General features: G+C 32.7%; 2 protein-coding genes across 2 annotated transcripts; one reads left to right on the forward strand and one right to left on the reverse strand.

Annotated features, from left to right (window-relative positions):
• Window positions 1-845: 845 nt before the first annotated feature.
• On the reverse strand, window positions 846-31091 carry LOC134691696 (neuroglian-like). Its single transcript, XM_063552256.1, has 12 exons — window positions 30921-31091; window positions 26754-26932; window positions 25818-26006; window positions 11922-12053; window positions 9475-9574; window positions 6570-6766; window positions 5097-5255; window positions 4297-4479; window positions 2819-3175; window positions 2324-2443; window positions 1957-1999; window positions 846-1218 (listed from the first exon to the last, which is right to left on the reverse strand). The coding sequence occupies exons 1-12, from the start codon at window positions 30983-30985 to the stop codon at window positions 1077-1079; spliced, it is 1866 nt and encodes a 621-aa protein (XP_063408326.1). The 5' UTR covers window positions 30986-31091; the 3' UTR covers window positions 846-1076.
• A 23541-nt stretch (window positions 31092-54632) lies between these two features.
• LOC134689705 (uncharacterized) lies at window positions 54633-60361 on the forward strand. The gene is made up of 5 exons (XM_063549671.1): window positions 54633-54663; window positions 54817-55040; window positions 55503-55668; window positions 56481-58453; window positions 60257-60361. Exons 1-5 carry the CDS (start codon window positions 54633-54635, stop codon window positions 60359-60361), a joined length of 2499 nt encoding a protein of 832 aa, XP_063405741.1.
• The last annotated feature ends 9048 nt before the right edge of the window (window positions 60362-69409 follow it).

The following is a 69409-nucleotide window of genomic DNA, read 5'->3' on the forward strand; positions in this document are numbered from 1 at the left end:
TTCCCATCAACCAAAATAATGAGACAAAACGATTTCCCTGGATTCCAAAATAAGATATGTACAAATAGATAAACAATAAAGGGCGACAACACCAAATTATTTAATGTACAGGAAGGTGCTCAATATTTCTTGTTGATTGTCCTTGTGAATTTACATTCAAAAGAGTTTTTTACAATCATAATTACATAGAGTAAAATTTCTAGAGATCTTTAATCTTACAATGGGATAATCCTCCACCGATGAAACAAATTCTTAAGAAAGTCAGATAAATATAAGGAAATTGGAAATTTTAAAAATTTAGACTTTGTCATAAATAGTTTTCATAAAGCACATAATGCATTACTCATTTATTAAAATGAAATGATATTTAATCAATGATAATTTTTATTGCTTACCCCTATGAATACACAAACATCATTATCTTTTTTCAAATTTACTTTATATAAATTTAATCTTATATACAAGATTAAATATCATATAGCACAGACATTTGTCAACATTAAAATAAAAATGAAAAATAAAATGATGATAACATATAATGAGATCGTAGTACTTTAAAATATGAAATCATTGCATCAAATATCACTTAGTTTCTGCAAATGTTTAGGTATATTTTCAAAACAAAATCACTTACTAAATTACTGTGAAAAAGTTGAATATAATTTGATTTAAATCAATTAAAACTACATATGTTTTATGAATTATAACTCAATACTTTTACTAATATTAGAAAGATCATGTTTATATGGTTCATCCGAATTTCCTGATAGAAATTGAGTTAGAGAATTCATTCATTTTTTTTCAAAAGTAAACCTAAACTAAGAATACTGTTGGTTTTACTTGAATAGCACTTCCAGTGCTTTTATTAAAGGAAGAACCTATTCCAATAGTCCTGCATGAACTGTCATTTCAAAATCTATAAACACAGAATTGCAAGCACTTTTACAATAGAACCTGTTCTTAGTACTGTGTGCACTTTGATTTTAGAACATTTTATCTAGTATCTATACATATATATTAGACAGGTGATTGTGATGTACAGAAGTCTGATCTTGGCCTTTTTTGTCTATGTATATTCATCTAAACGATCTGTCTTCGTTTAATTTGGTCATATCAGCATCGTCATCGCTATCTCCCGTCGAACTGTCGTCGTCACTTTTCAACGGCTTCACGACATCAGATAACGATATTTTGTCCAAGGGAGTCTTTTCTCCGTCCCTGTTTGAAAATAAAATAATTACTGTATTGATTGAAAGGAGGGTAAAAGATAATAGAGGGGCAGTCAAACTCATAGATCGAAATAATACTGACAACGCCATATCTCACGAAGAAAAAAACAAACAGACCATTATAATCTCAAGTGTTCCCGAAGGGTAGACAACTCCTGTTCCACATGTAACACCTAATTGCTTGCAAGCTGTTTAACACCATTTTCAGCCCTTATGAATATTTTATGGTGCTCATTTGTTTTTAGTGGAAGAAGTCACGTGCATGGAGAGAACAACTGTAGGAAAACTGACAATCGTAGTCAATAAGAATTAGAGTGGATTGCACTTACCACATATGGTTTTGTAACTCACAACTTCAGTGTTGAAATTCTAGTTATACAGTAGTTGAACTTAGGACCACACAGCTATCAATGTACCAAAAGATACTGTAATGTTTGTAACTTAACAAGAACAGATCTGTACACATTTAAGAACGATACTAAAACAATATGGATCAGAAGAAATTATATTATCCTATTTTTGCACATTAATATAACTCAATTGAATTTAAATTGTACAGAAGAAAATTTGTGAACCTCAAGACAAAAATTCCAAATCAGTCTATATTTTACTATAGTTGTTATGTAGACACCTCTGTAAAAAGACATTTTGACATGGTTGTAACTATCAGATGAAAGTCTTAATTTAAGTACAAAAAATGTATCTAAATAGAAAATAAACTACTTACGCCCTAGATAAATCAGAAAAACTACTGTCTTTCTTTTTATCAACTAAAAAAAAAAAAAAATTAAAAATTATAAATCTGACCACTAGAAATAAACACATATGTTGAAATATTAAACTGAACCCTTGAATAATCTCATCCAGAAATAAAACAGCAACAGCATTTAACATTCTACATAGAATTTAACACTTATTTCAGTTTTCATAAAGAAACATAATAACATTACAACCCACAATAATGAGTCTGGCTATAAACTTACAAACATCCCACAGTGGAGAGGTCTGTAAAAGAGAAGTTGCTTCTTTACTGACCTGGATATTTTCCTCCTTTGTGAAGAGGTCTATTCAAGGGAAGTAATTCCTTTACTGACCTGGTTTTTTTCTTCCTCTGTTTCTGTATAAGGTGCAGATGATAACGATAACGACAATCAGTAGAACTATTACTCCTAAAATAACTCCAATTATCCACAGGTCAAAACCAGCAGGGGCTTCTGAAAAATAGAAAAATTATGTTAACACAGCAGAAATAAATTACAATGGAGGCCTCCTGTAAATAGTTAAAAAGTGAAACCAGGATAGTTTACATTTGACTTTTCTACTCTTTACACAAGTATTCCAAGTATTTTTTTACTTCCGGTAAAGGATTAACTCATTTGTATATTGTTAGTTTGGAGAACTTGCTTTTTCTATAATATTGTATCCCAATTTTTTCTGATTTCAGTAAAATAAGAAGACGATGTATGATTGCAAATAAGACAATTTCTGTGGATAAATGCAACTTTAGGGTACCATACGACGTTTCATTAATGTGGAAAGTAAATCCTGTATAGCAGGGAATAAAGTATATGTTTATTACTAAAACTTACTGATTGCAGGTTTAATGTTACTCGTAATTTCAAAGCTGATCATTTCCCAGTCATGTGTATGTGAAATATTGACTCGGTACGTTCCAGTGACCGCTCGGACCTTGTCATCATCATTGTCCATTTTAACCATGGCTGGATCAATGGTAAGATTTGTCATGTCTATATTAAAGCTGACGAACGGCTTACTCGTCAGTGTGTTGTGATCGTAGTACGTGACATTATCGGCTCCCAATAGAGACCACTTAAAGGAAAGTTTTGGTACGGATGGATCGGTGGTAGCACTACATGTCATACTCAACGGTTCGGGTGCATCTATTTCAAACTGAGACTGTGTAAGAAGTTGTACTGTAATTGGATCTGAAATTCAAAAGAAAAGCATGAACAGTTAAAAATTGCAATTCCTTTAGCTAATATTTCATCTACAAATAAACCATGTTACTTAGAACCCTCAGTGTAAAATATCGACACATATACCGTATAGCGGGTTATTTTCGCGGGGTGTACATTTTCGCTTATTTTCGTGGATAGAACAAAATCGCCAAAATAAATTCCGCCAATTTAAAAGTATACATGCAACGGTATTGATAAAGTTTCGAAACCGCCAAAATAATAATCGCAAAAATATTTCGTATACCTTATTCAATGAAAATCGCGAAATTTCACACCCGCGAAAATAATCTGCTATACGGTAATGCCTACTGATGTTAAAATGAGCATAGATCACGACATGACGGAATAACTTCGTATTTCACTTTTACTTCTGTTAATTCAGGTGCCAATGTTCTTGGATTTAAAATTTGCCTTTAAGTGGATATGTTGTTTGCCACATTCTGCATACAGGCATATAAAAAAATTGTAGGAATCATTTAACTATTTAAATACCTGCACCCCTGAAGTCTATGAAATATGAAATCCCAAAAACAATACAAATAATGAAGCCACAAATTTGATACAATCTGTAATTTCTATCATTAAAATATAAAACCTATGCAAAGTTTTTCATTAAACTGACTACTATTTTAAAGTATGCATCATTTTTAATTTATTGTTAACAAGTGAAAAGTTTACCGTCAATTCTCAAATTATTGCTATGTTTCTATAATTTACAATAATGCAACAGGGTTTCCTATCATAATAATTAGAACAAGCATTCTGATAACTCATAAAGACATATTTCCTGGAGTCATAAAGATAAATCTGACATTTTGGTCCATTCTCTAAATTAATTGCAATAATAAATGACTCAATCATCTCTGAACTTACAAAATTCAGAAAGGAAATGAGTAATGTGTTAAAAAAGATAACAACCTGACTGATAAATTAGCCCAAGACCCAAAAACGCTGAGAAAATCCCTCAAACAGTGAAACCTGTGTTATCTGACACCCTTGGGGACCAGAAAACAATGTAAGTAAAGCAGGGTGTTCGAATACTCAGGTGTCTGATTAGGCAGGTTAATCTGTATATATATTATCCTTACCTATAACCCGTAGAAAAGCATCAGCGTAAGTGGAAGCTTCAGCATCATCACCATTTACATCAATTATGACGTTTGAAGTTTGACACATTATATTACACGAGTCACCTGGGTTCTGTACATTTTTTATGGTGAGAATAGTTCCATCATCACTTAAATGATACTTCTGCGAAGAACTGCTGCCAACTACAAAAATCAAAGATCACACGATAATTACACATTACTTTTTTTTAGATGAAATATGTTGCTACACCCAAAAAATATTTGAAATCAGAATTAAAAAATAGTAAGAAATTCAGGTTTCACAGAATAATTACGTAAACAATTTAGTACTCATCAAAGTTTTGTAGGTTTCCAAAAATTGAGGGGCACAACTCTCCTATTATCTTATAGTCGTTTTCTGGAGGACAAATAAAATATTTTTCACGGACAAAAATCATATGCAGTACAACCAAATAATACAGTACAATAATTCCAGAAAATACACATAATTAAATTTTACCATATATTTTAATTTCTATAAAAAAAAAATGAACCATGTAGTTTCCTGTCAGACTTGAAGTTGTGTTAACCCTCAATTCAAAACAGCCAAGCCCCTCAAGCCTTTAATTCTAGTCATGTTAGCCCTCAGTTTAAAACAGCTGTGCCCCTCAATCCCTAGTTCTATCTAGGCAACAGCATCAATATAGAAGTTAAAAAAAACCCATGGCTACTTATATTTAGGTACTGAATGATTTTTAAATCATAACTAAGTAGAAATGCTGATAATTTATATGCCTATATCTTGAAGACTAACAACTTACTTTGCCTAGGGTTCAATTCTATGCCATTCCTTCTCCAAATTGGCCTTGTTGGATGAATCTCATACCTCATGGATTCCATATTACACCTGAACACAGCATTGTCTCCGCGTGGGACAACTTGAGACTCGAATATCTGACCTTCTGGAAATCTAGGTTTCGCTGTTGTTTAAATATTAAAAAGTTCACCTCATAATATTACACAAATACACTATGATGCTTTAGTGAGAAGATACTAAAACCAGTTATTTGAAAGCAGAATTTTGTCAAATGTTTAATGTGTAAATTCGTTATTCAACCCTCAACTAAGTTAGCAAGATAGATTCAAATAGATATAGGAAGATGTGGTGTGAGTGCCAATGAGACAACTCTCCATCCAAATTAAACCATTATAGGTTAAAGTACGGCCTTCAACACGGAGCCTTGGCTCACACCGAACAACAAGCTATAAAGGGCCCCAAAATTACTAGTGTAAAACCATTCAAACGGGAAAACCAACGGTCTAATCTATATAAACAAAACGAGAAACGAGAAACACGTATATATTACATTAACAAACGACAACTACTGTACATCAGATTCCTGACTTAGGACAGGTGCAAACATTTGCAACGGGATTAAACGTTTTAATGGTACCAAACCTTCTCCCTTTTTCTGAAACAATAGCATAACATCACAACATAGAAAAAACATACGATAAAATATCAATTGGCAGACTTAACTCAATCAAGTATGATATGCAGTCATTGGTATTTATGATGAAAAAAGTCTGTTTTCATTCTCCAAATTATTTATAACACTGAAACATCATAGTTTTTGCTCTGTAACAAACACTTTTTAATGTTTGATGTATTGTATCGCAGGAATTGTACTGTGAATTCAGTCAGTCTTTTTCAATTCAAACATCAGTAAAACAATTTCACCATAAAATGTATGCTGCATGAATAATTTATCGTTAATCTAAATGCAAGGCTAAAAAATTTGAAACAGGTGAAAATAACAAGGCTAAAAATTGAAATGGACGTCTTTAGGCCTTCTTACTACAAAACAAATCCAGGTGTGAAAATAACCAGATATATGAAACTCAGCAGGTATGTAAAAAAAATAAGTTTTCAAATACCAACACATCCAAAATTATTAAGGTTGTTTTAACTCCACAAATAATCATGCATATCTAGTAATCTAACAAAATAAATAAAAAAACCAACATTTTTTTTATCAGAAATTATTATAAAATCTCGTTTACATGTTGCTTAAATGTGATTCCTTAAAATATGAATATAAAATTAAGGAGATGTAATATGATTGCCCTTGAGACTTTTATTTCCAATAGAGTTTAAATGAACTAGATACTATATATATATACTGCCTACTACGGTAGTATCAATTTTTTTTTTTTTTTTTTTTGAATTTTCCTTTAGTGAATCCTTAAAAGAAACTTTATTTACTGGAGAAAAAGAGTGGTACAATACTTACATGTAACATTGAGATATATCCTGGCGTTCACTTTACCCCTTCTGTTGATTGCTGAACAGATGTATGATCCCTCATCACTGCCACTTAGCGTTTTAATCTTAAGGTTTCTTCTAAAAGTTCCGCCCACGAAACTGTACTTGCTGCTTGGCTGTATACTCGTGTTTTCAGGTGAAAACCACGCAATTTCTGGCAATGGACTGGAATACATAAATGAACATTAAATAAAATGAAATGAAATGATCAAATTTGCAAATAGAAACAATTAGTATTAAGGTGGTACCCAACACTTTCACTAAAATTAATTCGGTTCGTTTAATTTTCATAAAATTTTGTCAAAGTATTTACTTTAACCCTTAACAAAAATATAAAAATTTCAAAAAATTTTGACCAACCGTTTTGTCAGAAAAATTACACTGGTTATATAGCAGTTTGACAAACACCAATTTTGATCATTGAGAAGCTTAATTTTCCTTTTACAACACAATGTAATTAAAACGTTAAGCTGACTTTACAGAGTTACCTCCCTGTAGTGTTAGGTACCACCTTAAACCAGGGATTTTGTTACCATAATTTACTTAAAACCTTTATTTATTTTTTTACATAGATATAAAGATTTGGTTTTGAAGTTTGGTTGTACCTGTAGAAAACGTATTTCAAACGGAATAGCAGATCCTCATTTTTTACGGAAATGTTGTTAACCATACCCGGAAATTAAGAAATGGTCCTGGTACACTTATTGCTCCTTTAAATAAACTTATTACAAAAGGTTACCAATTCTACACCGTAATAAGATCATTGAATATTGTTTTTATTGGTAAATATTAGTTTTGTTATTAGTAAATTAAAAGCCAATTAAATGTTACTAGTATGTTATATACATATACAGATTCATAGAAATACAATCTGTCGATACCAGTATATTGACATTGCACAAGGTCATGTTTTCTCTGACTGACTATGACGTCTTTACACTAAGTCATTAGATGTTGGATGTGTACGGATTGATAATTTAGTCTTATTTGCTTGATTTTTTATTAGTTGTTAGTAGCTTTGGACTAGCTGTCAGTTAACTGTGAGTACTCTCAGATTTGTACCTAGTGTCTTTTTGTTGTTGGGATGTACAAGTACCCGGCAATGTCTACTTGTATTTTTGTTTGTCTGATGAGTTAAGACTTTTTCAACTGATTTGTATAGTTCGTTCTTATGTTTTACTGTAATGCCACTGTCCCAGGTAAGGAGGAGGATTAGGATCCCGCTTACTTGTTTAACCCCGCCACATTATATATGTATGTGTCTGTCCAAAGCCAGGAGCCTGTAATTTAGTGGTTGTCGTTTGTTTAATATGTGTTACATATTTATTTTTGTTCCTTTTTTTACATAATAAGGCCGGTAGTTTTCTCGTCTGAATTGTTTTACATTGTCACTTCGGTGCCTTTAATAGCTGACTATGCGGAATGTGCTTTGCTCAATGTTGAATGCCGTAAGGTGACCTATAGTTGTTAATTTCTGTGTCATTTTGGTCTCTTGTGGAGAGTTGGCTCATTAGCAATCATGCCACATCTTCTTTTTTTTTTTATAGCAAATGCATGCACTAATGAGTCAGTCTTTTGTGCTTTTTTAGACTAAAAGCCAACTTATCAGGGTCTGATCCAGCCATTTTGAAAAGATGGTGCCAAAGGGGGTGTTCCAATCATACGGTTTCCATTCACAAACATTATTCATAAAAAAGTTTGTTTATTTTTAAGTAAATCGCACAAAAAGAAATTTCAAAGTGTTTTACTTTTTAATGTTACATTATTTTTTTTTTAATTAAGAAATAATTGGTGAAAGCTATATTTTATTGTTGTTTTAACATAGGTATGCGTTATATTCGTGATTATTCGAATATAATGCCTACCCATGTTAAAACAAAAATAACGTATAGCTTGTATCAATTATTTTGATTCTGATTAGGACAATTAAGGTGGTACCCAACACTTCACTAAAATTAATTTGGCTCTTTTAATTTTCATAAAATTTTGACAAAGTATTTGTTTTGACCCTTTAACAAAAATAAAAAAAAAAAATCAGAAAAAATACACAGGTTATATAGCAGTTTGACAAACACCAATTTTGATCACTGAAAAGCTTAGTATTCCCTTTACAACACAACGTTATTAAAACGTTAATCTGAATTTACAGAGTTATCTCCCTGTAGTTTTAGGTACCATCTTAAGGTAATGTCTATGGCCGATGTGTATAAGCGATTGTATATGCTCTTCTATGAACCTCCCTTTTTTGTTTGTAAAGAAGCAAACAGCTAGCACTGTGATTTTTCAGAGGGAGGAGTTTTTGAACATCCAGCATGAACAGATGTTGTATCTGGGTCAAATACATGTATGTCAATTTCGGAATGCAACACATTATAGTCATAATAAATAAATAAGTTACAATATGTGCATCATTTTTAGAATTGTTTAAGTTAATGAAATATATTAAATGCATGCCAATTTGATCAAATGCATTATTCTTATTCTGCAGTAGTCATTATACGCATGTGCAAAGATATTCTATTGGATTTAGAGCATGGGTTTATTCATTAAGCATAAGAAGCACGTCACATTTGAATATCTTATAACGCCTAAAACTTTTGTAACCCAGATCAATTCAATGTTGCGCGCATGAATTAAAAGGACACGATTAATGAGTAAAAATATTAACTTGAAAGCTAACAATACACTGGCAATGTTTTTAAGCTCATTTTGAAATTTAAGTTTCTGAGAAGAATTTTTATAAAGTTGACTGACAATGACAATGACAGATGACAAGAGTTAATTGAAGAAAATAAAAAGCTATCTCATAAATAAAATATTCTTAATTTCTGATTCAAAATAGTCTTTAATAGCTTAAGACTTAGAATACATACTATCCAGAGAAGATACATTGAAGTTCTACTTCTCCACCTAACAAGCCTGTCACATCCTGGCTGAATAGAACCTTTGGTTTAACATGACTAGGATTGGTAACTGAAACAGAAAGTATAATTCTATAAATAGATAAACAGTATTGTGGTAGAAATTACCTAACATAGGAAATAGATGTATTTTTGTTAAGGTTGGTGTTCATTTTAAAACCTTATACCTTACATTTTTAAGTTTAAAACTTGGATCAATATTCTTTGTACAATTATTTTTGTAAAGGGACTATGTAAAGTATTGCGAAAAACTTTCTAATATAATTGTTAAAATATTGTAAAAGCAAGCATCTGCCCTCAAAGTACAAATAATTAAGTTTATTTTAGGGAAATGTGTGTAAGGCACGCAGTACTGTCTAAGTGGTGACAATTTGCTAACTGAATTATTTCAGTTTAGATTTTTTTCAATTAAAAAGTATCAGATTGTCATTCATATGAATACTAAATTACAAAGAAAATGCATTCCATGAAAACTAATGAAAACGCATTAAAACGAATGAATTTTCTAATTCCTATTTGCCAATTTATTCAAATAAGAGAAAACTGGAATTTAATGACTTTTTTTTTAACCAAAAAACAAACAAATCATAGTGTTACTTGTGAATAAAAACTTTACTATACAAAAATAAACAATTCTTTCTCCAAGCTTAAGAAGTAAATATATATCATCTTACTTCAGCTTTCAAGGATATAGCACACAGTTAAGGAAGGAAAAGGGGAAATGAAACACAGATCATAAGACTGCAACTTGGTGAATGTGTTGCCAGTACTGTGTACCTGTAACCTCACACAAGATTTAATTTTACTACAAGGTAATTTGTTTTTTATTGTTAACATTTTAAGTCGGCACATTTAATTTCCCCAGCAACAATAGAACATAGTGATTTATTTATGGCAAAGTAATTTTTGTGTTGTGAAATGGCTGATAATAAAACAAAAGGCTAATTATGGAAAAATACCGTGCTTGATTTGACAACTGAGATACTAAGAAGATGTTTTAAAGGGAAACAAACTGTTGATGAAACAAAGGAACAAGTTATTCGAACCAGGTAAAGTGGACACAAGAATGTGTCTATAGTACACGGATACCCTATCCGCCTTATTCAGTGTTCAGTAGACCGTGAAAATTGGTTTAAATCTCTAATCTTGGCATTAAATTAGAACGATCATATCATACGAAACAGGTGCACCAAGTTTCAAGTTGATTGGACTGCAACTTCATCAAAAACAGAAAAGAACGAATGGACGAACGAACGAACGAAAGGACAGACAAACAGACACACAGACCAGAAACCGTAATGCCCATAAATGGGGCATACAAATAAAAATGTATTTACTTTGTTCTGAAATAGAAAATAAAACAGGAATCACAATTTTTCTTAAATTGTTTATCTGAGAGCAACTCATCAAACTTATCATAAATTTACTGTTAAATTTTAGATTTTTTTCAAATACTCAGGCGTTTCTACCTCAGGCATAGACAACCTTAGCTGTATATGGGAAAACTTTTAGGAATTTTGGTTCTCAATGCTCCTCAACTTCGTACTTTATTTGGCCTTTTTAACTTTTTTGGATTCGAGTGTAACTGATGAGTCTTTTGTAGACGAAACGCGCGTCTGGCGTATGTACTAAATTTAGTCCTGGTATCTATGATGAGTTTATTTATTATTAATTAATAAAACACGTATACAGATATAAAAGTAGTTAATGTACCTAGAAAAAAAAGCCGAAGCATTGAACAAAACATTACAAGTACATCAATCAATAATAAATAAAGCAGTGGTGGATCCAGGGGAGGGGTTTCTGAGTTGGAATCCCCCCATTTATTTTGGACAATCAATGCACTTGAATAGGGACATATCGTTAGGAACTCTCCCCTTCCCTTGAAAAATGGCTGGTTCCGAACCAGTAAAGGCTTTTTTGAAAGTATAGCTATATACAATCTGATTTCCAATTTTCACTGTGTTGCACGTATTTAAAATAGCCAAGGGCATAAGTCAAAAAAATATATCTACGGTAAATAAAAGATTTTTAATGTGCCCTACCAGTCTATCAGTTTATTAAATAAAACATCACCAATATCTACAAGTCCAAAACCCAAACAAATATTTCTTTAACTCGATTTTCGATTAACAAAAATTGCAGTAATTTTTGACACCAACCCCCTTCCCAAACTATTTGATTTATGTTATTTTTATCCTACACTGATCTTTTGATGTCGTCCCTCAGGGCAATGTAACACTATGCATTTTTGCATATTTTCACATCATTATTGACCTCTATCTACACTTTTTTGTTTTTTTTTCAAATCATTTAACATCACATTGATAGAGCAAGTTGTAGACTTGTTTGACCAATCAAATTATTTGTAGACAGAAAGTTCAGATTCATTCCTTTACCTTTTTTGACTGTCATGATGACATTGCCACCCTTGTATAAAGCTTTCATCAGTTCATTGTTCCTTCCACATGCATAGGGAACGGCTGTTGATGATTCGTCAGCAAGTTCAACATACAGGAAATGTAGGGTACCTATGATTAGAAATAAGTAGAAGTGGTAAGAGTTCCAATGAGAGAACTATCCATCAAATTAAATACATACAGGAAATGTAGCGTACCTATAATTAGAAATAAGTAGCTGTGGTATGAGTTCCAATGAGAGAACTCTACATCATAGTCACAACATACGTACAAGAAATGTAAGGTACCTTAAATTGAAATAAGAAGATGTGATATGAGTTCCAATGAGATAAATCTCCATCAAAGTCACACCATACCGGAAAAGTAACGTACCTATAACATGTATAATTAGAAATAAGTACATGAAGTATGAGTTCCAATGAGAGAACTCTACATCATAGTCACAACATACGTACAAGAAATGTAAGGTACCTTAAATTGAAATAAGAAGATGTGATATGAGTTCCAATGAGATAACTCTCAATCAAAGTCACACCCTACAGGAAATGTAGGGTACCTACAATAAGAAATAAGACGTTGCTGTATCAGTTCCAATGAGAGAACTATATATCAAAGTCAAAACGTACAGGAATTGTAAGGTACCTATAAATACAAATCAGAAGATGTGGTTTGAGTTCCAATAAGAAAATCCTACATCAAAGTCTACAGACAGGAAATGTAGGGTACCTATAACTAGAAATAAGACGATGTGGTATATGTTTAAATAAGAGAACTGTTCAACTAAGTAACAACATACAGGAAATGAAAGATACCTATAATTAGAAAAAAAGAAGATGTGGTATTAGTTCCAATGAGAGAACTCTCAATCAAAGTCACAACATACAGGAAATGAAGGGTAGGTATAATTAGAAATAAGAAGACGTGGTATGAGTTCCAATAAGAGAACTCTCCTCCAAAGTCACAACATACAGGAAATGTAGGAACCCTATAATTAGAAATGTATAGATGTGGTATGAGTTCCAATGAGAAAACTCCTATTATAATCCCAATGAGTAAATAGTACAGCCAGCAACACAAACAAATCAAAATTTAGTTTCAGGTCTGCCAACACTTGAATTTTAAATCTAGAAAATGGAAAGTGATGTCATCATGACCAATGTATTTTATATGTTCGTAAATCGATCACATCTATATTTTGAAAACTCATAAGAAGTGTATATTATAAATGTGATATGAGTTCTAATGAGATCATTCACCATCACAAAATACAGGAAATGTAAGGTACCTATATTTAGAAATAAGACGATGCGGTATGAGGTCTAATAAGAAAACTCTACATCAAAGTCACAACACATAGGAAATGTAGGGTACCTATATTTAGAAATAAGACGATGAGGTGTGAGTTCCAATAAGAAAACTCTACATCAAAGTCACAACAGACAGGAAATGTAGGGTATCTATAATCATAAATAAGAAGATGTGGTTTGAGTTCCAATGAGAGAACTCTCCATCAAAGACACACCATACATGAAAAGTAACGTACCTATAATTAGAAATAAGTACATGTGGTATGAGTTCCAATGAGAGAATTCTCCACCAAAGTCACAACATACAGGAAATGAAGGGTAGATATAATTAAAAATAAGAAGACGTGGTATGAGTTCCAATAAGAGAACTCTCCTTCAAAGTCACAACATACAGGAAATGTAGGAACCCTATAATTAGAAATGTATAGATGTGGTATGAGATCCAATGAGAAAACTCCTATTATAATCCCAATGAGTAAAAAGTACGGCCAGCAACACTAACAAATCAAAATTTAGTTTCAGGTCTGCCAACACTTGAATTTTAAATCTAGAAAATGGAAAGTGATGTCATCATGACCAATGTATTTTATATGTTCGTAAATCGATCACATCTATATTTTGAAAACTCATAAGAAGTGTATATTATAAATGTGATATGAGTTCTAATGAGATCATTCACCATCACAACATACAGGAAATGTGAGGTACCTATATTTAGAAATAAGACGATGCGGTATGAGGTCTAATAAGAAAACTCTACATCAAAGTCACAACACATAGGAAATGTAGGGTACCTATATTTAGAAATAAGACGATGAGGTTTGAGTTCCAATAAGAAAACTCTACATCAAAGTCACAACATACAGGAAATATAGGGTACCTATATTAAGAAATAAGACGATGCGGTATGAGTTCTTAAAGAAAACTCTACACCAAAGTCACTACAGACAGGAAATGTAGGGTACCTATATTAAGAAATAAGACGATGCGGTATGAGTTCCAATTAGAAAACTCTACATCAAAGTCACTACAGACAGGAAATGTAGGATACCTATAATTATAAATAAGTAGAATCGGTATGAGTTCCAATAAGAAAACTCTACATCAAAGTCACTACAGACAGGAAATGTAGGGTACCTATGATTATAAATAAGTAGATGCGGTATGAGTTCCAATGAGAGAACTCTACATCAAAGTCACAACATAAAGGAAATGTAGGGTACCTATATTTAGAAATAAGACGATGCGGTATGAGTTCCAATAAGAAAACTTAGCATCAAAGTCACAACAGACAGGAAATGTAGGGTACCTATGATTTTAAATAAGCAGATGCGGTATGAGTTCCAATGAGAGAACTCTACATCAAAGTCACAACATAAAGGAAATGTAGGGTACCTATATTTCGAAATAAGACGATGCGGTATGAGTTCCAATAAGAAAACTTAGCATCAAAGTCACAACAGACAGGACATGTAGGGTACCTATAATTATAAATAAGTAGATGCGGTATGAGTTCCAATGAGAGAACTCTACATCAAAGTCACAACATAAAGGAAATGTAGGGTACCTATATTTAGAAATAAGACGATGCGTTATGAGTTCCAATAAGAAAACTTAACATCATAGTCACAACAGACAGGAAATGTAGGGTACCTATAATTATAAATAAGTAGATGCGGTATGAGTTCCAATGAGAGAACTCTACATCAAAGTCACTACAGCCAGGAAATGTAGGGTACCTATAATTAGATATAAGTAGAAGTGGTATGATTTCCAATTAGAGAACTCTTCATGAAAGTCACAACATACAGGAAATGTAGGGTACCTATAACTAAAAATCAGAAGATGTGGTATGAGTTCCCATGAGAGAAGTCTATATCAAAGTCACAGCATAAAGGAAATGTAGGGTACCTATAATTAGAAATAAGAAGATGTGGTAGGAGTTCCAATAACAGAACTCAACATCAAAGACACAACATACAGGAAATGTAGGGAACCTATAATTAGAAAAAAAGAAGATTTGGTATGAGTTTCAATGAAATAATTCTCCATCAAAGTCAAAGCACACAGGAAATGTAGGGTATCTATAATTAGAAACAAAAATATTTGATATGAATTTCAATGAAATAATTCTCCATCAAAGTCACAACATAGAGGAAATGTAGGGTTCCTTTTAATTAGAAATAAGTAGATATGGTATGAGTTCGAATGAGATAACTCTTCATCAAAGTCAAAACATACAGGAAATGTAGGGTACCTATAATTAGAAATTAGAAGATGTGGTTCCCATGAGAGAAGTCTATATCAAAGTCACAGCATATAGGAAATGTAGGGTACCTTTAATTAGAAATTAGAAGATGTGGTAGGAGTTTCAATGAAATAATTCTCCATCAAAGTAACAACATACATGAAATGATGGGTACCTATTATTAGAAAAAAGAAGATGTGGTATGAGTTTCAATACGATAACTCTCCATTAAAGTCACAAAAGACAGAAAAGTAGGGTACCTATAATTAGAAATAAGAAGATGTGGTATTGGTTTCAATGAGAGAACTCTACATCATAGTCACAACATACAGGAAATGTAGAGTACCTATAATTAAAAATAGGAAGATGTGGTATGAGATCTAATGAGAGAACTCTCCATCAAAGTCACACCATACAGGAAAAGGAATGTACCTATATTAAGTAATAAGTACATGTGGTATGAGTTCCAATGTGAGAACTCTCCATCAAAGTCACACCATACAGAAAAAGTAACGTACCTATAATTAGAAATAAGTAGAAGTGGTATGAGTTCCAATGAGAGAACTTTTCATGAAAGTCACAACATACAGGAAATTTAGGGTACCTATAATTAAAAATAAGAAGATGTGATATGAGTCTGAATGAGATAACTCGTCATCAAAGTCACAACATACAGGATATGTAGAGTACCTATAATTAGAAATTAGAAGATGTGGTATGAGTTCCCATGAGAGAAGTCTATATCAAAGTCACAGCATATAGGAAATGTAGGGTACCTATAATTTGAAATTAGAAGATGTGGTAGGAGTTCAAATGAGTGAACTCAACATCAGAGTCATAACATACAGGAAATGTAGGGTACCTATAATAAGAGAGTAGATGTGGTATGAGTTCCAATGAGAGCTCTACACCAATGTCACAACATACAGGAAATGTAAGGTACCTATAATTAGAAATAAGAAGATGTGGTATCAGTTCCAATGAGCGAACTCTACATCAAAGTCACGACATAAAGGAAATGTAAGGTACCTATAATTAGAATTTAGAAGATGTGGTATGAGTTGCATTAAAAGAGGGACGAAAGACACCAAAGGGACAGTCAATAAAAATGAAAAAGACAAACAGAAAAACAATAGTACAGATGACACAACATAGAACACTAAAGAATAAACAACACGAACCCCACCAAAAACAAGGGGCGATCTCAGGTGCTCCGGAAGGGTAAGCAGATCCTGCTCCACATGCGACACCCGTCGTGTTGCTTATGTGATTACAAATCCGGTAAATAGTCTAATTCGGTAGGTCAAATTCATGAAAGGGAAGGGGAGTGTAGATACGACGTAAGGAACATATCCGATATCATTTGTGAAAGGATTATTCCATAACGGTCAACCAACTCGTGATGGCGTCCGTAAAATTTACGAAGGGATGATTTCAACTTCACCATTTGGAACTCTTGGTTTAATAGCTTCATTGTGAGCAGTAACCCTCGATCATGAAAATCATGCTAGAAAACGCAAGCACGGGAATATCGTATCAATTGGGAGATATATACCCCGTATGCAGGGTACGCACTGAAACCCGGACCGGACCGGACTCCGGACCCGGACTTGGGTATGAAACCCGGACCCGGACCCGGACTGAACGCCGGACCCGGACTGAATGCCGGACCCGGACTGGGTAAAAATTGTGAATTTTCTTATAAATACCTTTTCTTTTTTTATTAAGTGGAAGGAAGATAATTTTTGGAGAACTGTAACACATTATATTAATTATGAGATCATCAAATTTTGCTCTTACTCTTGTATAGTCTAGCATGCAAGTTAGACTTGCAATGATTCTGAATCTTCAATTTACAGTTGTGCAACTACTTTAAAAAATATATATATATATATATGTATCAATAAAATTGAGAATGGAAATGGGGAATGTGTCAAAGAGACAACAACCCGACCAAATAAAAAAAAATGTTTACAAATGACTTTAAAAATATATATATATATATATATATGTATCAATGTTTACAAATGACTTTAAAAAAAGCCATAGAAATATTTTTTTTATAAATTATAGGGAGAAAGTGGATTTTCTTAAAATTATTTTTTCCTTTTTTTGTTCATCTATCAGAGACATATAATACAATTATTAGGTGTCTGAAACTATCCAGAAGGAAGTTTATTTTGGCAGAAATATACAAGATGCATTACATCTATAATAATTATGAAAATGAATCAGACCTGTATAACCAGACCTGATACATACCGTGACAGTAGTTTATATGGGCATAAGTGACGCGATGCATGAACCTGCATTACGTAATTGTGTAATAAGTGTATAAAAGTCCGATAGGAAATGGCAAGAATACCTAGTCATGTCACCTCACAATAACTCTGGCAATAATACCATTAGTCATGCTGGTAAATTAGGGAAGGACCGAATTATAAACAAATGTAAAAAGTGTTATGACCAAAATTACTTAATTTATTATTTTCCATCAATTCAAAAAAAATATATATATTTACGTATTTGAACAATACAACAAAATATGTGTTATCACATGCAGCTTGATCGGGATATTTTAACTTGATTAAGGAATTTGAATGTTGAATGGTGGGAGCTATTCACAAAACAACAAAAAAACGTCTAGGCCAATAAACACTAACCAAAAAGAAAGATGTGGTATAATTTCAAATGGTATATCTGTGTATTATAAGCTATAACTTCTAATGGAATTTCCGATGTATTACATGTGTAATCAAATGTTCAGTCAACAAACTTAACGACAATAAACAGTGTACATACAGTTAGTCGTCGTAATGTAATACACGCAGGTATAGTAAACTTCAAACTAGTCCGGGGTTATGTCAGGTCACAGTCCGGACTCACCTGTTCAACATTGTGTATTACATGGGTGATCGCTGCTTAAATGACGTTTATAGATTTTTCCGATGACTATCGAATAATTTAAGAAATAGAAAAATCAATAAAGGAAAAGCCAAAAGCAAAACGGGAAAAAAAAATCTTTCAATTTAGCAAATAATTTGGTATATTTATATACAATCCGTATACTCCCAGTCCGGGGTTATTTAAGGTCACGGTCCGGACTCGCCTAGTATTTTTTTGTTGATTCTCGGGTGAACGTCTTTTATTAATGTTTCAGACGATAATCCAGTAAGCAAAAAAATGAATGAATAAAAATGATACAGTTCGTTTCATCAAATAATTTGTGAAGTTTTATATCTCTATCGATGTCTATAGTTTGCGAATACACCTAGTCCGGGTTACTTCAGGTCACCATCCGGACTCTGCTAGTACATGTAATTGTTTCGTTAAATGTCGGATAAATATCTTATAATTGTTTTCTGTATTACATGTTTGATCAAAGGTCCCGTCAATATACTTTACGACAATAAACAGTGTACATACCGTTAGTCGTCGTAATGCAATACACGCAGGTATAGTAAACTTCAAACTAGTCCGGGGTTATGTCAGGTCACAGTCCGGACTCACCTGTTCAACATTGTGTATTACATGGGTGATCGCTGCTTAAATGACGTTTATAGATTTTTCCGATGACTATCGAATAATTTAAGAAATAGAAAAATCAATAAAGGAAAAGCCAAAAGCAAAACAGGAAAAAAAAATCTTTCAATTTAGCAAATAATTTGGTATATTTATATACAATCCGTATACTCCCAGTCCGGGGTTATTTAAGGTCACGGTCCGGACTCGCCTAGTATTTTTTTGTTGATTCTCGGGTGAACGTCTTTTATTAATGTTTCAGACGATAATCCAGTAAGCAAAAAAATGAATGAATAAAAATGATACAGTTCGTTTCATCAAATAATTTGTGAAGTTTTATATCTCTATCGATGTCTATAGTTTGCGAATACACCTAGTCCGGGGTTACTTCAGGTCACCATCCGGACTCTGCTAGTACATGTAATTGTTTCGTTAAATGTCGGATAAATATCTTATAATTGTTTTCTGTATTACATATTTGATCAAAGATCCCGTCAATATACTTTACGACAATAAACAGTGTACATACAGTTAGTCGTCGTAATGCAATACACGCAGGTATAGTAAACTTCAAACTAGTCCGGGGTTATGTCAGGTCACAGTCCGGACTCACCTGTTCAACATTGTGTATTACATGGATGATCGATCGTTGCTTAAATTTTATTGGAGCAATTTCAACTTTGTATCATCCAATCAGGAGCTGCATAATATTTTATTCAGAATGTCCCGGTTAATGGATACGGCATTTGTAATATGCCACTCATTGTATGTAACACAAGATTATTTCTGTATTTCTTACCAAAGGAATACTACTGATACGGAGATTACGAGTGAATAATTCTTAAGCGAGGTATCTTAGTTCATTTTGACAATGGATGCTCAAATAAAATTATTTCAATATATTGAACATTATTTATTATTTCATTATATCTCGTAGCTAATGCCCCTTTAAATCTAACTTCTATACATGCTTGATTATGATTGATAGTGTAGTCTTTGACACCTTTTCACATCTGATTGTTTAATTATTTTTATAGACTTTGTGATGACAATCCGAAATAAGCAAGTATATCTTTTTTTTTTTTTTTTTTACTGTAGAAAAAAATGGAGTAATTAAAATACTATGTTATTGACCAGTGAAGCGTTATTTGAGATGTTGATATAAAAATAAGAATGATGTGATGTGATGTGATTGCAAATGAGAGCTGACAAATAAGACCAAATGACACAGACATATACAACTATAGGTCACAGTACGACCTTCAAAACTGAGCAAATTACATACCGGAAAGTCAGCTATAGAAGGCCCTAATAATGACAAAAGGAAAAGAAATCGCTATAATGAAAGATATACAAATGTATTACACATCAACAAACGACAACCACTAAATTGCAGGCTCCTGACTTGGGACAGGCACATACTTAATGTTGCCAGTTTTAACTCGTTTGAAGGCGACATCCCCCCCTTAACTTGGGGCAGTGCTGTAAAATAAGAACAAACTATTAAAATCAGTTGAAAAAAATATTAACTCATCAGATGGATAAAAATAGATTTACAAAAACAGAGTATACTTGGGTTGGTACTAATACTTATACAGCCACACAACATAACGACACCAACTACAAATATGAGAATGCTCGCAGTTACTGATCACAGCTAGTACATGGCCAACAACTAAAGGTAAAAAGCAATCCATCATGGTTTATATTTTGGTTATTTAAACACTGAATTACCAACAGCCTTAACGTATCTTGTAAGTAATTCCTGGTTGTGTCTTCTTTTTTCGTTTTCTTTCAATATCCTAAAGCGAGTCTGTGTAAAACTTTGCCAATAATACAATATGAGGAACAGTAAAAGATCATAAGAATTAAGAGGAACAATTAAAAGACATACAAATTCGTAGGAACGATAAGTCTTAGAGATTATAATAACTCGGATGAACAATAAAAAGTCACAAGGCTTCTGAGGAACAGCAAGAGGTCATAAGAATTCGGAGGAAAAATCAAGTCATAAGAATTCGGAGGAACAATAAAAAGTCATAAGAATTATGAGGAACAATAAGATATTATAAGAATTTGGAAGAACAATAAGATATCATAAACATTCGGAGGAACAATAATAGATCATAGGAATTCTTATGATACTAGTTGACAATTCTGATATGTACAACTTGCTAACGAAAGAGGTTTATATTGATGAAAAGAAAGTGATATTCACCTGCAATTTACCTGTGCACAATCGGCGCAAATGAAAGATCGAAACTTTTAAAAATCGGCGTAAATGTCAAACACCCAATAAAACACGAGACTTTCATTACACAGTGACATAACAACGCTTAATTAATGTTCTCATGAAAGTGAACTAATATTAAAAGTGATTAATTAAGAAAAACAAGAAAGATCTAATTTCTTGTCCAATTGCATGTAAAGCACAAGTTAAGGCTAAATTCGTAAATTTCGATAAATGTTTATGAAGAGGGAGAAAATAACCGTCATATATCATTTATAGAAGTAAAACATTGAGTCATAAGACAAAAAAGTCGTAATAACTCAAAAAATTTATTTATACAGTTTCTTAGAGAAATATAAATACACGGGCGCATTATTTAGAAAAGAAGGAATTCTATTTTTCCCTTTATGTCTAGAAGAAGAAAACAAACAAAGAAATATAATCCTCGAATGTTTCAAACTGTTGCGCTTCACTCTTCCTTTGAATAAAAATTTAATTTGCTTTCATTGATAATAAAAAGATTTTATTAATTTCCATAAAACAATACTGACGACAAGAGAATTATTTTATCTCTTCCTTACTTTTAATCTTTTTGGTCAATTTTGCGCTCGGAATGTGGATTGTTTTAAACTATACTATTACTTATTATATGACAGCATAAATCTTAAAAAAATATTTCTGAAAGTGGTAAAAAAACCACAGTCCGGGTCCGGCGACCAGTCCGGGTCCGGCGACCAGTCCGGGTCCGGGTCCGGGTTTCATACCCAAGTCCGGGTCCGGAGTCCGGTCCGGTCCGGGTTTCAGTGCGTACCCGTATGCAGGTGCTGCTGGAATGTTGCTACTTAGAAATGGAAAGTTCACAATTGGAAAGCTGAAATCATCTCTTTTGTCGTAATGTTTTGTCTTCAACCGACCCTCATTGTCAATTTCTAGATGTAAGTCAAGATATGAAGCTGACTTAACTGTATCTGTAGTATCCTGTATCCCCAATTCGATGGGATAGATGCGATCCACATAGTCACCAAATTTTGAATTGTTTAGTGAAAGAACGTTATCTATATGGCGGAAAGTAGAGTTAAAGGATATTGCTAACTTCTTATCTTTCTTCCTAAGAAGTTTCTGCATGAAGTCAGTCTCATAATAATAAAGAAACAAGTCAGCAACTAGAGGGGCACAGTTTGTTCCCATTGGGATGCCGAAAGTCTGTTGAAAAACACGTCCTCCGAACGTAACAAATATGTTGTCAATCAAGAAATCAAGCATCTTGATAATATCGGTTTCAGATAATTTTTTGTTTGAATCAGAGGGATTCTTTACAAAGTAGGATTTATCCCTCCCTAAGACAAGATACTTGTATCTACGTTGGCCATTCTTTTTTATGAAGCAAAGTAATACCAACTCTTTTAATTTGTCTTTTAGTTTGGAATGTGGAATACTTGTGTAAAGAGTAGAAAAGTCAAATGTTTTAATACTGTTACAAGATGAAAGAGAGTTAGATTGTATGTACTCTAAGAGATCTTTGGAATTTTTAAGTATCCACATCTGATTGACGCCACCTGTGGAATAGGCAGTTTCACAATAACTTTGAAGCCCGTCTTTTATTGCTGATAAGATGGATGTTAATAATTTAGAAAGGGATTTCGTGGAGCACTTGGAAGACCCAGCAATATACCGTTGTGTGTAAGGACACTTATGTAGTTTAGGTATCCAATACAGTGATGGAAGATCCAGTTCATCATCTTTGGTTGAAATACCAAAGGAACAAAGAACAGACCTATGATTATCAAGGATTTCTTCTTTGGTAAGTGTCGTGAGGGTATATGTTGGGTTTCCAAGTGAATTGTCTATACCTAATTCGTTTATCAAGCAATTAATGTAATGACTTTTACAGACAAAAACGATGTTATTTGGGGCTTTGTCTGCGAGGACAACAACATATTTATCATGGAGGTCAGATAGGTGTTTAGCAACATTTGAATCTTTGAAGATTGACGTAGCATGGGCATTGATGGACCCATTCAGTTTCTTAATTCTGATTTGTATTAACGACCTCACTGCCTTAATCCATTCGGATAGAGTGTCTACGTCTTCCTTCTCGCGCATAGCCCATTGCCTGGCATAATCCTCGACTGAATCCATCAGAATTTTAAAGTTTTATTTCCAATTGATGGATTTAGGCTCACGATATTTCGGACCTTTCGATAACACGTTTCGTAGAGAAGTGTTATTAACAATGTTAAGGTCTCCGGTAATAACGTGGCCAGCAGGATTATATGTGAATTTGGAACTAGCACAAGTGCAATCAGGAGTTTTAGACTTGAAGTCGTCAATATCGAGATCCTGCAAAACGCGTTTGTAATTGAAAATTTTAGTTGCAATAGGTTTGGTATAGGTATAAGAAATAATTGGTACAGACTGGTCTTTGAAATAAGGAGGTATTTTCGATTGAACTAATTTATGATGAAGGATATTGCCTAGGTTGACGCCATCGATACCTTTGTTGGCAAAGGAAAGATTTAGAAAAGATCTTTTCTCTTTTTCATCTTTTCCAATGCGAACTGACATGAAAAGTCTGTGATTAGCAATATCCGAAATTATAGCTTGTAGTTTGTATTGGTTTGAATGAGGGTTTGCAACAGTGGATTCCAACCATAAATTGAACAAAGAATGAAGTTTTGAAAGGGGTCATGAATAAAGTTTCGTGCGAATGTGATGAATACCTAACGGTTTTTGTATGCATGGCAGCAAGTCATTAATAGAGACATCATGCAGAGAGGGTGATGTAAAATGACGATGGCCATGACTACGTCTACGTCGAGGAGTCGAGTTGAAAATATTCATCACATTCACCGAGTTACACGAAGGACTAGATATAATACCTATACCATCAATTTTGTCATTGCAGCCATACGGTGTTGCAGTTCCCATTTGTCTAATCCAGTAGTCTTCTTTTTGTCTACGGAGAGTCTTTGAAAGATTAGGATTGTTCGAGCTATGGTATATTTTCTCGATAATTCGAACTGTCATAGAAACGATGGAATGATCGGGCTGATTGAAATGCTGGTATAGAATGCCGTTAGCATTGAGGTTAATGTCTGATCTATGACCGCACATACGTTTGTTAAGCCTTCCTTTCGTTTCACCGACGTATACCAATCCGCAAAGGTTGCACTCTAATCCGTAGACGACATTTATCGATATTCAATTCCGATCATCGTAACTTCTGGTAAAATATGACTTCTTGGTCAAATTGCTAGTGAATTCAGCATCTGTAATTAAAATAGCACAAGTTTTGCAGCCTTTGGTTTCACATTTTGAAATGCGACAGTGTTGTACTGTGTCATCAAAAACCAAAATGTCTTTAAGGAGAACTGATCCAGGCTGTATATGTGTAGTATTGCTGTTGTCAGTAGGACGATGATCTGAATGAGTCGTGTTTGGGATATTTGTCATATCTGGTGATGAAGGGACACCTGCCGTATCAGACGACACCGTGTCCATGGTGACGTCTGTTTCGGACCTTTTTATACTGGGCGACGTCCGAGCCAGTTTCCTGTTAGTTCTTCGTGAGTTCATGCAATTGTGATTTTGCTACTGGGCGGATGATGTCCTCTACGTGAACTACATCAAAATCACAACATACAGGAAATAGAGGGTACCTATAATAAGAAATAAGACGATGTGGTATGAGTTGCAATGAGAGAACTCTACATCAAAGTCACAACATACAGTATATGTAGGGTACCTACAATTAGAAATTAGAAGATGTGGTATGAGTTCCCACGAGAGAAGTCTACATCAAAGTCACAGCATATAGGAAATGCAGGGTACCTATTATTAGAAATTAGAAGATGTTGTAGGAGTTCCAATGAGGGAACTCAACATCAAAGTCACAACATACAGGAAGTGTTGGGTACCTATAATTAGAAATTAGAAGATGTGGTATGAGTTGCAATGAGAGAACTCTTCATCAAAGTCACAACATACACGGAATAGAGGGTACCTATAATTAGAAATAAGCAGATGCGGTATATGTTCCCATGAGAGAACTCATGAGTTCCAATAATTTCTGGATAGAATACTGCGGCTAGAGTATGAACTTCATCAACTACTATTCAATGCTAGAAAAAACATTTCTTTTGAGAATAGCTGCGGCTAGAGTATCACTTTCATAACTTCTCTTCAATGCTAGACAACACTTTCTGAGGGAGCACACTGCGGCTAGAGTATCACAATAACTTATCTTCAAGGCAAGACAAAAACTTCTGAGGAGAACACTGCGGTTTAAGTATCACTTTCATACCTTCTTGAAGGCAAGACCAAAAATTCTAGGGAGAGCACTGCGGCTTTAGTATCATCTTCATAACTTCTTCAAGGCATGACACTAATTTCTGAGGAGAACACTGTGGTTTAAGTATCACCTTCCTAACTTTTTCAAGGCAAGACAAAAATGATTTCGGGAGAACACTGCGGTTTGAGTATCACCTTCATAACTTCTTCAAGGCAAGACAAACGATTCCTGTTATAGTTCCCTTACTTTGTGTTGACTAAACAACACAGAAACCTACCATCTTTATCTACAGCTATACGGCTCGTTTCTACCACTTTATTGCTGGTCCCCTCCCCTATCAACCATTCTATGAAGCACTCATTGCCTGGTACACATTTGGGTTTACCCGTACACGGTATTGACATTTCCTTATATTGAGTAGCCTCTACCCTTCTTTCTTCTTGTGTATCAATAAAGCTCATAACTACTGAAAAGATAAATTGAACATAAAACATCAGGCAAATAAGATAAAAATCATCAAAATATGTCCAGATTTATAATAGGATTAAACACCTTCTTTCTTGTGGTTATTTGTCTGTAAACTGGGCTCATTTACTAAAAATATGAATAAAAACCTGTAGGAATCTTATCTAAAGTTTGTTACTTAACAGTTTACACACCAATTACGTTTCTGTTTATAAACAATATTTTTCATAAGACGTCAAATCGACAGTTGACATGTTGTTATTATGGAGTTAGTTGCCACATTAATTAGCAAAACTCCATAAACGATTGATTAATGCACGAGAATTTAAAATGAAACAACAAATACTCTATATGAAATGAATTATCATATAAATTTTGAGCCTACAAGTAACGGGATAACCTTTACCATGAGAATTTTCATTCATAGACCTTATGTTTTGCCATGATATTAATGTGTTACAATCATTCATGAAATTTCAAGGAAATTTATCTTGAATTAATTCATTACAGTTTTTTTTCAAACTTTATTTTATATATATACATATATAATTTTCTTTTATGCATAGACAACTTTTGAATATTTGCATTTTTACGTAAACTTTCTATTTTACAATCCTTATATTATAACGTCACAGTTAGAACTGATTTATTCAATGAGGTAATTCATGCCAATTGACCAATGGTCAAGTGAGAAAATCAATCTCGTTTAAATGAACTACTATAATCTTTTATTATGAGATAAAATTACCTGCTCTTTTCACTTTGAATGGTGCAGCCATTGCTGAACCATGTTTATTGGAAGCAAAACATTGAAATGTTCCAAAGTTAACTACCTCTGGTTTGATTATTATCAATTCTCCTGTCATCGTGTTCGAAGTTATTTGTAGGCTGTTAACGAAGACTTTACCATCTTTACGCCATTCATATCTGTAAAAAATAGAGAATAGAGAATTTTAAAATATCTTTTTCAATACTGCACCTATATAACTACCAGAAAGACCATGCTAATGGTTAATATCGTGCATGTGTGGAATTCTAATATGGCGTCCTTCAAACGCTTTGAGTATACACCCGTGGTAAAATATGAATATATTGTTAGGGCTGTTCCTATTGTACTCCCACGTCATAAGTATTTCAATGAATGAGCTACCCGACGTCATATAACAACGACGTCAGAATATAAGCATTTTTTACGGGAAAGTCATCACAACAGGAAAACGTAAACAAACGATGCTAAAATGTGATATGAGCCAATTTGTTTTTAAACATAAAAGACATATAAGTAAATTATCATTACATTCATCCAAAACTATTTAAATACATTATTGTAAATAGTTTAAGCATGTCACTAATTCAGTTTGTTTCGTTCTTTTACGCCAATTGAATAATGCGTTTATGTATGGGAACGGCAAATATCACCTAGAGCGCTTCGATCCAAAAGAATTGCCGTGCCGTATTTGTCCTATTTGAATCGAAATAATTTATGGGGGTTTGAATATATCTAGATTTTACCATGGGTTGTCCCTTTATGCCGATATTTTACCCATCGCTATCGCTCAGGGTAAAATATTTGTCATAAAGGGCCAACCCGTGGTAAAATCACGATATATTCAAGCCCCCATGAATTATTTCTTCAATATATATATAATTTAATTCGTTACATGACTTACATTGATATTTTTCACATGACATGATATATAACAAAGTTGTTTTGATATTAAAATAAAAGAAATATACAACACAAATTTTCAAATGATCAAAAGTTCACAATATCATACTGGTCTGTGATTGTTTATTTGTAGTTGTGGTTTTGACTAAATTGTACTAGTTCTGGTGGTGAATGAATTCTGTATCCCTTCTCTTACTGATTCTCTTTAGTTTTTCTATATCGAGTGGCAGAAAGGGAGGTATCTGACTGAAGAATGCGAAATAAAATTGCCATTTCACGATGAACGAACAATTAATAAAATGCTTTCCTGAGCGCAGCCTAATACGAACGCAGGTATTGAACTCTGAACAGTTGGGGCAACATTTTGACGCAATATTCAAGCTTGGTAATGTCTGAATTTGGATTTGGATTTTTTTTTTACAATTTTACATTATATAGGTTTCTGACACAAACAAATTGTCAATATCTTACAAATCTATTGCGCAATATTTTGCAATAAAAGATTTCAAAAATTTAAAACTTTAGACCCCAATATTTTTTTTAATACCCCCTTTGGGCATTTTCTCCAACTCTAGATCCCAGTCTATCTTGTGTAGTATGGTACCTTGTAGTGCAATTTCAGAGAGATCCATAAACTATAACACGAGTTATTGTCTGGAAACTAGAAACATTCTTGTTTTTGGTCCTGTGGCCCCTAATTTCTGCATGAATAAAGGGAATAACCCCAAATTCAATCCTAGCCTTTTTTTGTGATATTGAACCTTGTGGTACAATGTCAGAGAGATCCATACACGTACACACAAGTTATTGCCCAGAAGCTAAAAACATGCTTATTTTGCCCCTTTTTGGCCTTTTATTCCTAAACTGTTGGCAACATGACCCCACAAATGCATCCAAACCTTTTACTTGAAGTATTTAACATTGTGGGTTAATTTCAAAGCAATTGAAGTATTTATAAACAAGTTATTTCCTAAAAGTAGATAAATGCTTGTTTTGTGCCCCATTTGGACCCCAATTCATAAATGGTTTGGACCATCATCCCCAAAATCCATCAAAACTTTCCTTTAGTGGTATTGAACTCTTTTTGTAAAATTTCAAAGAGATCCATTAATCTAAACTAAAGTTATCGGTCTGAAACCAAATGTGTCATCGAACGACGACGCAGACGATGACAACATCATACCCTCTTAACGATCCCAACAAAGTTTTGCGGTCGTAAAAAAATTTCCTGCACGTTGGTCTTTTTACCGATTTTACGGGACACAGTGAATAAACAACGAACCTTTATCACGGCTGCCCGAAAAGTAAAAATAGCATAACACGTTGCATGGAAACCCTATAACAGCACGAAACATTCTGCTTGACTTAATTTCCTTCTATGATCTATTTCTAGCATAGAACAACACATAAAGATTTTGTCAAAACACTGTATCACTGGATTCAAACTCAAATTGGACTGGTAGTAACATATGCGTCAAACAAAGACAACTACATATTGATACTACATGTAATAGTGACATTTTTCAAGTTTTGATTTCTTAATATCTACTCAAACAACAGTGTTCTGACCTATATGTCTTATTTGTAATCAAAGATTCTTACTTAAATAGAAATACAGATCCAAATATCAAATATAATTGATAAATTTGTCCCCGCTTTGTATTACTTGTTCAAAAAGGAAAGTGATTTGGTAAAAACCATTTCTTTATGTACAAAAATGGATCAACCGGGGTAGGGTTACCACATTACATTTGGACATTTTTGTTACTAACGTTGGGGCAGGGTTCCCAATAGAACTACATTTTAACATTTCTGGTACTTACGTTGCGGCAGGGTAACCAGTAGAACTACATTTAGACATTTGCGGTACTTACATTAAAACAAGGTTATCAGTAAAACTACATTTAAACATGTTTTGTATTTACATTTGGGCAGCGTTATCAGTAGAACCACATTTAAACATTTTTGTTACTAACGTTGGGGCAGGGTTTCCGGAAGAACTACATTTGAACATTTTTGATATTTACATTGAGGCAGGGTTACCAGTAGAACTACATTTAATTTTTTTGGTACTAACGTTGGGGCAGGGTTACCAGCAGAACTTCATTTGAAAATGTTTGGAACTTACATTTGGGCAGCGTTACCAGTAGAACTATATCTAAACATTTTTGTTACTTACTTTTGGTAGGGTTTCCGAAAGAACTACATTTGAACATTTTTGCTAATTACGTTATGGGGGGGGGGGGGGGGGGGGTGAACCACTAGAACTACATTTAAACATGTTTGGTACTTAGGTTGAGGCAGAGTTACCCGTAGAACTACAATTCAACATTTTGTACTTATGTTTAGGTGGAGTTACCAGAAGAACTACATTTGAACATTTGTGGTACTTACATTGGAGCAGGGTAACCAGTATAACTACATTTGAACATTTTTGGTACTTACGTTGGGATACGGTTTACGATAGAATAACATTTGAACATTTTTCGTACTTATGTAGGGGCGGGGTTTCCAGCAGAACTACCTTTGCACATTTTTGGTACTTATGTTGGGGCGGGGTTCCTGGTAGAACTGCATTTGAACCTTTTTGGTACTTACGTTGTAGCAGGGTTACCAGGAGAACTAAATTTTAAATGTTTGGTTCCTACGTTGCGGTAGGGTTACCAATAGAACTTCTGGTACTTACGTTGGGGCTAGGTTACCATTAAAACTACATTTAAACATGTTTGGTACTTACGTTGGGGCAGGATTACAAGTAGATCTACATTTAAACCTTTTTGGTACTTACGTTGTAGCAGGGTTACCAGGAGAACTAAATTTGAAATGTTTGGTTCCTACGTTGCGGTAGGGTTACCAATAGAACTACATTTAAACATTTTTGGTTCTTACATTGGAGTAGGGTTACCAGTAGAACTACATTTAAACATTTTTTGTACTAATGTTAGGGCAGGGTTACCAGTAGAACTATATTTGAACATGTTTTGTACTTACGTTTGGAAAGGGTTCCCAATAGAACTGCATTTGAACATTTCTGGTACTTACGTTGCGGCAGGGTTATCAGTAGAACTACATTTAAACATTTTTGGTACTTACATTGGGGCAGGATTTGTAGAAGAACTACATTTAAACATTTTTGGAACTTACGTTCGGGTAGAGTTACCAGTAGAACTACATTTAAACTATTTTGGTACTAATGGTTGGACAGGGTTTCCAGTAAAAATACATTTGAACATTTTTGCTACTTACGTTGGGGCAGGTTTACCAGTAGAACTACATTTAAACATTTTTGGCGTATCATCCTCCTCTTTCATATAATATGAATCTTGGAATGGACTTGTTATCTTGGGGGGTGTTTCAGCTAAAATAAACAAAAATGTCTCAGTTCACTTTGCATGTATTAATTATTGCGAAAGACAATTTACATAAATGTGAATTTAAAAATTTTATTTCAGAAATATTTAACTATATATACACATAAATTATTAAAATTCCAATTAGGAAATGCTGCATACAAAATACAACATATAATATGCAAATATTTATTTTTGTGAAACCAAAAAAGCAATGCAAAAACGTCTGACTTTACAATTATTTATTTTATGCTATGTTTGCTAAACATATCAGAGCAACTTAAGGTAGCACAATACAAAGATTTTTCACCCCAATCAGACAATTTTGAACTGATGTAATTCATTTCATCCTTCTTTCTATTTAATGAATGAGGTGCCAAAAGAAAGAAGAGAGATTAATCATTCAAATTGTGATAATTTAATTATGTCATAATTATTACATAATTAATTATTATGTACTTAGTTGCTATAGTGTGATGTCCACACTTGAATGCATTTAGCGTCTTTGTTCTTCATAGCATCCCAAAATGTTTTTCCAGATTCTTGTAAAACACAGCTTACCTCCAAAACTGAGATTTCCAAAATCATCAATAGATATTTTTTTATACCCAAGTGAATTAAGTGGTCTCTAATGAATTGATATTGCAAACTTCAGTTTTATGAGAAAATGAAATACAATAGGAAAAATCTGAGACACAGTATTTGATGTCAAACTGTGCTGTGCAAGCATCTATAAAATATTTTGGGATGCTATAAATAACGAAGAAGCTAAATTCATTCAAGTATGGACATCACAATATGACAACTAATTACATAACAATTAATTATGTAATAATTATGTCATAATGAAATTATCATAATTTGAAAGATTAATCCTTTCTTTTTTCTTTTGGTACCTCATTTTTAAGATTTAAAGAAAGATGAGTGGAATTACATCAGTTTAAAGATGTCTGATTGGGATGAAAAATCTTTGTATTGTGCTACCTTAAACAAAATGTACTTCATTCAGGACTTTCAGACTTTTCCTTCTCTTTTGTCACTTTCACCATGCACAATATGTTAACAAAATTCAGATTATGTTAGTCCTCTTTAATGCATAGATGTAGTTGGATCAACATATCGCAAAACATTCCAAGTTTAGACTAGTGACTATTAGAAATCTATGACATTCAACAGTGATAAAATATATATACAAATAGTTGTGAACGTCGTCTAGTCTACACCATTTGATATCTGAGGGACAGTTGTCTCATTAGCAATCATACTGCAACATGATTTATATACTGTAGACCCAACTAATTTTTCTTGAGCATTTTATTTCACGAAAAGAAATATAACGCCAATATAAATCATCCTAAATATGTGAAATTTTCATCTTTCTTTATCTAACTTCATCAGTCAAATTTTAAATGGTGAATTTAAATCAAGCAGTGAAATTGGCTGGTAAGGGCTAAACACGAAATAAAGTATTTGCGACAATAAGTTGGTTTACAATAGTGAGGACTGAATTATCAAAACAGGAAAAATATATAGCTATAGCATGAATATCGTCCACAATAGACTATCATATTGCGCGAGCGTACCAGTGCAATTTCAACCAAACAGGGAATAATGTTCACCTTTTGTTATAAGAGCAAAAAAAAATGTTAAACTTTCTTCTGTCACCAATTTGAAGCTTTGCGTTTTTATTATCAAATAAACAAAAATACAAATAAATATCAATACTTACGATCGGCATAGTGTATCATGGATAAAATAGCAATACTTACGATCGGCACAGTGTATCATCGATAAAATAGCAATACTTACGATCGGCACAGTGTATCATCATAAAATAGCAATACTTACGATCGGCACATTGTATCACGATAAAATAGCAATACTTACGATCGGCACAATGTATCGTCGATAAAATAGCAATACTTACGATCGACACAGTGTATCATCGATAAAAAATAGCAATACTTACGATCGGCACGGTGTCTCATCGATAAAATAGCAATACTTACGATCGGCACATTGTATCATCGATAAAATAGCAATGCTTACGATCGGCACAGTGTATCATCGATAAAATAGCAATACTTACGATCGACACATTGTATCATCGATACCAGTTAATAGTTTCAAAGACTATTGCCCCGGTAAATGGTTTCATAATCATCTTTCCCGTACTTTTTCATGCTTATTTGTCATTGGACGATAATGATGTCATTGACTACTCTGCTTGGTTACGTACGAGCATGCTTTGCAGCGTCAAACTCACTCTAATATTGTAAACGGTGGAATCTGTTTGTGTTGATTGTAATTTCACTCACAAGAAGCAATTATAAATGAGAAAGAAAATCTTCACGGGAATTTTTGAAAGATCTAAAATATAGTACCTTATTCATAATATGGGTTCGCTCTCCGTTTTTAAAAGTGAATTGATAAAATAGCAATACTGACGATCGGCACATTGTATCATCGATAAAATAGCAATACGTACGATCGGCAAAGTGTATCATCGATAAAATAGCAATACTTACGATCGACACATTGTATCATCGATAAAATAGCAACAACAAGTATTATTGTAACTATAAGTGTCTTCATTTTCGTTTTTAATATTAATCCTTTTTTTCTTTTTTAATGTAGTTTATAAATCTGAAAATAGATTAAAGTTTTTTTGAAGCTACAGATAATAACCGAAAACAACTTCAATATCGTTGCAAATTACTGCTTACAGCAGATTATTTTTTGTAGTGTGATTTATCTTAGCAGAACAATGAATAATTATAATGAGGATATGAAATTTCTAGAACAATTTACTTACACTTTTTATATTGATGTTGTTTAATATTTATGTTTTGTCATATGCTCTTGCTATAATATTTATGTACACTATACATGCAATAGTAAATGATTTTTTTAATATAAGATCATCTACCTTTATTTTAATATTTTCTACTATTATAAGTTCCTAGAGGTGTCATAAATATACAACACATGTTAGATAAAGGGCAGTTGAAATAAAATAATATGAAAATTCAATAAGACTTACATTGTAATACAGGTACGAGAGTCATAACCAATTCTGATATGAGCTGATAGGAGCTGAAATTAAATTCTGAACTTACTGCTTAAGTTTACTAATTATCCGTCCTACACTGAAAAATGCACTGTACACTCAAAAACTCTGAAATGTCAGAGAGGTTAAGATGATTATTACAACTGGTCCACATAATCCAGGTAAATAAAGGCATACCTGAGATAACCTGGTAGTTATTTGTATTATTAAAGTGCTTATCTATGAAATAAAGGACATTCATTTATGCACAAAAAATCAATAGACACTTGAGAGAATCATGTTAACTTATTCAATCAAACATTCCGTATTAGGACGATTACATATGTAAACTTCCGGTCAAAGCACTCCTGGATGAGTAATCCAGTTAGTCATGTTATTGTTTTATTATCTGTATTGTTAACAATTGTGTATCATATAATAACTTTATATACCTTGTCATTTATCTATAAAGGAAAACCTTGAGTCCAAAACTTAAATGCTGGATCATCCATATTAGGGTTTTAAATCAATATTTTGTATGCATTGTTTGTTTTATCTGATTAACTTCTGGTTCAGTGATTTAAAATATATAAATTACTGAGGTCTATACAGTGAATATTATAGCAGTGAGGCTACCAGCTGGACATGTAAAAGTGTCACAGTCAGGTATTAACACTGAATTTTAAAATACCAAGTGATAAATCTTGATGTGCTGCATGTTGTATTAGATATAAACAAAAGAAAAGTGTCAGGCAGTTTTGTAGTGTTTCTGTATTTAAGGTTTAGACTCATTTGCACTAGTAATTGACTCCACCTTCTTATTTATAGTGGACAATGTGACGCGCAAGTTAGGGTCACGATAATATTAGTTAAATTTCTTTGTCTATCTACGCTGGACCCCATACCTTCCCCTTGATTATGGGTATGAATGCAGAGGTCATTGCACAAACAATGTCATATAATTTTACTCACATTAGTGAAAGGGGTCGTTGTGGACTAATGCAGTGAGGTTCTGGTTTTGTGTTTGTTTTCCAGACCTCACAATGACTTCGGAGATGAAAACGGAAAAAAAAGAGTTTTCTACATTTTTTCTTTCAAAACTAATCCCCAAATAATCTGTTGCATTATAATCAAGATAGTGACCGACGTCAACCACTGAATTACAGGCTTCTACATGTACTGTGAGTGTGTATCTAAAATAAAGACACTTTTAAGATTTGGGGTATAAAGCTATGAAATGGACTTGCTCACACGCTACTATCTTAAATGCTATGATAAATTTACATTTAAATTCAATATTCCAATGAGAATTTAAACTTGAAGCTTATCTGGAAATAGAACAGGGCTTTTAAAATAAACTTTCAGCATAATGGTTTTATATTTTCACACATTAAGTTTATAATATTTGCCCTTTTTTGTATTCTGACTTTAATAGCAGTTTCATACATTAACTCATAGAACCCTTCATTTTAATATCAAAATGTGTAATGGTCTGTTACAGTAGACATGGTAAAAGTTAAATACAAAATGTTGACTATTTGAGGTTGTATCGAATTAAGACCAAAATTATTAGATTTGCTAATTTGTGTTTAAAAATCTTTATTCATTGTTTTTTACATTTAGTAATAAAACACTGTATTTCTACTAACATTATGTATGATTATTTCTCCCATGAATTCTTAAAAAATTCCCCAAAAAATAATTGAGCCCCCAAAAATATATTAGAATATTAGATCTGCAAATTTGTTTTAGCAAATTTTCATTTTTATTTGGAGGATAATGTTTTTTTTAACATTAAGTGAAAAAACACTTACAGCAATTTCTACTTGCATAATTCCCTTCTCACCGTCTACCTTTGTCAATTTGGTTGTTATTTGTATTATTAAATTGCTTATCTATGAAATAAAGGACATTCATTTATGCACTAAAAATCAATAGACACTTGAGAGAATCATGTTAACTTATTTAATCAAACATTCCGTATTAGGACGATAACATATGTAAACTTCCGGTCAAAGCACTCCTGGATGAGTAATCCAGTTAGTCATGTTATTGTTTTATTATCTGTATTGTTAACAATTGTGTTTCATATAATTACTTTATATACCTTGTCATTTATCTATAAAGGAAAACCTTGAGTCCAAAACTTAAATGCTGGATCATCCATATTAGGGTTTAAAATCAATATTTTTTTATGCATTGTTTGTTTTATCTGATTAACTTCTGGTTCAGTGATTTAAAATATATAAATTACTGAGGTCTATACTACTGTGAACATTATAGCAGTGAGGCTACCAGCTGGGCATGTAAAAGTGTCACAGTAAGGTATTAACACTGAATTTTAAAATACCAAGTGATAAATTTTTATGTGCTGCATGGTTGTATTAGATATAAACAAAAGAAAAGTGTCAGGCAGTTTTGTAGTGTTTCTGTATTTTAAGGTTTAGACTCATTTGCACTAGTAATTGACTCCACCTTTTTATTTATAGTGGACAATGTGACGCGCAAGTTAGGGTCACGATAATATTAGTTAAATTTCTTTGTCTGTCTACGCTGGACCCCTACCTTCCCCTTGATTATGGGTATGAATGCACAGATTATAGCACAAACAATGTCATATAATTTTACTCACACTAGTGAAAGGGGTCGTTGTGGACTAATGCAGTGAGGTTCTGGTTTTGTGTTTGTTTTCCAGACCTCACAATGACTTCGGAGATGAAAACGGAAAAAAAAATGAGTTTTCTACATTTTTTCTTTCAAAACTAATCCCCAAAGAATCTGTTGCATTATAATCAAGATAGTGACCGACGCCAACCACTGAATTACAGGCTTCTACATGTACTGTGAGTGTGTATCTAAAATAAAGACACTTTTAAGATTTGGGGTATAAAGCTATGAAATGGACTTGCTCACACGCTACTATCTTAAATGCTATGATAAATTTACATTTAAATTCAATATTCCAATGAGAATTTAAACTAGAAGCTTATCTGGAAATAGAACAGGGCTTTTAAAATAAACTTTCAGCATAGTGGTTTTATATTTTCACACATTAAGTTTATAATATTTGCCCTATTTTGTATTCTGACTTTAATAGCAGTTTCATACATTAACTCATAGAACCCTTCATTTTAATATCAAAATGTGTAATGGTCTGTTACAGTCGACATGGTAAAAGGAAAATACAAAATGTTGACTAATTGAGGTTGTATCGAATTAAGCCCAAAATTTTTAGATCTGCTAATTTGTGTTTAAAAATCTTTATTCATTGTTTTTTACATTTGGTAATAAAACACTGTATTTCTACTAACATTATGTATGATTATTTCTCCCATGAATTCTTAAAAATTTCCCCAAAAAATAATTGAGCCCCCAAAAATATATTAGAATATTAGATCTGCAAATTTGTGGTAGCAAATTTTCATTTTTATTTGGAGGATAATGTGGTTTTTTTTTTTACATTTAGTGAAAAAACACTTACAGCAATTTCTACTTACATAATTCCCCCTCCACCATCTACCTTTCTCAATTTATTCCTTACAGTAATGAAAAAATCTAAGAAGATAGTTTCATTCATGAAAGAAATAACATAACATTACTTACCTGAAAGAACACCACATAAACAATAATAAATAACGGGTCAAGATGTTATCCAGAATATATGCACCATAAATGCCTATATGACATTTGTGTTGCTTATTCTTTAGTTTTCTTTGTTAGGTCATGTGTACTATTGTTTCTCATTTTTAGCCATGACGTTGTCAGTTTATTTTCAATTTATGAGTTTGACTGTCCCTCTGGTATCTTTCGTTCCTCTTTAACAGGAAACCGAGATTAAACGATATTTTACAATTTTTTAGGTGTAGTTTAGCGAACCAATATAACATAGTGGGGGCCTTCAAATGTCATAAAAGGGCCTTAAGCTCATCTGTGGTCATCACATGATTATTTATTACATGCATATGACTCCTTAGCTAACGACATAGCATTTAGTTAAATGTATGATTTCATTTGTAAGGAATCCTGTTTAGTATTAAGCATCATTGTATTGTCTACTCTATCAAAACGCTTTGCTAGTATTTGAAGTCGTTTTCTAAATATTGTACATGGGTGTAATGCTTTTTCTGTTATTTTTTCTTAAAAAGAGGCATTTTTTGTCTCCCCTCTGCTCTTTCTGTTCAACCCCATGCTCGTGATAAGTCTTTCACATTGCATGTTTTAACTGAAGGAAATGATTTTTTTTAAATGTTGATATAAAAAACAATGCTTTTTACCACTGGAAAACGCTGTTTATACAAAAAGACATTAACGTGTTAATCTGTTTCATATTTTTATCTATCATCTTTATGATAAAATGTTCCCATTTCTAATAATGAACCACATTCAAGAGGGTTGTATAGGTTTATTTCCGTGCAACGTGCTTTGCCATTTTTATTCCATGTGCAGCCTTGGAAAAGGTTCGTTATTCACCGTGTTTCGGGAAATCGGTAAAAAGATCAACGTGCAAGACATTTTTAATTATTCGTTCATCGTGAAATAGCATTTTTTTTCGCGTTCTTCCGTGCAGATACTCCCTCCCCTTTATCAAAGACAATATTATCCATTAATGTAAAACTCAATAATTTGTCACAAAGAAATCGACACAAAATGCCTTGTAAAGAGAATTATGTTGCTTCAGTGTCACTGCGCTATTTCAAAAGTGTTCAATATGTTTATAGTCGTATTTTACAAACCGGTCAGACAATGTTGAAATCATGTGCTAAGCTAGCTATGGGTGCGATAATTTGTGAAAAAAAACCCCAGATAGTTGGACAAGTCTTCTGATAGATGTGAAAAGCCAATATAAGCTCTGAGTAACACAAGTACTTTGAGTCAATTTTTTGTCCTTTATAAATAAAACGAGCTGTATGGTTTTAAATGTCAATACTTATTTAAACTTTCCACTGATAACAATATGTGTTTTATGGTTTTAAATCTTAGTTATAATTCAAAATTTTATTTTCAATTCCTATATGCATTCGATTTACACAATAAATGTGCATCTTTTACAGATTTTACAAGACAATTTTTTTCAAATCCTAAAATGAATCTCAAAATATCCAGGTATACACTTAAGGACGTAACTTTCCAAATCAATAGCCATGCTGTACATATACTATAGGTCTTCTGACTATTTTTCATTGCTAAACAGTTTCTTTTTCACTCAATATCGATATCAAATTGCACTATGTACACGTAACGATGTATTTCAAAAATTTGAACTGCAAATGTATGCAAAATTTGTGGTAAATTTATGTAAAATCCTGTTTTTTGTAGTCACATTTTAAAAGTTTCCATATTGATGTTTGCCTGGAATATTGAAGAACACATACAATACAAATAAATTACTCTGTAAGATTAAAATTTTGTAATACAATAAATTTATGAACTTGAAAACAAATCTTCCCTTAAACTCTACATGTACCTTCCCTGATTATCTCTCCTTGAGCTCTGCATGCTCCTTCCCAGTTTATCTCTTTGAACTCTGCATGTACCTTCCCTGGTTATCTCCCCTTGAAGTCTGCATGTACCCTCCCTGGTTATCTCCATTGATCTCTATATGTACATTCCCTGGTTATCTCCCTTGAACTCTGCATGTACCTACCCTGGTTATCTCCCCTTGAACTTATCATGAACCGTTCGTGGTTATCTACTCTTGGACTATTTATGTACCCTTCCAGATTTACTCCCTTGAACTCTGCAAGTACCTTCCCTGGTTATCTCCCCTCGAACTCTGCATGAACCTTTCGTGGTTATCTCCCCTTGGACTATTTATGTACCCTTCCAGATTAACTTCCTTCAACTCTGCATGTTCCTTCCCTGATTACTCCCCTAAACTCTACTTGTACATCTCATGATTATCTCCCCTTGATCTCTGCATGTACCCTCCCTTGTCTACCAATAAATACATGCAATAAATCTATTAACAAATCATATCTCATTCATTTCTCCAATTGTCTTTTAATCATCAAATTTTCAATTAAAATGATAGAAACTGAGCCCAAAGAATTAATCATCTTTATTGTAAATCAAGTTTAGATTGTCAGATGAATACAGTTTTTTGTTTCTATCTTAGTGATTAATGGATGAGTATGAAAGGGGTATCTGGCGATATTAATTTATAGGGCATATGTACACTACAAATTGGCCATTAAAGTTAATTCATATGAATCAATCAATGGTTTGTTAATTATTAATAGTGGAGCGGCGGAGATGACAATTTTAGAAATTTAAATTACCTAAATACCTGATGGGATTTTATTAGCTCATTGGAAAGCTGAAATCCTGTACTTTTTGGAAATATGTGTCGTAAATATCAAATCTGGTACAATAATATCGAAAATCAAGGTCAAAGGTCATCACTTAAAAAATTCCTACTTTCATCTAGAGAAACAATACCATTGATATTTTTCAAAATTGATAATCTATTCAATAAATTACATGAGTAATATTATGTAGAAAAACGTTAGTTGATACAAAATCTTTTTTATATTTGCGCATGACGGCAGAATAACGTTTTATTGAACTTTTTTTTTAAGGTAGTTCATGGTATACAAATGTTAATGCCTAATGGAAAACAGGAGCATATTAACCTTGATAATTGACATCGACAAATAGCATTTCTTGAATACTTTAAGAGTTAAAAAGTTTTTCAAAGAGTATCTGAAATGCATAGTTAATAAATCAAACAAAATATGCAGTCATGAAAAAAAATTCGTTTCAGTTTTCAAGGATTCGACGTGTCACTGAGTTTTCTTAAAATGAATTCAAACTGTCTCAATACAAGATTCCTTTTTATATAAAATAGTTATTGGAGTGTGATATATTACTCAATTATTACAAGCGTGTTGTAGAACAAATTCCTTAAATTGAGACATGACCGTTATGGTATCTATGATGAGTTTATTTTCATACCAAATGAAACGTCCAAAACATTATAGCAAATCAAAATAAAGTTACCAAATATTACAAGAACTATTTTCATGAAATTTCATCTGTGTCGTCAGCTATGTTGGCTGATACTGTCTGGACATTTTTACAACTACCTACATTTTGACAAAAACACAAATCAGTGCAAGGAAGACCCTGCTCCTTGTAAAAACGTGCTGCCTGGCATGTTTCCCCCTTACATCAACAATTAAATCTTGTAGAGTGTCATTTGTCCCTCAAAGAAAACTGACTCTCACTTGTCATTTTGCGCAGTTTTCCAACAAGGCACATGGGGAGCCATTATTTCGGTGTGCTAAATTTGCCGACAACCAAACTTTGTTTTGCCACATTGTACGTAGTACGTGTTGCTTAAATACGAATGCTCATGCCGAAAGCTTTTTCTTTGAATTGTTTTACTTTGTCTTATCGGGGCCTTTTATAGCTGACAATGCGGTATGGGCTTTGCTCATTGTTGAAGGCCTTACGGTGATCTATAGTTTGTAATGTCTGCGTCATTTTGGTCTCTTGTGGACAGTTGTCTCAGTGCCAATCATACAACATCTTCTTCTTGTTTTATATTATAAGACTTTTATCTGTATTGATAGCCAACTGATGTCTCCGCAAATTTAAATCGTTGTGATAATTCTTAAATTTGTATTTCGAGTCGTATAAAGCAGCTTCAAGCACTCTAATAGCAACTACAGCACTATCAACATCATCATACGTTAAGGCTACAAGATTACCGAAACTGCTTGGTTTTGTCCTGAAGATACTTTTTGTCAAGAATAAGGTCTCTTTCTATAATTTAAACTACTGCTAAATGCCAAATCATACGCTGGTTGATCCGTTGAATTTGGTCTATATGCCAAGCATGTGGTCAGACAAGCTGCGTGAAACACTGCATTATTGAGCAAATTAGTTTGCTCTATTCGATTAATCATTTCACCGTCGCATGATCATGTTTTTCACAGGCACCAAACAATTATATCTGGTGATTCCTTTTCAGCTGATATTGATTTTAAATTCTGCTTACTTGTTTAGCTTTTATAACATAACCTATGATACCTAAATACGGATAATTTACTTGCTGTTTCATTGCAGAATTCATCCAAATAACTGAACAAATCATCATCACGTCTCTTTGCTGCTGCAGCAGTAATCAGACTTTTTCTTCCACATTCTGTTGATGTTATTAATATTTCATCAACAACATAATCGCAGATAATGCATTTGTCAACAAACATCCACTTTCCTTTTTTTAGGCATCTAGCGGGACCTATTTTAACGAGATTGTTACATTGTTCATTTGATTGAATAAAAAATCAAATCAAACACACCTGAAAACCAAACGAACCCTAAAATGAAATTCACTTTCCCAGTTAGATTCAACAAAAACGAATATACGACAATACCAAACAACATGATTAATCACAAGCTCAGTAAATTATAAAATGAACAAGAAATATGCTTGAAAATGACTACAAATGACCTTCGCTAAATCGCTGAATGTGAGACCGTAACTAGAAACCACAACAATCTCGGTAAATCTGTGACAAATATTCGGACTTGAAATCTGGATAAAAAGCAGATATTTAGTCAAATATTTATCTTATTAGAGATTAACTTCAAAAAGTAAATATGGTCGATTGAAGTATTATACGGCGGCTTCACTGTTGTGCCTTTAAAATACACATATACTGCACGTGCAAATAATGCTAGATGAAGAACGATGATTTTTACAGTGTTATTTTCAACCATTTTCAGATGCATTAAGCATTAAATTTAGGACCCTTTGGAAATGCCCTTACATTGTCAGAAGTTCACGAATAACTGTATTTACCAATTTCATTCACAAATTATTTTTAGAACGGGTTTGTTGTGAAATATGACTACCGAATCAGCAGTGGGGTATTCGATGCAAGTTGGGTAACGTCAGTAAAGGCTATTTTTTACGTCATTTGTACCATATTTGATATTTACGAAAAATATTTTTCTTAAGCTGATTATCGATAAACAATTTAAGACCTTTAAATTCCATGAGGTATTTAGGAAATTTAAAATCGTTCACTAAGCGACTTTTTCAATATTTGCCGCTCCACTATTAGTGGTGTGACGATAAAATATCTCAGCCAGCAATAATACATTTGAATATCGGACCTACTGACTACACTATATAGGGGTGTCTAACGGCCTTGATTACAGATGATGGCCTTGCACAATAACTTGATTTTAGACATAATCAATATACATTGTTTATTTTTTCAATCTGTAATTTAACACTGAATTCTCTGTGATTTTTAAAAATTAATATTACTCAATAACTATACGACAAAATGTGGCGACAGTATAAAAAACACAACAAATTTAATTTTGAGTACCTTTTTTGTATAATAGATGGCGATAAACTTATTTCATACTGTTATAATCCAGTCAATTATTTTTCAACAGAAAAAAAGACATGGATGTTGCTTTGTGACTTAAAATTAACAAAAAAATTACTATATTATAATTTACCCGTTCAGAATACCCATCTGCGCTACATAACAAAAAACAAATATGTTTCCTATATAATTAAAAACTAGTCAATTATCTAAATTTTAAATTTCTTTTTTCAAATATTCTCCCTGACTCATCTTTTATGTTATTTATCTACTCTTTCTTGTACAATGAAGGGTTTTAATTGTCAGTAAAACAATAAATATTCACAGTGAAGATAGATTGGGATAAGGAGATAGACGGTTACTGAAGTAATTAAATATACCAACCGTAACTACGTTCTCCCTGTATGCAGTCAGATCCTACCTGTCAATTCTAGGAAGTTACCGGACAAATATGGACTAGTTTATTTTCTATTAAATTATCTCCAGTAATTCAGTGTGTTAATTATATTTCATTTACCATACCGGATAAAGCAGTGGGATAAAAAACCAATGTCTGTTTTAAAGAAAAATAATTTTTAAACTCATTTCTTGTCACTTGTTTGACATGAAGAAAAAAACATAGTTGAAAAATACAGTAAATATTCAGTGCAAGACAGAAAAGGTATCAATTATTCAAAATACAATAATCCAACAAAAAAACTCAAAATTAAGCAGGTATACTAATAACTTTCGTCTAATTTCTGCTCTTTAGCTTTAGTCGTGTTGATTTTTTTTTGACACGTTGCCCATTTCCATTCTCAGTTTTACTATATATGTAGCTTCATTAGAGGGTCATGCCCACTGACCAAACCTCATACAACCATTAAATCTAACTCTTAGATTATGCTTAACACCTAAGTACATTTATATGTAATGCATTTATAATGAATATAATGAAATCTGTACACCAATAAGTTCTATACATGACATTCAACTAACGTATGTACATAACAACGCAGCAACCTGGTTATTAAAATATATATCAAGAGGTTTATACAATTCGGACCTAGAATCTGTAATCGTGTATTATTTGCTAGGTTGCCACGGAACATTTTTCAACAAGGACTTGATGTCTTTCGATGAGCTTTCGTAGAATATGGACTATTCGTTCTTTGATATACCCCTTGTTCATCAACTTTCGATTGAGGCACTGAGTAGCAACAGCAAGCTGCAAGCTCTGTGATACCGATTGAGTTGTATATCATATATAATGGTGAAGTTGGTATCTTGCTACTAAGGTGGGGGAAATTGCGAATTTCAATATTAAAAAAATCGTCTAGTTTACAAAGCTAAAGTCACCTCGAGGTATAAGTCTAAAAATCAGGCAAAAGAAGTATTGTTCATTGTTTCTTTAATTTATAGTTCTAGAAGGTACATTAATGAACCCGATCAGAAAAGTTTGCATAGTTTATTTTTAAAACATGATCAATACATCTGTAATTGAAAGTAAACAAACAGTCTTTTTTTTTGCAACTCTTATTTATGACAACTGTCTGTTGGAACGCCGACTTATATAAAAGATTTTAGCCCTGAACTAAGTGCATATATCTGTAAGGTACTTATTCGTAATAAAGTTTACAAAATATGGGGATTGGCTATATAAGAATTCGAAACATTTTTTTGTACCCTCCCTGTCACGAAATCGTTGATAATGAAAACATAACCAAATTAGCTGGTACGAAGATGTCCTATGACTATCATAGAAAAACATAAATGGTATGAACAAAGGTGTAGGTTCAGTAAAACCCCTTTTTGGTCCCAATATATAGCACTTTGATAAAAATTTAAACTTTAAGCTATATTCTGGAAAGTACAATTCTTCTGCTACATAAAATAGGAGCTGTTTTTGACAATACAATGCATACATATCGCGTACTAGCATCATTAAGTCATTTCTAAATTACTGAAATCTTCAAAATTTCTGAATTTTGCTAAATTTTAGACTGTTTCCGTCTAAAATTAAAGTGGCCGCATTCTTGTTCATTCATAATATTGAAATCTAAGTTGTATTTGATGATAATACAAAACATATATAAAGGTTGAGGATTAACACGGATGCGGTCACTCTCATTTTTGACAAAAACATCTGAAAAGTGACGTTTTTTGGCATACTTGATAGATTTTTCATATTTAAGCTTCAATCAGAGCATTTTTAATGACTTAATCAGTTAAAATATTTCACATTAACTAATAGAATCTATTGAAATAGATACTAAAGTGTTTAAAAGTATCCAAAAACTTTTGTTAGATGAACCTGAAACTTGAGGGCAAAATCGGCCCTTACCGGACCTACTCCTTTTCAAAATAAGAAATATAAGAATATTTGAAAAAAAGTTAAAAAAAAAGTTTATGATTGACCTTAACCCTTTCCCTTTCAGGCATTTTAGACCTTTACTTATGGAAAAGACATTATCGAAGTTTAAATGAAAACTGCATTCGCATCATTGGTCATACAGATGCCATGTTGGGCTAAAATAAAAAATAATTGGTAAAATATTTCAAAAAATTAAGTTTGAAGATAATTTGTAATTTTTTGGTCACGTGGAACATTTCTAAAAGTCACGTGACTGTAGGAGAAAAGGTGAAAAAATACGAAATCCTTGGGCCAAAAGTCATGCTGAGACACATTGAGGTGCTAATAAGTCAGGTTTTGGTGGAAACACAATGTCTCGAGTCTTTTGAAGCCATATACGTTATCATAGTGGTACAAATAGACGCATAACTTGCTATAGGCCTTAAAATATATATAAGATTCAAATAACTGATTTTAGACGCCATTTTAGTCCGATTTCATAATAGGACCCTAGTTATTTGTCGAACTCGCTTTCAATTTACAAGGGAAAATGCATTGAATTACCAATGCTAGCTTGATCTGGGACACCCTAGACCGAGCCCGATGGAGCAAAGGGGCTGAAAAGTGGGTCGGGGAGAATTTGGCACACACATTCTTTTAAAAAAAATTCGTAGGTTTTCTTTTTGAAATTGAAAGTAAGTTAAGTTGTGTTACATTTAATATAGAAAATCGCAAAGTGGAAAGGGATTAATATAAGTTGCAAAACTTGTTTCCCAATCCACTATAAATAAATATGTTTAGTCTAATATAGGAAATAATTTTTCCCACTCCGCCAGAGAGATTCGAACTCTCAATCTTAGCGTCTTGGGTTAGATCATCATACCCCTGCGTCACTGACATTGTAATGAATTTATTTGAAAAAAGGGAGTCACCGTTCATTTACGCTTACACTATGTCTTCGAAAGAAGCATACATTTTTGATAATGTCCTTTTTTCAGTTGAACTAATAGATGAAATAGCGGTAATATAGAAATATAAAAAAAAACTGAATTACAGAAATGGCTTATTTTACAATTATTTAGGTTATTTACAGTTTATTCGAAAACAACAATAAAAAGATAGGTCACCGATGAGTTGAAAAAGATATTTCAATACTAATGCCAAAAAATGGCATTTTTGCACCAAGGGAAGATAATTTGGAGCTTTTGCAATGATATCTACATTTTAAAGTCACATTGGGTCAAAATGAATTGATTTTTCCGAATGATTTTTGTATAATATCATAAAGTAACAAGTACTAAAGTTAATTAATAAAATTGGAATGAAAATCTTATACCAGCAAGCCTCATTAACAGTTTTTGCTTTTCATTTGCCTTATGATATATTTCATACGGTGTTCACCAAATCAAACATTCTACAACAAATTAATAAAAATACTGAAATATCATGAATTATTATGAGCTTTACTTCTTATATTATTCAACAAATGTGGGGGGATACCAGCAGGGAAAACATATTACCGATTACACCCTCTTTTGCTGGAGAAACCAATCAAAATCAATTCAAAATTATCAGTGTTACATTAACAGTTTGTATCATTTTGAAACATTTAGCAAACTGATATTGGAATCAGACAGTCAACGACTAGGCTGGATTACGAAGCTCTTCAAGTTCGATAATGATGACCGATTAATATTTTAACTGCCTGGAAGAACACTATCAGTAACACTATCGAAAAGGAACAAGTTACAGATGCTAGTCATAAGTATTCGTCACTCGCGATATCTTCAATTTAAGTTTCAAAGAAAACCTGATGTTTCCGAAATGTTTATTGGATTTCAATTCAGCTGGTTAGATGGAACAAATCGTGGATAAACAAAAGTATTCGTGACTTGCGACATGTTGTGTTTTGTGTTCCATTGGTTGTTTGTTGTTCTCTTTAAATCTTAGCCATTCAACTGTCAGTTTATTGTCGACTTTTGAGTTTGAATGTCCCTTTGGTATCTTAATTTCGCCTCTTTTTTGAGATATTTGTAATATATCTAAATCAACCTGTTTACCAACCGATTTTTGGTTGGTATTCTACGTCAACGGCGGGACGGAGCGCATTAGTGTGGATTGACATAAGTGTTTGTCATGTCAATTGCGATATATTTTATGCATATTTCAGATAGATAAAGTTGTTTCCAGAAATATTGGTCTGCCATGCCACTGTTGAGACAGAAAAAATAATAGCAAATAAACATTAGTATTTGTCACCTACGATACTTTCAATATCTATTTCATATAAAACCATATTCTTTTTCCATACAACTGATAAGCAGGAACACATTACAATAGATCATTATTTGTGATATTTCTTATGCATACTTCATGTAAAACCACATGTTTTCAATACAAAACTATCGTATTGTCTTTCCTTCCAACAGACAAGCGGAACGGATTACAGCGGAGGAATATTAATATTTGTCAGTTTCAATATTTATGCATATTACATACATACAACACACCTAACTTTTCTTGGTTCTATTTTTTATATACAATTGTTCCCGCTTATTTCGTTTAGCCCATAATTACCTATTAACACTTCTCAATTTTATAAAAGGTTATATATTCTAGTATTTGTATAAAAAACTAATCAATGATATTATTTGTTAAATTTTAAGTTTCGAAATAAAAGCAATATCATTTTCTATTTTTAGTCGAATTATAGAGTTGATATATCTACATTATATATGACTCTTAAATATAACTGTCACATATGAAGCAATGACTGATAGTTATCAAATGTATCAGGCTTATAATGTGAAACGCAATGCGCAAGTTTTATCTACATAAGACTCATCAATGACGCTAAGATCAAACATTAAAAAAGTAAATACAAGTACAAAGTTGTACAGTTTAAACAATGATTTAGTATCCAAAGTTCAAATAAGTTGAGCAAAATACGACATATGTAGTTTGTGCCTTGGATAAGTTAATCCTTGGTATTTCGAATAATTCATACTTTGGCAAATAGTAAATTGATTTGAAAAAAAAACACCATAAAATTGATAAAAGCCAAGGAAATAGAAAATCACAACATCAACACATTATAGCAGTAAAGTCCATTTGTACACAGAACGCATTCCCAATTAAACCTTAAAACATCTAGAGTTATCTTTCTTCGTTGAACGAAACGAAAGTTGAAAATTGTTATAAACTTCACAAAAAGGGGCAGTTTTTGAATCAAATCAAAAATTGTATTTTAACTGATATCAGACCCAAGAAGAAGGTCAGTAGACTGTTCTGTAAACTTAGAAATCACGATGGTACCAGACAATTATAAAATAATCTATAACAACTTTCTAAAAGGTCAACAATACATAATATTCTGGGTTGGCGTAGCCAAAATAATTATTACGTCTTGAAAGGCCATTAATATTTTTTAATTTGACCCGTAATTATAATTATTTGGACTAGGTGTGACTGAGGATACATATTATATTTATTAAATTTTAGCAGATACTGCGCAGGTTCCCCCTCACATTTGTACACAACTATTTTCTGCATGTTGTTTCGAAAACTACTCATGTTCTCCTGCCGTGGCGAGCATATTTGTAATTTAGATTTTAGATCTATTGCTAAATCTCAGATCATAATCTCTGCATTATGTAGCAATATATAGATCTGTGATATTTGTACTCTTTCCACTACTTTTCCCCTTGCTGAATTAAAAAAAATAAATTATCTGTCTCATTAGATAGCTCAGAGCTTTCCTTATGAAAAAAATGGATTCGTAGATTTAAATTTCTTGCTTTGGATTATCATGATTTCTATTTTGTAAAAAATCGCAATGATTCTATCAGAAAAAAAACCCAGTGAAGATGATATGCTCGTAGTATTTTCGATTGTCAAAGAGACAACTTTCAACAAGAGATAAAGAAAGAGAAATCATATGTGTTAGCGTATACCGGTCTACTTTGGATTTTTTTTATTGAAAATTGTAAATTAAAGCGCCATTTTAAATGTGCTTAAATTAAACATCTGTGAAAATTTATATCATAAATGGTGTCAATTTTTTTTTAACTGATGTTTATTATGACAGAGAACAATAGAACGATAATAACCCTTTCTTGAGTCTGTTATATTTAGTTCAGAGAAAGTGATCAAATACAAAATAAAGTTAAGGCACAACAACACGATTGCAGTTTTGAAGTTTTTTTTTTACTCCGCAGAAAAAGAGGAAATGACAAATGATAATATGACCAAGTTTGCAGGTGGACGTGTCGTCCCCCAGAGTATCACAAGCAAAGTAGTCAGCACTTAGCTGTTGACATAAATATCAATTGTAGAGTCATAATATAAATGTCCTGTTTACAAAACTTTGCATTTTGAAAACAAACTAAGGATTTTCTTATCCCAGGAAGTGATTACCTAAGCTGTATTTGGCACAACGTTTTGGCATTTTTGGTCCTCAATCCTCTTCAACTTTGTACTTGTTTGGCTTTGTAACTGTTTTTAAATGAGCGTCACTAATGAGTCTAATTGTAGATGATACGCGCACCTGGCGTATAAAATTAACTTCCCGTTAGCTTTGATAACTATTTTAAGTATCTCCTTATATGTTGAAAAACATATATGTTTTAGAAAACAAACAAAAAAAACTAATAAAATGTTATACACATTACTTTTATTTAGTAAATCTTAATATTGCAAACATGATTTTGTGTTTCTAAATATACGCTCTTTTACTATTATCTGACTGTCTTTGTCTTTATTTTATAAGAGTGTGATATTATTTTTATAAGCTAGTTGTCTGTTCATCTGTCCGTCTGTCCGGACGTGTCGGACATTATCTCCAAAAAAACTTAAACCAATTTGCATGTTTTCAGTAAATTGTTTTATATGTTGATTTTGTTTTTTAAATTCATTTTCGATTTTACTTTTTCGAGTGTTGGAGTTTTATTCATAAAAAGGTGAGATTTTCCAGTTCTCAGAAATTAACTAAAAAATCTATCCTAAATTCATGTATTTGGTTTTCATGTTATATTTGTTATTCTCGTTGTGTTTTGTCTGATGATTGGTCAGTTTATGTGTGTATTGCGTTTAGGTGTTGTGTCGTTGTTCTCCTCTTATGTTTAATGCGTTTCGCTCGGTTGTGGTTTGTTACCCCGATTTTGTTTTTTGTCCATGGATTTATGAGTTTTGAACAGCGGTATACTACTGTTGCCTTTATTTTTGATCAGATTATATTTAACTTGGTGATTTTTTTTATGTCTTTAATGTCAACTCCATTTTTTTTTTTTATAAATTCTAGATTTTATTTTGCGATTTTTTAATTTTGGTTCGATTAAAAAGTGGTGTTTTTCCAGTTGTCGATCAATAGCAATCAATAACTCAAATATACTTGACGGGACGGAGCGAATTAGTGTGGATTGACATAAGTATTTGTCACGTCAATTGCGATATATTTTATGCGTATTTCATATAGATAAAGTTGTTTCCAGAAATATTGGTCTGCCATGCCATTGTTGAGACAGAAAAAATAACAGCAAATAAACATTAGTATTTGTCACCTACGATACTTTCAATATATATTTCATATAAAACCATATTCTTTTTCCATACAACTGATAAGCAGGAACACATTACAATAGATCATTATTTGCGATATTTCTTATGCATATTTCATATAAAACCACATGTTTTCAATACAAAACTATCGCATTGTCTTTCCTTCCAACAGACAAGCGGAACGGATTACAGCGGATGAATATAAATATTTGTCAGTTTCAATATTTATGCATATTACATACATACAACACACCTGACTTTTCTTGGTTCTATTTTTTATATACAATTGATCCCGCTTATTTCGTTTTGCCATAATTACCTATTTACATATCTCAATTTTATAAAGGTTATATTTTCTAGTATTTGTATAAAAAAAACTAATCAATGATAACATTTGTTAAAGCTTAACTTTCGAAATTAAAGCAATATCATTTTCTATTTTTAGTCGAATTATAGAGTTGATATATCTACATTATATATGACTCTTAAATATAACTGTCACATATGAAGCAATGACTGATAGTTATCAAAGGTATCAGGCTTATAATGTGAAACGCAATGCGTTTTATCCACATAAGACTCATCAATGACGCTAAGATCAAACTTTAAAAAAGTAAATACAAGTACAAAGTTGTACAGTTTCAACAATGATTTAGGATCCAAAGTTTAAATAAGTTGAGCAAAATACGACTCATGAAGCTTGTGCCTTGGATATGTTAATCCTTGGTATTTCGAAAAATTCATACTTTGGCAAATAGTAAATTGATTTGAAAAAAAAACCACCATAAAATTGATAAAAGTAACGGAAAAAAAAAATCACAGCATAAACACATAAGGTACCAGTCTCAAATTGCCGGTGCATGTCAAAACATGGAGGGAAACAAACTATTGCATTTTGTTCTGAATTTTTTTCTGAACTCAATTTTTTCTGTTTGATTTATAGGTTTATGCTGAATTGAAACATATATATAGACTTAAACAAAAATCTTGCATCTTTTGGGGATATCAAGGAAAGTGGAAGGATATCATGTTTACCGGAAGTGGTCGGCCTAGTAAAAATAGCAAACAGAAAGTAGAAAAAAAATGTTTTGACTTCAGGATTGCGTAAATTTTTATTCTTCGTGGCAAGACCCCCTTTTTTTCAATTACATCACAATTTCACATTAGTACATACATGATATGAACATGAAATATTTTTTCTTTTTAGCATTTTTTTCTTTTTTTATTTTCAAAGGTCAGCTGTTTAGCATGTAAGCCTATGGAGCAGTCAATTACAAGACTGCAACCATAATAACAGTAAAGTCCATTTGTAAACAGAACGCATTCCCAATTAAACCTTAAAACATCTACAGTTATCTTTCTTCGTTTAACGAAACGAAAGTTGAAAATTGTTATAAACTTCACAAAAAGTAGCAGTTTTTGAATCAAATCGAAGATTGTATGTTAACTGATATCAGACCCAAGAAGAAGGTCAGTAGACTGTTCTGTTTACTTACAAATCACGATGGTACCAGACAATTATAAAATAATCTATAACAATTTAGTAAAAGAACAACAATACATAATATTTTGGGTTGGCGTAGCCAAAATAATTATGACGTCTTGAAAGGCCATTTTAATTTTTTAAGTTGACTCGTAATTATAATTATTTGGACTAGGTGTGACTGAGAATACATATTATATTTATTAAATTTTTAGCAGATACTGCGCATGTTCCCCCCTCACATTTGTACACAACTATTTTCTGCATGTTGTTTCGAAAACTACTCATGTTCTCCTTCCATGGCCGAGGATATTTGTTATTTAGATTTTAGATCTATTGCTTAATCTCAGATCACAATCTCTGCAATATAGCAATATCTCGATATTTGATTTTTCTACTCTTTCCACTACTTTTCCCCTTGCTGAATTTTTCGTAAAATCATCATTATTGCTTTAAACTCGAAAAATTAAAAACGAAGAATTTATTGATACCTGGAGAGAAAAATTTCTAAATGGATATAAGCAAAATGACCGAAGCAATATGAAAGCAAACTGCATTCAGTAGCAGGAAGCTTTTGTCATAGCTGTTTCTAAATTCATTTATGGACAGATAAAAAAATGTATATAATGCATTATGAAATAATATTAACTTTGTTAATTGTACGGCATCAGAAGCGCTATTGATGCTCAAATTCAAAATATTTGAATATCGAAAACGTTGTTATAAAAATATTAGCAGATTATCAAAACACAATGTCGTGTTTGCATGCGTATTCAAATCTTCAGACAATCAAATGTGCAAATAAATTAAACGCGTGCCTATAATCAAAATATTACAAAATATCAGTCACATTCCTGACTTTGACGTGACTGTAAATGATGGGCTAGACTTAGTTTTAAAACTTGTTTTAACACAACTCTTATAATGACAGTTGTGTATTGCCTTCCAAGTATATTTATTGATTCAAGCGCACTGATGTGATCTTATCAAACGAAACGTTCATGTTGGAATACCAAATTATGACACTTGGATCTTTGCTTTGTTTTTGTTGTCTTGAGTCAAACCAATCTAATTGTTCATTTCAATCATCAGCTTCACAATTAACATTTGCGCATTGGTGTCAAAATGATACATAATTGTTAATAAATTTGGGGCGTACAGTTATATCGCTTAACTTAAATTTTATGAGTAAGTGTTCTTCTGATAATAGTTATTAAAAGTACCAGGATTATAATTTAGTACACCAGACGCGCGTATCATCTACAAAGGACTCATTAGTGACGCTCATATCAGAATACTTATAAAGCCTTTATTCTTAGAAAAAAGGTATACTGGTTTTCTACCATTTAACACTTATGAAACTAGTATATTTTTTTCATAATATAACTATTCTGTTGCAGGATGGCAACGTCACTGCCACAGGAAGATATCAACTTTCTACGATTGGCTGGTTTATTAATAAGGATAGCACCACGTGCTGTTAGACGATTGTTTGACAAAGAATTTCATCCTGATCAGCTAAAACAATTTCTGAGGAAAAATCGGCCCAAAATAGATGATCTGACATTTAAAAAGAAAGTAATAACACAAGCAGAGTATGAATTATTATATCCAAAAGGTAAGGTTTCTAGATGTAACATGGGGACAAATGTTGATGCTAGCGTATGATGACCACTCAAATAAAAAGAGGTTATTACACAGACACAATACCATATGTTTGTCATATATTAAGGTTCTGACATTTTATAGCATCTTACTGAATACTTGTTTAATAATAAATGCAGTGTTCCATTTGTTTCCAAATATAATTACTAAGTAATGACGATTTGACAATTGAGATGCGAGAGATGAATCTAGCAGATGTCAATCGTAATTTACATGTATTATTCTAGCACATTTACATAATTGTATAAAAAGTGAGAAGCTGTTGTCCGATTGTATCAAACAAATTGTAAAGGTATGTAAAACATTTTGATATCAATGGCAGTCTTTCAGTTTATCTTTATTTCATGTTTTGTTTAGGTTCTTCAGGAGTATCATCAGACAAGTTTGATATATCATTGATGGTATGCTTACTGAGAAATTCCACAGATCTTGACATTCAAGATAGTCTTCCACTGCAAACGAATCTTTCTACGGCTGCAGATATTTCCAGGATCAAATTTTACAGAAACTACATTGTTCATTCTGAGAGCGGTGAAGTTACAGAAAACAAGTTTACAGTCATATGGAAGTGTTTGGAGGAGGTATTGTTTACAATTAGAACATAAACATTGTGTCTGTCTTGTACATAATCACTACATGTGGAAATCAGACAACGATATGTTTTATTTGCAAAACCAAAATGAGAAGTATATAATATCGGAATTTTGGAATTAGGGTAAACTAATGATCGACGCATAATTAAATTTTCTTAAGAGTTGTTTTTGTTTTACCCTACAGGTAAAACAGTATATATTATGTATACTTCTATATCACGAAAACATCATAAAAGATAACTTTTTTATTTAATTTTCTTTTTTTATAGTTTTTTTTTAGAATATTTGAAGTTACATTCGTACTATGACATTACTATTATTACTATCGGCATTGTCTCTTGGCAAATCTTTGTATGTACTTTTAAACGAAATTATAATTATTGTATGGACGTGTCGATTGCTTTGACATGAATGTTATGATTTTTAAAATAATGTTTCTCTTTCTATCAGGCCATTCTTAGACTTTTACCAGAACTAAAGCCTGAAATTGAAGCTTTGATGAGCTCATCGTTAACGAATATTGGTGATATGAAACATGTTATACGGCTTGAGAAAGAATTAGAAAAAACTAATCAGAAACTGGAAACGCTTGAAATACAAAAAAATAATTTCAGAGGTATTTATGAATTATTGTTTTACTAGTTTCATAGTACAAGGGAGGAAAAGAAAACCAAAAGGGAGTTTACAGTATAGCTATACTTTTATAGTGAACATTTATTTTCAAATTGTTCAAAGAATTATGATTGTTATATAAATCCAATCAAAACAATTATTGGTAACTAAAGAGTAAAACCTTTTAGTGATCATCACAGATTATAATCTGAAAAACTCACGTACATGAAATAAATTAAAAGAGTTATTGTATGGTTTCGAGAAGACATATGTGTATCACAGAACACGGTTTTGAATCATAATAGGTCATCAGACGGCTTTTAACAATAAGCGAAACACATGCCATATACTTATATATTAAAGACCTTTATATAATGCATTGGTCAATCTTATAGGATATCAATTACTCTAATAAATAGTTTTTCTTTCCTTTTTCGTGTGATTATTTATATTTAACGAAGTTTTCAACACCCAGATTCATATCATGGACAGTAATAATCGATGGAGAAAAAGCAGTACTCAAAATAACAAACGTCCTCAGATAGTAAAACTTATAATATTCGATTAAAACCTCAATGTCATAGGTTAGTGCTTACTGCAGACGAACAACCCTGCAACTACTCTGCACTGATATCTCCTCGATTGTTTATTTAAAATCTATACGACTTTATCACCTGTGTTGTCCTATTTTGGGTTTCAATTCTCACAATTGAACAAATATCTAGTATTTGATTTTATTCACAAGCAGTAATAACATCAATGATTGAGATGCTGAATGTTTGAACAAACACATACATTTGTATAACTCCCTTGTAGAAATACGCAATAGAATTTTGAAAGAATGGCGTGAAACTGACAAGAAATACGTGTCTACCTCGGCCAAGACATTTATTTTCAAATCGTTACAACACAATAAAGGTGTCATTATTACTGGATCCCCAGGCTGTGGAAAATCTGCAGCCGCTCACCATGTAGCTTTGGAATTAGAAAAGGAAGGATATGAGATATTTCCCTGTGATGATCCATCTGAGATCCTTAATCATTTCAAGTCAGGGAAGTTCCAGGTTTTTGTACTTGATGACGTATGTGGTAAATTCACGCTTAATCCACATAAAGCAGACTCTTGGGATGAATACGACGGTAAATTAAATATGATCCTTGAATTAAATCAGAAAGACGATAAGAATGACAGCTCCTACAAATCTAGGGAAGATAAATTGAGTAAATCTATGGAAGACAGGTACATCAAACTTGATGTAAATGTATCCAGGAAGTCACAGGTCAAGTTTATAATCACGTGCAGGGAGAACATATATAGTCACAAAGCATTCCCAAAACTGGCTTGTTTCTCGCTTGTACAATGCAGCTTTAGTACCTATTACAAAATGTCCTTAGATGAAATGCAGAAAATTGCGTTAGCATATGTATCTGAGGATACTGTAAATGGCATACAAAACATGTGTCTTTTTGATTTTTTCCCTCTTATATGTGCTTTGTACTGCAAAAAGGTCAATCGTGATCCGAGATTCTTTACTCATCCTGTTGAAATAATTGAAAAAGAAATCTCAGTTATGAAAATCAAATCGGAATCATCTTTTCTGTGTCTTTCTCTTCTTGTATTGAAAAATAATAATATAAGTAAAGATGACTTAAGATCCGGGGATGTGGGACATTTAGTTGAAAGTGTATGCAGTGACTGTGACATAGAATTGGTCGTTTCTATGGTGACTTTACAAAATTGTTTTGAGCGACTGAAGGGTATCTATATTATTGAGGAAGGGGAGATATATAAAGCGATACATGACAAAATGTTTGACATCATAGCTTCAGCCATAGCATCATCTATAATGAAATCTTTGATAATGTATGCCGATATAGCGTTCCTTGCGAATCGCATTCAACTTTTGTCATTGGGTAGAAGTAATCTTTCCTTTGCAGTTTATATCCCACAAGAATTTGAAAGAGTTTATCTCAAACGAATATTCAAGGAAGCAATGAGTGGAAAATATTGGGAAGTGTTTGGAGGCATACATGTAGAAAACGAGGCATATAGAAAACTACTTTTGTCTTATCTGAAGGAACAAGACACTTTTCAACAATCTTCTTATGAAACCAGTAAAGATGGATCAACTCCGTTGTTTGTTTCGTCATCACTAGGATACGTAGATTTTGTAAAATACTTTGTAGCAAAATGTCCCAATCACATAAGTATTAAAGACAAGGAAGGTAGATCTTCTTTCTATGTCGCGTGTAAAAACGGCCACACTGCTGTGGTTAAATATTTAATACATTATTATGAAGACGTAAATGCAGAAATGGCATATAAAACAACTGCATTATCCTCAGCATGCTATAATGGCCACATTGAAGTGGCTAAATTGTTGTTAGAAAACAATGCAGATATCAATAGAACTAACAATTTAAAGCATAATGCACTCTATTGTGCCTGTTATAGTGGCAATGTTCAATTGGTGAGTTTATTATTGCGCGCATATAATTTGGATAGAACAATTAGAGATAGCGTTGATCAACATTCGTTGCATACATCATGTCAAAAGGGACACACAAACACTTTAAAACACACGAAGGAATTTTGTAGAGATGTCAATCAGCAATCTGATATTGGCTGGACACCACTGCACATTGCTTGTAGGAAGGGTCATTATGAAATAGTGAAATTGGTACTTGATTTGAACAGACAGACATTAGAAAATTGTGTTGATACAACGATCAAGGATAACACAGGATGTTCAATTTTACATATCGCATGTGATAATGGACCTACAGAGGTAGTAAAGTTATTGATCGGTGTCGGTATGAATGTTAATGACACAACAGATAATGGTCAAACATCATTGTTTGCTTATGGAACGCCAACACTGTCTTATAATGCCCATTTTTCATTATATGTTGTGCATTTACCTTTATATGATGTGCATTCACCTTTATATGATGTGCACTTGTCATCATATGGTGTACAAACGTCTTTATATGATATACAAATATCCTTATATGATGTGCAAACATCATTATATGATGTGCAAACATCATTATATGATGCGCAAACATCATTATATGATGTGCAAACATCATTATATGATGTGCAAACATCATTATATGATGTGCAAACATCATTATATGATGTGCATATATACTTGTATGATGTGCAAATATACTTATATGATGTGCAAACATTCCTATATGATGTGAAAATATACTTATCTTATGTTGACAGATCTTTATATGATGTGCAAATATACTTATATGCTGTGCAAATATACTTATATGCTGTGCAAATATACTTATATGATGTGTACATATCATTATATGATGCGCAGTTTCCCTTATATAATGTGCAAACATCTTTATATGATGTGTTTGCGTCATTATATTATGTGCTTGTAATCTTATATTATGTGGTTTTATTTTCTTCATTATATGATGTCGAAACGTCATTATATGATGTGCTTTCATCGTCGTTATGGTCAATGATCATGATTACGATTAGAATGATTACTGTCTACGTCATAACTGATTCCGATCTGCTTCTGCGGAGTAACCGTTACTACTAATTAGGATCAAATCTCACGGTAGTTACCGTTTGGAAAATGGTTGAAACTTGAGATAATTAAAACCTTGGCATGTTAGTACCTCGTTTTAAGATGCAAAAAATCACATCTGATATTGTTGGAAAATTGTAAAAATATATTATATGAATTGCAAAGTTTTGTTTAAATCGACGGGTCTTTAATAATAAACATACGAAGTCTACAATACGGTTACGGTTATTAAATTTAATAAAGAATTCTTTTATGTCATGCTCTATGATCGTTTTAACGAGGGAAGGCATTATATTTGTCAATTTCGGTATACCTAACGTTAGCATTGTTTCTATAAGAAGATAATACACGAAGTTTAGTATTTTCATTTATGTTAATATTGCCTTTCTGATCATTTCAGCTATTCGAGTTTTTGTTCTTTATATATTCATGATAGACACAAACAATTGGGAAAAAATCGGACTCTGATAGAGTAGTGGCTCATATAAGGAACCGGTCATTTGTAATAAAAAAAATGAGGGGATAGATTGGAAGAAATAAAGGGGGCCTGTCATTTTATCATTTTTGGAATGGAAAAGTGGCATTCAATTTTATATAGTTATAAATTTGCCGCGGTATAAGTTTTTGGCGAATTCTTCGTCAACCGTAGGCATCAATCTTTACGTCTCGTTTCGCTCACCTGAATTGTTAAAACCTGAAAATTTAGTTTCAACAATTTCTTCTCGCAGAGAATTTTTCATCTGATGCTATTACTGAATGAAGGTGTGGTAAATATTAATGAAACCACAAACGGCAAATCCAAACAAAGTTCCCTGAAGTCGCAAACAACTTTCATACTTGAGTACTTTGATTATATATGTTCTTGTCTATACCTTGCAAGAAAAGGTTTCTCTATTATTAGTTATCAATATACATGTAATAGCCAATAAAACAACAACACTCTGAAAAGCCAAAATTGCCCAAAAAATACCTTTACTTTACTATACAGACACATTGCACTATTATTTTTTTTTAAATCTATTATGTTTCCAGGATAAACGCAAAATATCAAAAGCCGCTGCCGTAAATCTTCACTTTGAAAAATTCAAAACACCACTCTCTATCTGTAAGAGAACAACAGGTCTCAGTAAAAAATAAATAAATGCAGTGTTTTAAGATCATTAAGACACCAGATTAAAAACGCTAAATTATCTGGTTTTGTTGGATTGATACACACCTTCAAAAATTTGAAGGCTGAAATTTCATTGACTGATGTAATATATACAAGGACAGAAAATAAAATGACGTGTTGTCAGATTCTTGTATCCAAAGCTTAAACAGATGATCTGTACATTTTATATTAATAAATAAATGTGTTAGACACCGACTCTCGTTTGAGGGAAGGAGCCGTGTATTTCCTTGTTCGAAATTAATAAATAAATAAAAACATGTTTTTTTTTTTTTTTAAGTTTCATCGTTGTTTTATTTTTTCCTCATTTTATATGGAAACAAACTATTTCGCTTCCCTTCTGAAATAGATAAAATCTATTTCAAGATAATAGTTAAAATCTATTTCAAGAAATTTAGAATCAAACATTTACAAAACAACTTGCCCCCCCCCCCCCCACTCACATAAAAAAATCAATGGTCGGTACGTTAGCCCTGTTTAATTGAGTCTAAAGTATGTACTAGTATATGAGCGGCTTCCCACGAAACCTTTTATATTGCAGGGTTACTGCATGTTTAGTGGTGGTACTTTCGTCGTAGCATGTTCGCCTTGAGTGAGAGAGGTCGTGGGTTCGAACCGCGGCCGGGTCAAAACCAAAGACTTTAAAATTCATATTTACATGCTGCTTCCCAGCTAATTATATAAACACGCAGGATAAAGGATTAAGAGCAAAAGCTGGTCGGCTCGGAATCACAAAATTGTGTCCGGGTAAGGTGATATAAATGTCTTCCTTCGGAATGCTACCTTTTGAACTAGCATGTTAAACAAGAGGCTCTCAAGAGCCTGAATCGCTCACCTTAATTTTTTTGGTAAAATCTCGCATCAATGATTATTTTGGCTTTTCAATTTTTTAAATGTTCATTGAATCGTCCTATTTTCTTCAAAAGCAAAAAAAAATCATTTTCTCCTATGTTCTATCCTAGCCATAGGAGCTATGTTTCTTGACATACAAGGAAATAAAATATAAAATTTATACTAGATACTCTGAAACTCAATTAGCCTAAGTTTGGCTGAAATTGATACAACAGTTTCAAAGGAGAAGATTTTTTAAAGTAAGTCAACATAATGAACAAATTGTGAAAAAAGTCTTTAAAGGGCAATAACTCCTTAAGGGGTCAATTGACAATTTTGGTCATATTGACTTATTTGTAGATCTTACTTTGCTTAACATTTTTGCTATTAACAGTTTATCTATATCTATAATAATATTCAAGATAATAACCAAAAACTGCAAAATTTCTTTAAAATCATCAATTCAGGGGCATTATACCTGAAAAACCAGTTACCAAATTCGGCTGAAAATTTCAGGACAGGAAGACCTTAACCTAATAAATGTTTTAACTTATTTGCTCTTAATGCTGGAGTTTTTGAGATATACATGTAAGCCAAAAACTGCATTTTACCCTGTGTTCTATTTTGAGCCATGACGGCCATGTTTTTTGACGAAATAGAAAATAAAACACAAACTTTATTTTATACACCCTACTGATCATTCAGTTGAAGTTTGGTTGAATTTGGTTAAGTAGTTTTTGAGGAGAAGATTTTTAAAAGTTGGCAAATAGGATGAACAAATTGTGAAAAATTGTCATAAAAGGACAATAACCCCTTAAGGGGTCAATTGAAAATTTTGGTCATATAACTTATTTGTAGATCTTACTTTGCTGATCATTTTTGCTGTTTACAGTTTATCTTTATCTATAATAATATTCAAGATAATGACCAAAAACTGCAAAATTTCCTTAAAATTACCAATTAAGTGGCAGCAACCCAACATTGGGTTGTTTGATTCATCTGAATATTTCAGGGCTGATAGATCTTGACCTAATAAACATTTTTACCCCCATGTCAGATTTGCTATAAATGCTTTCGTTTTTGAGATTTAAGCCAAAAACTGCATTTGACTCCTATGTTCTATTTTTAGCAATGGCGGCCATGTTTGTTGATAGATCAAAACTTCGGATACAATTTATAAACAAGATACCCTAAGGAACATTAATTTAAAGTTTGGAAGTATTTGGCCCAGTAGTTTCAGAGGAGAAGATTCTTGAAATAGTTTACGACGACAGACGACGACGACGACAGACGACAGACGACGGACGACGGACGACGATGGACGCCAAGTGATGGCATAAGCTCAATTGGCCCTTTGGGCCAGGTGAGCTAAAAATCCGGCTCAGGGTGTCAGTCTAGTACAAAACAGGGTTAATATTCATATCACATTCATATGTTCTTGTACGAATATGCACATATCAATTTCCCGCTGGACCCCAAGAATCCACCCATAATCATCTATTATAGTTGAAACTATGAAATATGCACAAAAACATGAGAAAAAGCTGCACGTAAATGTTCAGGTTCATTCAATATTTCCTTTAATACATTTCGGGTGAAAGTGATTTGCGCTCGGTGGTCGAGTGGTTACATTGTCATTTCGGGGCCTTTTATAGCTGAATATGCGGTATGGGCTTTGATCATTATTGAAGGCCGTACGGTGACGTATATTTGTTAATTTCTGTGTCATTTTGACCTCTTGTGGAGAGTTTTCTCTTTAGCAGTCATACCACATCTTCTTTTTTATAAGTAGTCGAACTGCTGTATCACTAGCATGTCAACACTTATGTGTGCAATTTCAAATCCCGCACGTGACAGGTAAGCTCGATTCAAATCTTAATTGACCAGAATTGTCTGTTTTCCAAACGTAGGTCAGGAGGTCTCTCCGGGCACTTCCGCTTTCTCCACCAATAAACTCACCGCCACGAAATAGCATGAAAGTGTTGAAAGTGGCGCTAAATCAGTCAATCAATCATCCATACCGGTATGCTTATGGCCTCTTAATCTTTATATTAAGTCTCACAAAGTCAATGTATGACATCAGTATACAGAGATAAAAATAATAACTATTTACAGTATATACAAAACAAGAGAGAGAGGTTTCAAAATTACTAAGCCAGCTGGAGGACAAACGTTTTTTATAAACGAACAAGCTGAACAGAAATCGTATACATCCTTCCTGTTTTCAAGTTTTCGTACATGGCTTAAAGCCTTATCGGATAAAGGTTTTTTGTCATATTAAAATTTCACGTTTTAGTAATAACAATTCCAAAATAGTTATATTGTTTTATCATCCCAATGTTCGTATCATTGTAAGAAAATCGGAGATTTTTTGGCTTCCGTCCAAAAAAAAATATCACTAAGACTTTAATTTTGTCAACTTTCCTTTCAAGTTCCAAGCCTAACAATAATCATGGAAAACATTGAGTTGAGTCTGCAGGTCCTGTGCTGTGTCAGACAAAAACACCGTGTCACCCGCAAACAATATAACAAAACACTTAAGATATATTTTCTATTCTCTTTCCAGATCTTCTGGTATAGTTCTGTTAAGTCCTGTAATATTTTTAGTCACTAAAAAATTATGTGAGTCAATCAAAAGTAAATAAAATAGGAAAGGTGATAAGTTTTCTCCTTGTCGAACACCATTGTCACAAGCAAGCAAAGTATTCCGAATTATAATTACTACCGTGTATCATCGGTACAGCGGATATAACATTGTAGGTACTTCGAAGCGTGAAAAACTATATACCTTACATATATTTAACTATGCACCGTACAGAAGTATTCATGTGTTCAGCTATACACAACGCTTCTTGTCGGAATAAAATATCGAAAAGTAACATATGTACAAAATATTTCAATGCCAATTATTGAAAGAGGTAAAGAGGGAGGGTTGAGATCTCACAAACATGTTTAACCCCGCCTCATTTTTGCGCCTGTCCCAAGTCAGGAGCCTCTGGCTCTTGTTAGTCTTGTATTATTTTAATTTTAGTTTCTTGTGTACAATTTGGAAATTAGTATGGCGTTCATTATCACTAAACTAGTATATATTTGTTTAGGGGCCAGCTGAAGGACGCTTCCGGGTGCGGGAATTTCTCGCTACATTGAAGACCTGTTGGTGACCTTCTGCTGTTGTTTTTTTATTTGGTCGGGTTGTTGTCTCTTTGACACATTCCCCATTTCCATTCTCAATTTTATACTTATTGGACCATACGTATTACGCACAAACAGTTGCCTTCTTTCAGAAAAAGAGTTGCAATGAATATAGAATCATATCGGATGAGACGAGCGCCAACTTCTTTGACAAGTATTTGCACATGTTTTTAGTAAGGATTCTTGTTTTGGGCAGATAGTGAGACTTCTCTAATCACCAACCTACGACCAAATCATTTCTTAAAACAACAAATATGTTTAGATTGAGGTACATATTGATATAATGTAAACAAAACACAGATTTTTGTACCGTGTCAGAAGAAAAATCGATCACGACACCTTGGTTAGTACCTATATCCGCTGTACCGATGATACACATAGATTCCAGCCAGTGGGCAAGTGTGGAAACAAAGAGTGATCACACAGTTATAAGGTGGACACAGTAATGACAAAGTTAATGCTTTTTATTCTATTTTTCTAAAGAGACAAAAAGGAGGAACGAAATGCAAAAGACGGGCGTCACCCCATTCATCTCGGTAAGAAAATAAAAAAAATTAAATACCCTAAATTGGAAAAAGTGTGGCAAAGTGTGATTTTCAGTGTTTTTTTTCCCCCTTTTTTAAAACTCAATAAATGTATCGTCTACGTAAAATTCGTTGCCATTACCGAAAAGGATCAAAATAAGTACCACAATGGGTTTAATCCGATCTAATCGGACGAAAAATTAAATCTAAAACACTTCATCAGGAATCAACCCCTTGTTTCTCAGAAATCGTTGACGCTACTCCAAATCTGTTGACATACTAGTACTCATGTTTCAGAATTTTATAAGCAATTAAAAAAATCTCCATTTAAATAAGTTGAAAATAAATAATCTGTATATGCCAATATGTGCTCATTGTTGAAGACCATGATATGGTGACCTACAATGTATAGTTATTAATTTCTGTGTCATTTGGTTTGCTGTGGAGAGTTGTCTCATTAGCAAAGATGCCACTTTTTCTTTTTTTTATAATAACCCACATTGCCATTTCGCATTTCGCGTGCACTGCGTTGACTAAGCTTGCAGTCTTCGAAAATGGGTATTTTCTCTCATAATTGGAGTTTTCCGTGGAAAAAAGATTGGTTCAAAGACAAATTAAAAGTAAAAAACACTACATATAAACGTCATATCACAAATATTTCCGACTTGGTATGGTTTTAGAGGAGTTGCGGCTCAATGAAATCGGTCTCTTCCTTTAGTAGCATAGATTATATGATATACTATATTTAATATCATAGTACATATTCAATACTACATTATACCATCTAACCATTTACAGATTAATATTATTCAATAACATTCTATAAAACAAACCATCTTGCCATATTATGCATCAGTAGATAATTTTATAGCTATTGTTATGAAATATTTTTGAAACAGACTGTGATTTCAATGGTGTCTTTTGCAATGAATATTAATAAGCAGATGTGGTATGGGAGCCACTGAGACAACTCTCCATCCAAGTCATAATTTGTAAGAGGAAACAATTATAGGTCATAGTACGACCTTCAACACGGAGCATATACTTAAACCGAATAGCAAGATATAAAAGGCTCTTAAATTTGTTATCAATTTCTCCACAGCCGGGAATTTCTTCAACTAACTCCTGTATTAACTGATCTTAATCTTCAACCGAAATGTTTGAAACGCTGATTTTGTTAAATGCTTTGTTTCATTTTCCCTATAAATTGCACTTTCGCTAGCGATAGACACATACTTGAGCCGGGTTAATACTTTTAAAATTAACAGAACCAGATCGGAATCAGTTATGACGTAAACAGTAATCATTCTAATCGTAATCATGTTCATTGACCATAACGACGATGAAAGCACATCATACAATGAAGTTTCGACATCATATAATGAAGTAAACATAACCACATAATATAAGATTACAAGCACATAATATAATGACACAACCACATCATATAAAGATGTTTGCACGTAATATAAGGGAAACTGCACACCATATAAGGATATGTACACACCATATAAGGATATTTGCACATCATATAAGTATATTTGCACATCATATAAGAATATTTGCACATATGTAAGTACATTTGCACATCATATAATAATGTTTGCACATCATACAAGAATGTTTGCACATCATATAAGTATATTTGCACATTATATAAGTATATTTGCACATCATATAAGTTTATATACACATCATTTAAGTATGTTTGCACATAATATAATGATGTTTGCACATCATATAAGGATATGTGCACATCATATAAGGATATGTGCACATCATATAAGGATATTTGCACATCATATAAAGGTGTTTGCACATCATATAATGACAAGTGCACATAATATAAAGGGAAAAGCACAGCATATAAAGGTAAATGCACATCATATAAAGGTAAATGCACATCATATAATGAAAATGGTCATAACAAGACAGTGTTGGCGTTCCATATTTGCTGCTTGTTTAAGTGGTCACTATGAAACAGTGAAATATTTACTTGCTTTAAACGAACAACAATTAAATAGCCGTGTTGATACTACAATAAAAGATATAAAAGGATGGTCAGCTTTACACGCATCTTGTTCTAAAGGACACACAGAGGTAGTAAAGTTATTGATTGATGTTGATTTAAATGTAAACGACAAAACACATCACTTTCATACACCTTTATTCTTAGCATGTTATCACGGTCACTTTGAAACAGTGAAATATTTACTCTATTCAAACGGAAACACATCAGATAATCGTGCTGATATAGGAATAAAACATCAAAATGGATGGTCAGTTTTACATGCAGCTTGTTCTAACGGACATACAGAAATTGTCAAGTTATTGGTTGATGCTGGTTGCAATTTAAATGAGATCAATAATGAAAGAGTTACACCGATGTGTCTAGCATGTATTAATGGTCATTATGACACTGTGAAATTAATAATTGCATTGAACGGTAAACTATTAAAGAGTCGTGAAAATGCCACAATAAAATATGAATATGAATGGTCATCTCTACAAGGAGCTTGTTTGAATGGACATACAGAAATAGTCAAGTTGTTGGTTGATTTCGGTATGAATCTAAATGTCACATTAAATGCGGGGAGAACACCTTTATATCTAGCCTGTGAGGGCGGTCACTATAACACAGTGAAATATTTACTTGATTTAAACAGGCAAAAACTGAATAGTCGTGTGGATACAATAATTAAAAATAAAAATGGAAAGTCAGTGTTACATATAGCTTGTTTAAATGGACACATAGAAGTAGTTAAATTGTTAATTGATGTGGGTTTGAATGTAAATGAAACAACAAATGATAGTCGTACACCCCTATATCTTGCTTGTCAGAACGGTCATAATGACATAGTAAAATATTTGCTTGATTTAAATGGTGGAATATTAAACATTATAATAGATACAACTATCAAAGATTCACATGGACATTCAGCTTTTCATACAGCAATGTCAAACAAACACACAGATGTAGTGAAGTTATTGACTGATTTTGGTATTAAGGTGTAGAACAAAGACGTACTTTGATTGCTTTAAAATGTTATTGTGGGATAACGTGACGATATTCAACATAAATGAAATATCAAACATATGCGAGTGTGAGCTGAACACACCATTTATCAACTTACAATATGACAAAAACTGTAAAAATATTCGAAAACTATTTCGTAGGTGATACTTGAAGTGAACTGTATTCCATGACACAGGCAATAGAGGGAAAATAAACATCTGACTACATGTGGACATAATTCAACTCAAGTTGCTTTTGATTAAGTATCTGCAGGATTGAGAGAAAATAGAACAACATAATCCAATTAAGTTTTTAATACATGATTAGTAAATACATTTGAATTGTTTTATCAGGTCAGACAATGTTTTTAAAACTGTGTCAGATGCACATGTGAATATTGCTGGGTCTTCCAAGTGCTCCACGAAACCTCTTTCTAAATTATTAACATCTATTTTATCAGCAATCAAAGACGGGCTTCAAAGTTATTGTGAAACTGCCTATTCTAGAGGTGGCGTAGATCAGATGTGGATACTTAAAATTTCCAAAGATCTTTTAAAGTACATACAATCTAACACTTTTTCATCTTGTGACAGTATTAAAATATTTGACTTTTCCACTCTTTACACAAGTATTCCACATTCCAAACTAAATGACAAATTAAAAGAGTTGGTATTGCTTTGCTTCATAAAAAAAAAGTAGCCAAAGTAGATACAAGTATCTTGTCATAGGAAGGGATATACCCTACTTTGAAAAAGATCACTCTAATTCAAACATACAAAAATTCTGAAACTGATGTTATCAAGATGCTTGATTGACGATACATTTGTTACGTTCGAACTGTCAACATTAATATCTCAAAAATGCACAATTGACAAATGTTGGCATTCCAAACGGAACAACTTGTGCCCCTCTACTTGCCGACTAGTTTGCTTTATTACAATGAGACTGACTTCAAGCAGGAACTGCTTAAGAAGACAAATAAGAAGTTAACGATATCCTTTAACTCTACTTTCTGCTATATAATTGATCTTCTTTCACCAAATAATTCAAAATTTGGTGACTATGTGAAATGCATCTATCCCATCGAACAAGAGATCACGGATGCTACAGATACAGTTAAAAACGCCTCATATCTTGACTTAAATTTAGAAATTGACAATGAGGGTCGGTTGAAAACAAAACAACAAAAAGAGATGATTTCAGCTTTCCAATTGTGAACTTTCAATTTCTTAGTAGCAACATTGCAACAGCCCCTGCATACGGGGTATATATCTCCCACATTGATATGATATTTCCGTGCTTGCATTTCCTATCATGATTTTCTTGATAAAGGGTTGCTGCTCATAAGGAAGCTATTAAACCAAGAGTTCCAAATGGTGAAGTTGAAATCATCTCCTTCGTAAATTTTCACGGACGCCATCACTAGTTGGTTTACCGTTATGGATTAACCGTTT

Source organism: Mytilus trossulus, chromosome 11 (genome assembly GCF_036588685.1).
Source record: "Mytilus trossulus isolate FHL-02 chromosome 11, PNRI_Mtr1.1.1.hap1, whole genome shotgun sequence".
Taxonomy (NCBI): domain Eukaryota; kingdom Metazoa; phylum Mollusca; class Bivalvia; order Mytilida; family Mytilidae; genus Mytilus; species Mytilus trossulus.

Bases quoted from the DNA above. Each gene is read 5' to 3' on its own strand.
- LOC134691696 (XM_063552256.1), bottom strand. From the start codon at position 30,985: ATGAAAGAGGAGGATGATACGCCAAAAATGTTTAAATGTAGTTCTACT. The intron at 26,933-30,920 runs GTAAGTAGCAAA...TATTTTTTACAG, and splicing joins ACTGGTAAACCTGCCCCAAC to ATATGAATGGCGTAAAGATG. The intron at 26,007-26,753 runs GTAATTTTATCT...TTATCTTTTCAG, and splicing joins ATTCAAAGTGAAAAGAGCAG to TAGTTATGAGCTTTATTGAT.
- LOC134689705 (XM_063549671.1), top strand. From the start codon at position 54,633: ATGCGAGAGATGAATCTAGCAGATGTCAATC. The intron at 55,041-55,502 runs GTATTGTTTACA...TCTTTCTATCAG, and splicing joins TATGGAAGTGTTTGGAGGAG to GCCATTCTTAGACTTTTACC. The intron at 58,454-60,256 runs GTAGTAAAGTTA...TTATGTTTCCAG, and splicing joins GTGATAATGGACCTACAGAG to GATAAACGCAAAATATCAAA.